Here is a 72,089-nt window from a genome sequence, read left to right as displayed (position 1 = left end):
GAGAGAGAGAGAGAGAGAGAGAGAGAGAGAGAGAGAGAGAGAGAGAGAGAGAGAGAGAGAGAGAGAGAGAGAGAGAGAGAGAGAGAGAGAGAGAGAGACCCCAACAACAGTACTGCATGATGAGTGGACCTTACTGTATGTAGAGTTCAGCAAAGGGAAGGACATGTGGCAGCAAGGTCTGTTTCTGATACAGACGTTGTGGACAGTCAGTTGCCAGTTGTTTGCCCTCCATCCTTTTACTATTATGTCCACACAGCCCAGTTCCTGGCATGTCAACTGACCCTCAGCGATGCACATGAATGCACAGGAATACACATTGCCTGAGCAAACCATTGTTTTACAGGCTGCCCTGGGGTGTGATTGGAATAAATACAAAAGTTCCCTGGATAATTATTCTGCCTTTGGCCCCACTTGACAGCTTAAAGTAACACGTCAACACACAAAATGACTTACCCTGTGAGACCTGGTTAGTAATAGGGGTCCTGGGTAGGGGCTGAGGGAACATAGATAAGCTCCCCTGCGGGGTATAATTATTATTTTCACTCCTTCCTAACTAACTAACTAACTATCAACAAATAAGTTATCAAATGTGCTGTGCTGCAAACAGCCACAATCCTTTGCCCTTCTATTTATTTAAATTAAATAATCTCAATTGTCTTCAAATTGTCTTTTTTAAATCAGACATTCATGTGTTTGTTAGTGAGTTGTTTGTTTGTTGTATTCTTTCCTCAAAAGACAGCACATTACATGAGTTCCCTACATAGAGTTTGAGTCTCAAAACAGTGCTGACACACGTACGCACGCACGCACGCACGCACGCACGCACGCACGCACGCACGCACGCACGCACGCACGCACGCGCGCGCGCGCACACACACACACACACACACACACACACACACACACACACACACACACACACACACACACACACACACACACACACACACACACACACACACACACACACACACACACTTCATTTAGCAGCAACATTGGCAGAGTAAAACAAAAAAATACTACATTTCGACAACAGCCCCAGACAATTACATATTTCGTCCTTCCCAGCAGATGAAACCAGATTTGTCCTTTTTTTCTCTAATCCATATCTCAATTTCATGCTTCTCCCCAGTTACTCTCAGCTGTGAGATAATCTGAGAGTGCAGTGAGTTCATGTCCCACCATACTGTATGCGATATATAAATTATATACTGTATAATAATACTTCCTCTCATTAAATCTGGGTTGGTCGTCTAGAAGCCTGCGGTAGCTCATTATTAATTTATAGATGGGTGGTGGGTGGCGGTCAGCTTGAGTGGAAGATTCTTTTTTTTATCTTTGTGCACTGGAGGATATTCAATATTTGTATAGTTTCCCATTATTCTGTTTTATTTTGTTATTTATTTATTATTTATTCCCCCCCCCCCCCCCCCCCCCAAATTGCAAACGTTGCTTACTTCCATTAGAGAGGTACTTTCATCGTGTGTGAGTCCACTACCCTCCATATGGTCATCAGTTAAGACTTTAAAAAATACAGTTCAAAACAGACTGAAGAATATCATGCTGAAAGGCAGATCAAACGCTGGATCCCAACAACTTATCGTTCAATCGTTCAATTCCTTCCCCAAAAATCCAATAGCTGTTATTTGAACGAGCTTCAAACTGCATTATTCATCTCCATGAGCCGTACAAGAAACAGTATTTCAATAAGTATTAAAGTACTTGGCTGTTTTCCAGAGGCATTCAAAATGATCCAGAACAGTCCTTTTATCATAATTTTTCACTGTATCACTTTTGTTCCCTCGTTTAATGGGAATCCAAGGACGTGGGACTTTTTTTAAATTTTGCGCTTGGTTTTAGAAAAACAGCCTCTGCGCATGAGAGTGCTGGTAAAAGAATCAGTTTGACCTTTTCCAAACATCAGGAATAATGATTATGTTAAAAGAGAGAACAGGTGGCAGATCCTGAATACAGACCTGCTTAAACCTAGGACCGTGTGCAGCTTGCTCTGCCCTCTTTCAGTGTTGCGTGATTTTACGATCTTGGGTTCAGTGTGACATGAGTGGTCAACTGCTATATGCACATGTTTTTCATATGTTGTTGCTATTTTTAATGTTCCAAAACCAAACTATCACACACACACCAGGCTATATTACTGTACGTATCCGGTGTAAATAAGCTGATTACACTGCCTTATCATCATGCGATCCGACCCTCTTGGCATACTATAGGCTACCGGGGAGCAGAAACATGAGCCACTTATAATTCATTAAAAAGATCTCAATCGTCCGCAAATGAGTCTGGGGTCCGCGGGCATTCACCACGGAGTAGATTGCATGCTATTGAAGCCTTCACTCCTCATCTAATCTAAAATCATACCCTTCACAGAGAGAAAATGAGCAGCCCTAAGGCAGCTGACAATTAAAAAAAGAAGCCTTACAATAACATCTCTGCAAGGTAATGGGGTGGGTGTCTACAACAAAGGGGCTAGTTTTGTGTCACAATACGTGTGATTCATGCCATCTATGCAGGTATGAGGGGAGTTCAGGCGTAATTTCACTAACCTAATGAGAATAACCTGCACACATGAAACTATATAAACCAATTTTGGTGTAATGGGATATTAGAAATAGGGATGCTAGGGTTCATGTGGCTAAATGGATTAGATAATCATCTCCTTGGGCTGAGCCACAGAATCTCATACACGTTTCAAATTGCCAAATACTTCCTGAGAATTCTCTCCTAGTCTTTTAACTCATTCACTGCCAACGACTTATGACGACTTTTTGTTTTTTTTGGATGGGAAGCCCATGCAGGCTTTAAGTGGGTTCTACCTGGGCCCTAGGTGTACCCTAACCAACCAGAGTGCAGTGGCCATCGCTCCAAATGTTGTGACGTCAGGGCTCTCAATACTGCACATTGGTGGAGGAGGAGGGGCCGCAGGGCGACCACACACATCGCTGAACCAATGGTAGCCCACGGATGTTTCCTCTGGAGATTTAAAATCCGCCCCTCTATGCCACATATCAGACGCGCTACAGGGTCTTCACTGACCGAGCCACGGCCCCACTCGCCCTCATGACGCTATGCCACTTATATGCGCTGCCAAGTGGCTATAGTGATTGTCACATTCCTGGTGTTGCTCAAATATGTGATCGATATAATCCTCAGCAATGAATAGTTGGCCCACATTTTGCCGCCCTTGCCATGGAAATTGCCTAGTTCACCTATATAGACACGCCGGTGCTGGATACAATGGGTACTCTGGCAGTGAACAGGTGGTAGTGGCTCAGGAGGTAGAGCGGCCAGCTGGGAAAAGGAAGGTTCCCAGTTTGATCCCGGGCTCCCCCAGAGATAGTGTCAAAGTGTTATTGAGCAAGACACTGAACCCCTTGCTCCTAATGAGCAGGTTGATGACTTGCATGGTTTCCATCGGTGTGTGTGAATGGGTAAATGCAATGCACATTATAGAGCACTTTAGATAAAGGTACTATATAAATGCTGAAATACTGCAAAATAAAATCAGTTAGATCAACAACAACAACAAGAGTGCATACGAATTAGCCTCAAGTGCAAAATGTGCTTCTGATGAGTCTCAGGAGTCTCATTTTGAGAGAAACATGAAAAGAAAACAAACAAACAAAAATATAAACCTCAAAAGCGCAATAAACTCTAGAGGTTTGATTCAGGTAGATCAGTGGTTTTCAACCCTTTTCATATCAAGGTCCATTATTAATTCGGCATTTGAGCCACGGACCACCGTTTGATGAGACTCTCAGACCCAAAACTTAGAATATGTTGTTATCGTTGGTTAACATTTTGTACACAAATCCATGCAGTATTGATGTCGGTACCATAGGAGAGATGACAGGCGAACGTTGATCAAAATAACAATTATCCTACTTTCTCTAATTGTGTAGACTTCTTGTAAATTACGTAATGCAGATGTTTAACAATAATTTAACTCTTGAGAGTGTACAATGAAACTAAATGGACCCGTAACTCTCAAGAGTTAAAGATATATAAGGGTCCATTGGTTACCAACTCTCCATCATTTAGCTGGGGATCACCTGGAACCCCCTCAAGGACCACTGGTGGTCCGCGGACCACTGGTTGAGAACCAGTCAACCACTGATGTAGATGAACAAATTCAAAATGAACGAATCAATTAATTGCACAGCATGCTCAGCACTAATATAGATGCGGGTGTTATAGATCTATGGCAAACTATTGCAGTTAACAAAACAGTACATCATTATGTACAGATGTGCCATTTCAAAACTTCAAATGTCCTGCCATCGGCAAGACAGTAAATTTTCAGGGGATTCCCAGGGCAATAAGAGGGACAAAGAAGGGCATTTAAAATGCTGAATTATTTTGATGATCACTGCTTTTATGATGCTAATTAATTTGAGCAACTGGTCAAGGACCTCTTCAAATCACCTTTCGCCTCATAATGAGTCTGACACCTTCTTCAACACACATTATTTTGTTCTCATGTATATGGCACTTGTGAGAATGAGTGGCTGTCACTCTGAACCTGGTCTGTGTGAATGGCAAAGAGCCTCAAGCTGCCTCACATGGTTCTACATGTTGGAACAACTGCTTTTGAGGAATGTGTCCATTCCCCATGGCAAAATCAAGTAGACACGCCCATAAAATATGCTGTTAATCCTCTCTTGCTCCAACCAATCTACACATACTGTAGGGTCAACGTTTTATCAAATACTCTCTATAGAACACTGTATTATGCTTTGCTGCATCCGTCTTGCCCCAATAAGGCTATATTGACTCTTGAAGCTCCGGGTGTTTTGAATTTTGGTTTAAGTGAAGTGCTGCTGAAGTGTTTTGAAGGCATTTGACTCATACTGTTGTCATGACATCCTATTCTCAATAAACACTCAGCATGGGTAATGAGAAAAACACGTCAGTAAATTAGATGGGATACAAAGAAAGAATTAAAGAAGAAAATCTCTTGTCATTTTCATTATTACCCCATGTCCACTCAGCAGTGAAAGCAAGGCTACTTAGAATCTAATGAAACAGCAATTCCACAGGACAAATTGAGTCTCAAATTCAATTTAAGAGTGAGGAGGGCATGATAGTAGAGTGGCTGCTGTTGATTACGCCGTTTTCCTAGTGACCCATGGGAGTTAGTGTGAGACACTGCAATGCATGCTGGTCTATAAACAATGTATTGCTCTTTTTCCAATCATAATTTAAACAGGTTCTTTATTGAACTGTATTGTGTGGTATAGTGAGTTCACACCATTTATGTATTTGTGTGTGTGCGAGCGTGTGTGCGTGCATGCGTGCTTGTGAATGCACTTTCTCACCCAACAAGTGCCCCAGGCGTCACTTTCCGATGACAAGAGTGCACTCTAATTTATCAGTTTAGATGCCAGCAGTGCCCCAGTCTACTTCTATTGAAATCATATACAAGTCATATTTATTTTAGAAATACCCCAGCGTCATATTTAGACACCTAAGGTAATACAATATATTTCTATAGAAATCCCACAGCATCATATTTAGATTCCCACATCATATTTAGATTCCCGTGTTATGTCCCGATAGGGACAGAATCGTAAATCATCACTTACCCCGACAGCATGCAACCTCGTTGGTACCCCAGTCGCGGCAAACGTTTGACATAATGGTCAAATCCGTCCCAAGCCGTCACCCGTTTCACAGCTTGGGGTGAGAAAGCATTGAGAATGCATTGGCCTATATGACCGAGTTGAAACGCCTTCACATTTGACAGCTGCCCCATATGTCATGCATACATGTACACACACTGACCTATCCTTAGAGGTAAGACGTATTACTAGGATTAAATCATGTCAATCCATCTTGCAACCTTTTCTGAGCATCATCTGCTCTGAGTTGTCCCATAAAGGTGTGTGTGTGTGTGTGTGTGTGTGTGTGTGTGTGTGTGTGTGTGTGTGTGTGTGTGTGTGTGTGTGTGTGTGTGTGTGTGTGTGTGTGTGTGTGTGTGTGCGTGCTCGCGCGCGCACGCGCGCGCAGAAAATGTGTTTCACAATTTAAAGAATGGATGCTTCATGTAACCTCCACCTCCACAATTAGTTTAGCCTGATGCAGCTCTCACTGGTATCGATCCCAGATCCTCTCCCAGCTCAGTGCAGAATGAATGAACGTACCCTCTAATGCCTTGATCTCTGTAACCACATTTAGCCTGTCTGTTGGCACATTATACGATATGGCTGGCCTATATTCATTTAATGTGTTGTGTCAGAATTCGCTATGGGCTCAATGGCACCCATAGATGAGCCTGTGATCTGCCTCTAGGTAAATTGATTTTTTAAATGTTTGGAGTATCTCTGTCTATCCATTCATCCTTGGCTTGTTTGCCGGAAGGCACTATTACATGATGTAAAACAAATTTATAGCACTTTATCTTTTACCTATACATTGGACACAATGAATATTTGGCATGTGATTCAAGCCACTGCAGAATGATACACAACAACACTCTTGCAGTGTTTTTCTCCAATTCCACGTGACCAAGAAAATTGTACAAAACACTTTGTACAAAATTGTACAAAAAACATACTTTTAAGTGCTATTACTAAGGATTGTGTCATCGCCTCCAATATCATATCTAGGGAGAATGGGGTCTCTGTTAAGCACACACATTTGGTATAAGCATGGCCTTCTGTACTTTTTTGTTATTTTCAGAATAGTTTCCACTTTTTTCTGGCCGGCCAACGTGGTCGACTTTCTATTTTGCCGGTCAAATATTAAATTCACCGGCCATAACATACCGGTGTCCCGTTACCCAACTGATAGCTATTACGTTACTGCAGGGCAGTGCTTCTTTCAACCACTTTAGCCCCTGTCGTTCCCTATATCAGGTACCTTTCTATTAACTAGGCTCATTAGCAATAGAGCCTCACAGCGTTGCACAGGCCTTGGTTAATTGTGAACTGAAACATGCTTTCCATTAACTTTTGACTGTGTCCTCTGACCACAGTCCCAGATATCTTTGGAATTTAACCTTTTGGCGGTGGTTGTAGTGCAACCCGTTTGTTCTCTGGATAAAAGTACAATCACAGACAATTAACTGAATACATTGCAAAAGAGGGGTACATGGTACTGTAGATAAATTAGGCTATACAGCACCAGTTAGAATATTTCATTTGTGATCACTGATCAGAGTACTGGGCCATAGATAACAATCCCCTCTCAGCACAGCAATCAAGCATGATGAGAGATGAACCTCTTCAAATAGTAGTGACTGAGCATTTGGGTGGATTTAATCCAATAATGGATGGGGTATTCTCATGAAACCGAGTGGGAACAATCATCAGTATAGGTTGTCCGGAAGAGTTAACTTACTATTGGGACACAATCCATGTCAAGGTCAAAATTACATAATCAGTCATCGATTTCAGGAATGGAGAGACAGCGAACATTGATTTCAATATCGGTGCAGGAAGGGTTTGCACCCCCAAGTGTGCTTTTTGTAGACCCCATGGCCAGAAACTGGTTCTGGTTTAAACAGGGTTTTAATAAAGGAACTCAGTTCACAGATGGTAATACACAAAGTCCAAGACACAGAGTTCACAACTCCCCAAAACCCTGGCAAACAAGTCCAAAATCCAGCAGGCAAAAACTGCTGTCAAATCCAAGAAAAAAGGCAGGGAGAGAATGATTTGTCTCTGGTGGGTGGAGAAATAGAGAAGAGGGTGTATTGATGTTTCCACACACAGTTTATATAATTGGGGTGGGCCATAAATATTCAGTGAAACAAAAACTTTAGAGAAAATATTTAATTGGACCCCAAATCAAGTGTGAAATTGATATGTCATCACCCTCCCCCCTTTAAAATAATAACTTTAAAAAAAATACAATGACAGCTACCAAAAGAAAAATACATTTTCTTGTTTATGTGTGGAGGTAGATCCTATATGACTAGTGAGGCACAATAAATAAGTGATAGAAAAGTCAACATTGATTTTGATGTCTTGGTACCATTTGTCTTGGTACCTTTAAATTATCATATGTTTTCATACTCAGATGCAGCCAAATTCCCTTGCCTTATTCAGTTTTTTAACATAATTATTCAAGCTCTGGCCCCATTATCAGCCCTACGGCATTTTAAATTGTAGTGTTTCCTTTTAAACCGATGCTGAACTGGCCCCTATACCAAACACCATTTCAAGTGCTCAGCAGGTTTCCTCTCTCCTTTATCGATGTAAAAGTCACATTGCAGCTTTAACATCCACATGAAGTGATTTATCTGAAGGAACATCGTTGAGGCACAGAGGGAATTCAATCAAGTTTCTCAGGATAGTTTATAAAAGGATCGTAACCAGTGGCATAACGTTAAAAGTCCATTAACTGAAAAGGGAACAATATCAAAACGGCGTGTTCTGCAGTTTAAGGGAAGTGGAAGTTGATAACAGCACCTGCCATGGGAAAGGAATTCCCTTTACTAAGAGGCCTTTTGAGAGGCAGTGCTGGTTCCTTTGTACTCTAGTTCAGTACTGCACATCCAGGAACTCAGCTATTTTGGTGTGACTTGGGGATACAGTACAGTATATAGGCCGTGTGTCTGAAATACCTTTCTCCTTCTGAGCATTACTGTAGTTCCATGGTTGCTTGCTATGACACATCAGTCTCTACTTTTAACATAATATGTTACATATTATGTCAGACTTTATAATGTTGCTATCATTAGGATGACTTACAGTACAGTAACCACATGATAACATGATAATTGTTAGAATAGATCAGAATATGATTGTAGAATCAAGTGTCAGTTTTGGAAACTGATGAAAGGTCATGCAGTCACTCATATTGTCTGCATTCATCTGCATGAAAGCACTCAAGCAAGTTTCAGGCCAATCAACCCATTCCATTTTTAGCTAGCCATCTTGTGTGCACTTGGTCTATGGGTGGCACCAGAGCCAAGGCATTGGTTCACCAAAATCAATAGGGGCCATTATCCAGGGAGAATGCATGTGTTTGGTAAGTTTCATAGCAATATGTCCATTACATTTTAAGATATCTTGTGTTTAACTGGACATTTCAGTCTAATGGTGGCGCTAGAATAAAGGCCTTTTAGTCACCAAACCAATAGGACTATGTATGTGCAATAACATAGCAATGAAACACAAGCAGTTTAATTTGAGGTAAACCACACATCTGTGTATTAGCTTCATTCACCTCATTATACTCTCACAAGTTTATTATACTCTCACAAGTTTATGTTCTCATAAAGCACTAGCTCCAGATAATGAAGCTTAGCCATGCATTCACTCACTCACGCACGCACACACATTTATGCATAATAATTCCCCAAAAGCAAATACATAACATTGTGCTTCCAATTTGATCTGAGCACACACAACACGACGTGCAGCCTCAACAACGGGCCTTTCAGGAGAGAACTCTCGACTTGTGTTACACAAAGCACTTCAATACATCACTTAACCCCACTTAAGAGTGAGGCAGTTGACCCCCAACTGCTCCAGTGTTATTGCTCTGTTGTCTTTTATGGTAAAGATTCAGTTGTTCTGAGCACCTCCCATGTGCAAACCTGCGTATCGGTGTGAATGTGAAGCAGGGCAGAGCTGGAAAATGAGGTTATAAAAGCTTTGTGGTGCACTGTGGTGCCAATAAAAGCGAATCCGAGCACACTAAGCTGTTGTAATATCCAAAAGGAACAGCGGCTTGGGTTTGCTTGATCCAGTTAAGGCTTTTGTTTTCTGTGCTGTCATTCCCATCTTCTTGGTAATGCTCTAATCCATAATTTGCAGGATGGTTGCCCTGCTGAAACACTACAGCACTGTTGAAACAATGTACAATGTATGTAGCAGTAGCAGACAAGATGTTTGGATTTCAATGACCGAGTGCTTGCAATGACGCTGAGCACCATGTCAATTTTTTTAAGTGTGAATGATGTAGTGATGAAAACCTTTTCTAATACTTCTGGTAAGATGAAACATGAAAATATTTGTCTAAGTCAAGGCTGAAGTGAAAGTACTTCAGCGTGAAGAATAAAAAAAAAATCGGAATAAAATTTGAGGCCACACCAGGGTACAACACACTGCAATACTCTTGTGGATTAAATGGGAAATGCTTGAAAGTTTTCGTGTTGTGCTTACAACTAACTATACAACTCAGTGGATCTGCTGCCTGCACTGTACAAAGTATGCATTTACAATTACAATTTAGGCATTTAGCAGAAACTCTTATCCAGAGCGACTTACAAGTGCAAAATCGGAATAAGCAGAGTAAGCATGAGCTCTAGTCAATAAACAACCAGATCAATGGTCACATAAATAGAGTGCAGAGAGACTAATGTAGTGCCTTGAAGAAATGTGGATACCAGGCAGGCTAAACAATGAACCTAGCAACATGTTATCTAAATCATATCATATTCTTAATACAGTATTTGTGAAAAATGTATTATGATTTAGAAAAAACACACACATGTAAGAAACTAAACATGAGAACAAGTGACCAAGATATTCCTGCAACGAGCATCAAGAAGGGATACAAGGAGAGTGACGTGCTATGTCGTGGAGACTGAATAGGTGTGTCTTACTACTACAGCAGATCATTATGGAGTCTTCAGTTCTGACTGCAATGGGCACAGTTTGGGAGCCAGGAGAAGAGTCTCAAGGTCTTTACAGACGGGAAACGGTGGACGCGGGCGTTACCGCTTGGATCAGCGGGAATCGCGCTGCGATCATTGTTGTTTTGTCCTCCTGCACGGTGCGGGGAAAACAAAAGCTCAGCACAATCCAGCTCTTGCAATTCTCGCACACAAACGAGCACGAGAATTTGACGCGCCCGCTCGCCTCACCGCCCCACAACTTCTCCGTGCGTCCCAAATAATCGCCCGCCTCTCAATTAAAATGAATTACATAGGCTCGTCGGCCGTGTCAGACATGTGGAGTGTTGTCCAGGGAGATTTTAGGAAGGCTTGGACAGCATTCCTGTGTTAGCTGATGATCTAAGTAAGAAGGAAGGGCTGTCGGGTTGGATCATGTCTTGAATTTATGGGGGTGCCATCCCTTTGGTTGCCTTGTCGGCCAGCATCAGTGTTTTATACTGGCTATGGGCAGCAAACGGAAGCCAATGTGGGGAGCGGGAAATTGAGATGTGGAAATATTGGGTTGTTGAAGACCAGGCGTATTGTGGCATTTTGGATCATTATTTTGGAGGGGCTTAAGTGAGTAAGCTGGGACGCCAATAAAGAGGGAGTTGCAGTAGTCAAGCTTAGTTTAGTTAAGCTGGTCAGCTTAGAGTAGATACAGCGTATAGGTTGTCATAAGCAACTGCAAGATAGAAGTGCATATTGTGAATATTGTACAATCTTCATGCTTGTTAAGCTATACAATATAGATCTAGGCAGGTACGCACAAGAAAAATACAAGATACAGTAAATATTAGTATTAATAGACAGACAGACAGACGCAGTGGACGGACGGACGGACGGACGGACGGACGCAAATAAAAACTAGAAAAAGTGCTCCTCGGAGCACAGGTCTCCGCCAGGTCAGGTAGGTTATTGTGGCCTCTTGGTGGCGCTATAATAGGCCAATGTGAAAAGGTAGCCATTTCTTCTTAGGCCTTGCACGGCAATCGGACACTGCATTCATGATTTGAGGCATTTGCTCCTCAACATATTGTGAATGTGCGTGCAAAGTTTGTCCACAATCGGATGCTGCGTTCATGATTTGCGGCATTTTGTTCAAAACAAGCCACTACTGCAAACTTTAGATGTAAATCTTAGCCAATCAGGATGGAATCAGAGGTCGCGTTAGTCCGATAATTGCTGGTTTTGACCGTTTTTTTATGAAAAAGACCGGAAAAAAATAAATCTCTCCGGACATCCTGACCGGTTGATAATGACACAGCTGTTCATTAATTATCACCGCAAAATTAGGCACATTTCAAATCCTCTGCTTTGCAAGCTCTCTCTCTCGCTCGCTCTTTCTCTCTCTCTAGCGTGCGTGTGTTTCTGGGAGAGAGAGAGAGAGAGAGAGAGAGAGAGAGAGAGAGAGAGAGAGAGAGAGAGAGAGAGAGAGAGACGTACTAGACGTAGAAAGAAAAGAGTTTGTCACACGCTGTTAGGTTACACCTATTTCCTGTTAATAATAACCAGTGTAAATGTGCTGCATTGGGCGGTAAATGGGAGACACTTTATTGTGAAGGTACAACAGGAAGAAGAAGAGAGCTAGTTGTTGCTGCTGCTGCGTAGCCAGCGGTCTCGGCAGTCCGCGGTCCGGTTACAAGTTACATTATATAAAGTTGTGTATTTAACAGCCAGTCACACACAAGTTGTATCATTACTAGTTAGAATATGTCACAGATACTAGGCTAATACAAGGGCACTTGTGAGTAAAGTTGGCAAGTTGCCCTACAGTTTAACAACAGTGCAGGTTGAAGATGAAATCTAACACAGATGCGTAAATACTCTTCACAACAGCTATAGGCTACTGCAACTATGGCATCGAGGTGAAACATGACGTTAATCATAATCGTGGACCTATTTTTAACTATGAGGTGGACACGTTAAAACGTGACCACTTTGAACTGAATAGCTCTATGAGGAGACGACAAGATTCTCACAACTCATCAACTTTCCCACGGCTGTCCCAACTAGACGCACGGACCGCATCCACTGTCTAATTATACAGTATAACCTCCTGTGAGTGAGTAGTGGTCTATATTTATTGCCCTAACAGGTCAGCTGAGCCACGTTATGAAGGATTAATCTGAAATGCCCAATTTTGTGCAGTGCCCTTTGATTAGAAAATGCATACAAACGCAATTGATTATTGAGAAACCATTACGCACGCAGCATGCGCAAATGGTAATGTAGGTAATTAATGTATTTGTGTAAGATGACCCTGCTATATAAAATGTGTATATTATGATGGTTCATGTTCAAATAGCTCAATCCAAAATATAATGCTGTAGGCCTAATTGTTATGCTGTATTTACGCACCTGCTTGTCATTAATGCATACAAATAATTATGACCGTTATTTTTGTCAGATGTCCGATAAATTTGAATCCTTCCGGACATTGGGACCGGCAGATTAAAATCCTAGCGCGACCCCTGGATGGAATATGAAAAATCTAACACATCCGTCTTGATCACATGACTATAGAGATCATGTGTACCGATTTGCGTGAAATGTGGATAAAATCGGAAGGAGTAATATAAAAAAAACATGTTTTACATAAGTCGGCCTCCTGGTGGCGCTATAAAAGACAGATGTGAAAAATGCAGGGCAAAGGTTTTTCCTTGACCTCTAGGGAGTGTGCATACAAAGTTTTACACAGATCGGTGCAGTTATAGGTGAAAACACGAATCGCCCTGTTATAGCGCCACCATGAGGCTGATTTAAAAAAAAGTGTCATTTCTTCCTCGGCTTAATGGGAATGTGCGTGCAAAATTTCACGGAAATTGCATGCTGTGTTCATGATTTGAGGCATTTTGTTCAAAACGGAGCACTCCTGCAAAATTTGGAAGCCAATCTTAGGCAATCAGGATGGAATATGGGAAATTGGATAAATCCGTGTTGATCACATGACTATAGAGATACTGTGTACTGATGTGTGTGATGTTTGGACAAAATCTGTAGGAGTAGTATCAATAAATGTGTTTTGCACATATCGGCCTCCTGGTGGCGCTATAACGGGCTAATCTAAAACATTTGGGCCAGAGGTTCTGAAATGGCATCCAGGGAGTGTGCGTGCACAGTTTCGCAGCGGCCGGGCCAACGGTGCCAGAGATTAGCTGCTAACGGACGCACAGGACGGACGGACGGACAGACGGTAAAACATACTCTCTCGCCATGCCTTTCAGCCTGGCGGAGACAATAAATAGATGAAAAAATCTAAAGCAGGTAAAATTTGAAGCAAACACTTATCGTAACACATCATGAAAGCAGTCCATGGCCATTCCGCCAGCGCTGTGGAAGATGGTAAAAACAAAAGAGGCATCTAAAAAAGAGAATCCATCAAACAAAGTGACTCTCAATCCTTGCTGCTAAATGCCCGCCTCATCCTCCAAAGGAAAATCACAAAAACGCACATTGTGGAGCAATACCTTTTGCCTTCAGTGAATATAAATGAAGCATTTCCTATCACAAAAGATTATGCTGCTTGGCACTCCTGAAAATGTCCTTTTGTGGAGAACCGTAAAAGCCTGAACTTGAGGGGATGTGTGCAGGTGAAGCTCGCAATGTATTTGCACTTTCAGTTGATGTCGCTCTCAGCTTTTAAATTAATGCAGCAGCAATTTGGGAACCCATTTGTGAAAAAAAGGGTTAAGAAAGAAAGGGATGAAAGAAAAGGAACAAAACAATGTCTTGACTGATTGATGCTGTACAGAAAAATGGTGTAGTTTTATTGTTTCCCCCCATTTAATAGTTAATGATGTCTCCTTCATGGGAGGGGGGGGGGGGGGGGGGGTGCTTGCACGTATGTGCATGTTTGTGTATGCATAATGTGTGTGCGTGCGTGGTGGCAGAAGATTATGACATTTTGAGAAAAACACTTTGAGCGGGGCGTACTGTAATAGTCGGAGAAGTGTTCAGAGAGAATAGCTTTCTCAATTGGAATACACAATAAACCGCAGCCTCCTAAATGCCATGGGCATTTCAGTGTGTGCGCTGAATATAACCAGTACGTTCTTAGAACTTCATTGCCTGGCCTTATTATACAATACATTGCTTCTCAATGATGTGTTGGAACATAGGGCAGATGCAGTATGAACAGCTTTTCACTCAAGATACCTGCAGTATGTGGGTTAGCTAGATTGGCATGTGGGTTGATTGCTTGACATTTAGCTTCAATGTCAGTTGGTCGACCTGCCACACTCGTAATATATCCACTGTTGTCACTTTGCAACTTGCTTTGTGTGGCTAAATGATGCATTTAGAGTGAATGACCTATATTTGAACTCTCCCTCTAGTGCCCTGCATGTCAGCAACCCTTTGCATAGTGCTAATGTGTGAGCATGGTCTGACACTCACTGTAAGTGGTAAACGCTGTCTGTCTGTGTGACAGATTAATCCTTTGGACCATTTCACACTTGGTGCAGATTCCTGGCTTTCAGTTTTTCAGCCCAGTTTTTCAACAAACAACAATGGACTCCATTCAATTTTGAAGTTTGAAATGTTAACCAAAATGGCAATTGGCAAATCAAAGGAAGAAATGTGTGGAAGCTGCATATTCACATAATGTTCTGATAGAATAGCCAAATATATGATGGCGGTACTATGGCTCAGGAGTTGCCATTTGAAAACCATATGTGTCCTTGAGCAAGAAACACAAACATTAACGTCACATACCATTTTCAAGCAACTTGCTAATCGGACTGCTTTGAAAGTGGAACATTGAAACGTCAATGAACATACTGTATGTGCAGACATTTAGAATGCTTTCTTAGTGCTTACAGCATGCACACACATTTGCCCCAGGAGGAAACGACCTCAGTGCTCAGATTCAATGTTCACAGTATGTCTCCCAGGGTGGCTTGGCACTGGTTCAACATCTGTCAGGGATGTGATTAAAAAGTGGCTGTCTATTGAACACAAAGTGTGTCTTACACCGTCTGTCTGTCTGTCTATATGCGCACGCACGCACGCACACACACACACACACTTGTTTTTTAGTGAAACATAATGTTATGCAGTTTGTATGGGATATATTTGCATGATAAGGTATTCCCTATGCACAGTTTACACAGCCCATGCATCCTTCAGGTAGGCTAAGGAAATTACGTCAATGCTAAGGCAGTGACATTTTATGTCATGAAGTAATGATTACTTCATCGTTGATACGTGTTCTGTGACATTATCAGAGGAGCTCAGATGACCTGGTGGGCTACTATACTGTAAGAAGGCATCACCATTAGCCTAATGAGTACAAACTGCTAACAAGTGACTGTGAACCAGGGCAGCAATGTACCTTTCATTATTTGCCCGAACGCACACATTTTAACAATTTATTCATGTCCACACAAAGGAGAGCATACAAGGACACAAATATTAAAAGGTACAGTAAGGTTACATTCGCAAAATCATGGCATACTATGTCTTTGTAAATGCATCTCAAATATGCACCTACTACATTAACAGTGGTAGTAACAACGGGTGTGGTTGTTAAGATGTTATAAAAACATCATTGGCTTTCACCAGCACTTCACCTCTGTGCTACCCGCACACGAAAACGCACACACACACACACACACACACACACACACACACACACACACACACACACACACACACACACACACACACACACACACACACACACACACACACACACACACACACACACACACACAGTGAACTTTATTGAACATTTTATCAGCAACATAGGACCCATTTATGTCATTTTCTGCAGAAATATTTTTTTTTTGTTAGTGGCGATGTGGCACGTGTGTATGGTTGTGTGTGAATAAAATCCAGATTTTGTATAGTATTAAGTGCAGGAAGCAGCAGCAACAGACTTCAGCCTATAATCCCGCCAAAGGCAACATTATGCTATTTGAGGAAGTCACACAATGTATGTAAAACAAAGACGGGATACTAATGTGAGGTTTGTGGAGTTATATCAGTTATATATTTGTGTTATATCAGGGACTATAGGTGTGGTTGTGTGGGGGGTGTCAAACCAGGTGCAGGGGCCGCCGTAGCTGAGTGGGTAGAAAAGCCGCCTAGGAAACAGAAGGTCTTCGGTTTGTATCTACGTGTACGGCCCCCAGTCTACGTGTCGCATCCCAGCCCCGGTGTGTTGAAGTGTGTCTGAGCAAGACACTTAACCCCTAGCTGCTCCCTGAGGGCTGTACAAATAGCGCTCACTGCTCCTATAGGAAGGATAAATGCAGAGGACACTTTTCACATATGTATGCAAATATACAGGGACAAAAAAAGACCCAAAGGAGTGGGGACCAAATTAGATTATTCTCTCTCTCTCCCCTCTCCATCTGATTTTTAAGGACGTCAAGCATCTTTGAGTTATGCCATAATAGGATCGGGTGGCTCAGATGTGTACTCTGTTGAGGACTACAATCACATCATCCTTAAATACAGAATCAAAAGTGGAGTGCTTTTCAAATCAGCCCTTTTTAGATCATGTACCGCATCACTGGTTACTATCTTATCACTCAAACAGAGAGCGTCTCCTTTCAAACCCCAATGGTTCTAATCAGCCCCCCGCCCACAGGAGTGGCCCAATTCTCTCACAACTTGCTACAAAAATCCCTCATGAAAAACTATATAATCTCCTACCTTTCATTTTCAACCTTCACATGTGTCTCCTTCTCTAATAATCAAAAAGTGCTATATATTTCATCTCGCAATTTACTTCCGGATGGTTCGTTTTGCACTTTTTTTGCCACATCGGTCACGGGAAAGAAATAAGCGCTGCCGTGGTCTATGGAAACGAGCCCAAAAGTGCACCCAAATAAGCCCAAAATCGCTTATACAAACAGTCATACCTGGCAACGCAGCCTACGCCAATCATGCGTCAGAGATCTACAAGCTATGGGGCAGAGACGCCACCGTATCTTAGCAACAACTACAGCGCTCACTCTCATTGGTCGTGTCACGCTAAGAGCAGTCTCCAGACAATGGCATCGCAGACAGCTTGCTGTTACTGCTGTAGCCATCACAGTTAGTCCCAGCGACGACGGACAGGGCGCTGTGATAGCTGCCATGTCGCTAACGCTAACGTGGTTGTCATGCCTGCAGCGGCTGTGCAATCACTTTGTCAACAATGCACATTCGTGTGGTGAATGTCAATATTGCTGCTCAGTTAGTCCATTGTAGATGGTGTATGTTTGTGTGTGTCTTCTGGAGAACTATGTAGCTCCACAGCAACTACAGTAACTAACGTAATGGCAGGACCGCCCCGTGCAACGCATGTTAGGCTGCATTATGGTCATGTAGTAATTTCAGATTATTTCGCTCCGATTACAGCAGTGCTTATCAACCCTTTCACGCCGACCCCCCCCCCCCCCCCCCCCCCCCCCAAATAAACATACTTGATCTGGGGACCCCCCCATTCTGTTTGACTCCGTTCCACAAGTACATATTGTGAAAATAGCCGATCTACAAGCTCAAAACGCCTCACGTTGAGAGGCTTTGTAAGCTTGTAGATCGGCTATTTTCTACATGACTGCCTCTTTCTTACATTCTTTGCCAATGTGGCCCATGTTTTCATAGTATAGTTTGTTGACTACTTTTGTTGCAGAAATGCTCATTTCCTTTACTTTCCTTTTTTTATTGTCTCCGCCAGGCCGAAAGGCATGGCGCAAGACTATGTTTCACCCCCTGTCCGTCCGTCTGTGATAGCTAATCTCTCACATCGTTGACTTGATCGCAGCAAAATAACAGCCCGATGAGTCAGTGAGAGCTGGATAAACGAGGTAAAATGTGTCAAAAGGAGTCTGTACGGCTGTCGATAAATGAACACATGACGTCGGTGGGAGAGGAGATATTGTGTCTTTTGGACAAACAGCAGCGTCGTGCTGATGTTTGTTGTGTGCAGCAGCTTAATGTCAGAGTGTTTGTGTTGGAGCGCCTCAGTGCGGCTGCAGAGTTCATGTGCAACCTCTTCCAGAGAGAGACAGAGACACTACAAACTCTGCTGGGGAAAAAAAACACTGCTGGGCATTGACTTTCATATGGACATTGATCTACACACTGCAGGTATATCTGCTACACACACAACATCAAACTACACACTGCAGGTATGATGCAGCGTTTGCATTACAGCCAGCATGCCAGCGTAGTTCCCATATGGTTTCAAGGTGGGCTAAACCATATGGACCCCATGTCAGCAATGTCAGCGGCATCCACTTCAGTCCCAACTGCGATGCCCATGCAGGCTATAAGTAGCTTCTACCTGGCCCTTAGGTGGGCCCCAACTACCCATGTTTATGTGGGACCAAGGCGGGTCCTACCTGGGTTTGCCCATGCAGGCTTTAACTGGGTTCTACCTGGGCCCTAGGTGTACCCTAACCAACCACAGTGCAGTGCCCATCGCTCCAATTGTTGTGACGTCAGGGCTCTCAATACTGCACATTGGTGGAGGAGGAGGGGCCGCAGGGCGACCGCACACATCGCTGAACCAATGGTAGCCCACGGATGTTTCCTCTGGGGATTTACAATCTGCCCCTCTATGCCACATATCATCCGCACTACAGGGTCTTCACTGACCGAGCCACGGCCCCACTGACCCTCATGACGCTACGCCACTTATATGAGTTGCCAAGTGGCCGCGGGCGCTACGTGGGCGTGGCCGCGGGCTAGACGCGAGCCCCCGCGTAGCGGGGGCGAGCTTCTAGTTGTGACAATTGCAGACTTTCTCTCAAGGTGCTTCAGAGCACTGAGACATGAGGTGACAACACACAACAAAAGGATTAGCTTCAAATACCTTATATCAAACAGGCTTCTAAAAATAACACACAGAACCTACATTCTTTTACAGTGAAATACTCTAATAATACTAAATCAATCTGTCTGTCTGTCTAACCAAATCAACAGAAGTTACCTAAAGGCACTTTTAACATTGAGCAGGTCTAGACCAATGTATGTGGTGTCTGTCAGACCACTTAATTACCAGCCAGTGTTTAGAATCTTCCCAAGACTGTCAAAAGCAAAGATGCACATGCTGTAACTATTCCTGAAATAACTATGGTATACAGAACAATTTATAACATTGCTTGTAGTGTTAATATAATGTTGTCATGAACTGTAGCATACCCTCCCAATTAACAGACTATTGCAATGCTGCATTTCAATTTTTCGAATGTATTCTATTCAATCAGAGTCCCAAACTATGACTCACTGGAATTGCAACTGCAGTTTACTTTAAGTTTGATTATTTCTGCAATGCACTTTGAACACTATAAGTGAAGTGAATTAATTTACAACCGGACAATTTCTGCTTCTCTTCTTAGCAAGGGATTTTATTATTATCGTTTATTATTTTAAATATTCTTGTTCCTCCTGGAGTTTAATTCCTGCTTGGTAGTTGACAGAAAGTGGTTGTTTCTCGCTTTTCTGTTCTTTTACACATCTCCTAATACTGGTTCTGACTTATAGTACTATGTACTATTATGAAACATGTTCTCACTGTTGTATTTATTTATTTTTATGTGTAAGGTTGAAAAGTTTCATATTGTACAAATCAAGATGCAGGTTGTGCAGTTTAGGTTGGTAAGCTTTGCATCCACATGGTCTGCATTTACACATTGGGTGCCAAAACCGTGATTTACCGTGTTATCAAAGAGTAGCGCTTAGGTGCCAAAACCGCTAAATTTGTTTGTTTGTTTGTTTTCCACAAGGGGGGGGCTAGCGCAGCTCTGGAATCACCCACAGTGACTCTGAGATAGCCTGGGACCGGACGAATCTGCCAGTGCAAAAAAAAAAATGCCCTCTGCGATTTGGGTCTGGCACCGTTCCATTGTGTATTAATTTCCTGCTCCAGAAGTCTGAGGTGAACAATCAGGGCCCAGTACTCAAATATGGGAGACTGTGATTGGTAGTTGGTTGTAGGTCTAACCAATTGCGTCCAGAGCCATTGTTTTGATCCCGCCCCCTTGGAAAAAAAACTGCCTCATAGAGGCACCAGACTCATATCCACGCAATGATATAGTCTGGCTACGCGAGGCTAACTCTGAGAAGGAAGGGACAGATGGATGGATCACCGTGCAAAAAAACCTGGCTCCCCGCTCCCTCTATCTCCTTGCAAAAAACTCCATATTTCCTTAACTTTTTACAGTGGGGAAAACGAGTCCCGGTCGATCCGAGATCACTCCGCCATGGTGACTCGCGTGAGAGATGTTATTGTTCCAGGCGTTAGCCAGGACCATCCACCATCGTGCACGCATATATTGTTTACAATCGGGTGCTCATCGTGGAGTCTGCAGCTGTAAACAGCTGTAGTGAGATCTCTGGCACTCAACGTCACTTTTTTTAATAAAACTCTGGCACCAAATTAAGAAAAGGAAAAAGGAAAAACAAACAACTTTTGTACATCTATGCATTTTCCTGTGAGATTAAGCTACAAGAAACAAGAAGAGTAAATGCACATATTTTTATACAAGCTTAAAGTAGAACATGACGTGATTGATGAGGAAGAGAAAAGAAAATTACACTGGTTTGGTTTGGTCTTCAACCACAATTGACTCAGACTCAATTTGAGAACCCTGCTAAGAACAAAAATAGAATCCTTTCATTATATCCACCTTTTGAGATGATCACCACTGCAACTGGCAGAGGTGCATGAATAATTCTAGTGGTACAGTATGATGGAACGAAAACCGCAGCCTTCCGGCACACTGAGTAGAGGTAGACACAAGAATCTGGGCCAACCACACAAGAGAAGAGTGGATACACACAATGCATCCTCCAAATTGGAATGAGTCATCACTTAATTGATGTGTAATACAGTAATTATGCACAAACCCACTTTCCTGGTTAACTCATAATTGGGAAGGGCTGAAATTGCCCCAGTTTCCATTATTTCAGTGCACGTGAAGGCACATACAGTAAAGGGCTCTGGCTTTAGCATAATGACAACCGGAGGCATCATTAATCATTAATTAATGTAATCTGTCCATCTGCTTCTGATCAGTTATATTTGTACATAGGCTAATGAGTTTCCTGTTAGGATATACAGTATATATGATGATAATATTCCTGTTGATGGCAATTAATGTAGCTTCAGTTAACCACACGAAGTGATATGACAGCTGTCATCTCTGTGTGTGTGCGTGTGTGTGTGTGTGTGTGTGTGTGTGTGTGTGTGTGTGTGTGTGTGTGTGTGTGTGTGTGTGTGTGTGTGTGTGTGTGTGTGTGTGTGTGTGTGTGTGTGTGTGTGCGTGTGCGTGTACGTGCGTGCGTGTATGTGTGTGTGTGTCTTTCTCAAAGCTAAATGAAGCTGCTTGACTCAAAGAGGGCAAATTTATGGTCACAGCCTTCAGCAGCATGGAATGTTCCCCATAGTCAACTATGCAAGGTGGTCATACGTTGTTTCATACAGCTATAGTAATCACTTTATTCTATTATTATATCTTTTTCATTTGTCTGTAGAGAATTTGTATATCAGGAACTCACAGCAACATGCCAAGGGGCTTGTTTTTTCTATCCCAAGGTCGATAACACCTTGACAATATTGGCAATACAATATTGTACAATGTGTCCCTTGCTTAATCTTTGCCATTTGGAATAAATTGCCTTGGGTAATAGTGTACCGTCTCTGTCGGTGGTGCAGCCTTCTTTCATTATATGAGCTTTGCACACACACACACACACACACACACACACACACACACACACACACACACACACACACACACACACACACACACACACACACACACACACACAATCTCATGAGGAACATTCAGCTGAGCCAGCTAGCGTTTACATGTTGAAACAAGAGGGCAGTCATGCCAAGGACGCCGTTCAACTGTGTTATTCTACTCTGCATGAAGCTAATTTAATGACGATGGCGGTTAGATTGTTCTCATGTTTTCAAAGTATTTGCAATTCAAATGTGCAGAAATGTGCTCTAAATGAGGACATTTCTCCCTCTCTAAATTGTGCACTAAATAGTTTTGCTTCAATTAAGAGTCCAGGCTGAAGATAGTATTATTGCTATTATTATTGTTGTTATTGTTTTTCGTTGTGTGTGCCTGTACCCAGGGGTGTAGTGGAGGGGGGACGCGGGGGAGCGGCGCTCCCTCACTTCTCTACTGCTTTATTTTTTATTTTTTAAATGATTAAAAAAAAATCATTTGCACATTTAAAAGCAAAAAAATTGTAACAACAGCATAATATTGGGTTGTGCAGGTGAGATTTAGAAAACACTGTGGGGTGGTCTACAGGCCAAATAAGCAGACTTGGCAAGAGTCAGACTCAAGAGCTAAGGGTGGATCAGAGGTTAACCCTAAAACCGAAATAAAGTGACAAAAAAAGACCTCAAATCCGCGCAAGACCCGAATTTTTTTTCGGTTGACGCATGCAGCGCATGCGCGCGCGTGCATGTGTCAAAGAGGTGCGCTCCCCCACTTCCAAATTTAGCACTACAACACTGCCTGTACCAAGCCCCCAGAACCCAGTGCTTGCATTGAAGCGAAATGGACATGCTGGCCATTCGTAGGTACTGCAGCTTAAAACGGATGGGGCCACTGCAAATGTACGAGCAAAAACGGTTTCGACCAATGGGCTTGACTCACGAGCTTGCGCACAAGCTTGCGCACAGGGACGCGCACCTCTGTGACGTAAAACGCGTCACTTCTGTGACGCAGAACGGATCACAGTGGCCCCAAATAGGCTACGCCCATCACACTTTACAACCCGGAAGAAGGGGTGAATTCGCTTCATGCGCTGTGTGAGCAACTCAATGCAAGTGGACGGGAGGCGATATCCGGTGCCCTCTCTATTATTTTTAACTCTATGGCCTGTACCTGTTCTTTCTCTCCCATGAAATGAAATAAGAATATATCAAAAAATATATGTTGTTGCTGTTGGTAATTATTATTAATATTTGTATTAGAACGGTGGGCTTAGGGCACCAGCCTACTTGGGATTATTGCAAGTCAGGAACGATGCAAATTGGGAATGCGTGCCCCACCCGGTTATACAATACCGGTTGTAACCGTTGTCAGAGTACCCGTTATACCTGTCTGTCTGTCTGTCTGTCTGTCTGTCTGTCTGTCTGTGTCCCTTTTGTGCCCATATATGGAGATCTCTGTATGTATTTGTCTGCCTGTGTCCCTTTTATGCCCATAGAGATCTCTGTATCTGTCTGTCTTTGTCCCATATATTGTATGGAAATCCCTGATTTCATCAGTATATGCCCATATGGGCATGCCCAATTTGTTCATATTGGTTGGATCGGCGGGTATGGACAACTGGATCTCCAAATCTGCCTATGTATGGGCATATAGGTCGGACTCAGCGTGCTAGAGTGACAGAACCATTTGGCGGATGGGGACCTTTATACTGAAACGTGGCTGTTTTTATGCAATACTCTCCTCAGTGGGTTGATTGAATCTTAATTGTAACTTTTCCCAAGTTCAAGTTGTTTATTTGTATTTTTGCCAAGGCCTATACGATCGGTAGTGCTAGTTGCAGTCCCAAGTCTCACTTCTGCACATAGCTTGGGCGCATGCATTCCCCCGGTTCAGTTACAGTAGGGTGAATTACTGTCATTAGGAATGTCTTCCATTTAATGTGACCATGTATGATTAATTGACAGAGTATTAGCTCACAATAACCCATATCTAATTACTGCAGTATGTGCCCCACTACAATTATGGACAAGTCTACAACAGAGGGTCCACCCACCACACACACACACACACACACACACACACACACACACACACACACACACACACACACACACACACACACACACTCAAGAGAATAACAGCACTATAATTATAATATAATATATAATTACACATTGTATGCTATGGCTTAATTAGAGCTCTGCAGTTTTTTTTGTCTTGCAGTCATAACTGCAATAGCTGCCAATAGCTCAATCTGACCCCCCCCCCCCCCCATACCATACATGCAGGAGGCAGCTGATGAGTTAGGAGGCATGTTGAATGAATGAAGAGGTGCTTGAGAACACCTTGCGAAGCACAGGCTTGCAGAAAAGCCCGTCAAGATGGATGAATTGGATAATGCTAGGCTTGCAACATCTTGATGTCATAAAGATAGGCTGTGTATCATGCTCTGTATGGCCCGGCACTGGTTATTCTAAAGGCAGTTTGTCCTTGTTAATCAAGTTAAGTCTTAAAACTGAAAACAGAAAACCCATCATAATAGAGTTGCAAAGTATCCATGGACAGACAGTAACAATTTATGTCTTATTGTTCATCCTATATTTGCATAGTTTGACATTCAAATCCATAGCCTTAAAAGGCTGCTATACAATCTCACGGTGTACCGTGACAAATAAAATATCACTGAGACATTTGTTGTACACGGTACATAAATTGATGTAACAAATACCAATGACTGAACAATTTAGAGAGCCATTGTTCCTCTCAGTGCGCAGAGCAAATATTTAACCATGCGTTGCAAAACACAATCTGATTCCATTTCTACTCTGCTCGTCTTTATGAAACGTACCTAAACACTCTGATGCACCCCTTGTCCATTCAAATATGTCAAGGTCAAGAGTTAATAGATATCTATAACTCACATCAATATGCCTTCATTTCAGAAACCACTTCCACTGTCTCTCATTCACCCTGGATAAGACAGGTCTTTGTTTTTAAAGGTTTCTTTTAGGGCTTTTGGGGGCTTTTTGCCTTTATTGGATAGTACAGTTGACAGGAAACAGGGAGAGAGAGACAGACAGGGAGTGACACACAGCAAGGTCATCAGGCTCGGGAATTGGACCCCACGACTCGCTGTCAGGCCAGTCGTGGTCCTCGACTCTAATGCCTAACACTATAGGCATTAGAGTCTAAAGTGGTATGCGCCTGAACCACTAGGCCATTGGGGCCCAAGACAGGTCTTTGTTAAGGAGGTCGCAATGAATAAGACTGCATGACCAAAATATTGATGTGAAAAGAAAGAAATAATATCATGTTTTGAAACCATGCGAGACGGTGTCTCGCATTTGTGAACAAGAGTAACCAGCTGCCATTTCTGAAGTTGCTTCTGTGATACTACCTTGAAGGTTCCGTAAATCAGGCTTCTTGCTGTGTTGAAACCCTGATCTACATAGAGGGGCCTGGTACAGTAAGTGGAATGAATCATGTTCTCCCCTGTGTCAAGTCAGGTGAAGCAGGACGGGCGTCCTCCTTGAAGTGGAGCAGGAGTGAGTCCAACCGGTTGTTGGTCCATGTGTCAAACACATAATGGCGTTGTTATTTTCGTCCCTCAGTTCCCCTTAGTCCTCAGACACATACATCAGTGGATCTTGACCGATGAAGGTGGCAGAGTGACCTGCTGAAAAAAGCGTTGTTTCCGGAATGTTCCCCAAGACACAGGCTGAGTTTGGGCTTGACCACAGGAACTCTCTCTCTCTCTCTCTCTCTCTCTCTCTCTCTCTCTCTCTCTCTCTCTCTCTCTCTCTCTCTCTCTCTCTCTGATCATTTTTCGAGTTGTGTGTCACTAGAGGACACTACTACTGTCACCTAACCACCTGAAATACAAAGAGAGAAAGGTAGAGAGAAAGTAGTCAATTGTAAAGACTGCAGGCTTTTTTTTTCTCGGAACAAACTAGGAACGTACTGTGACATCAGTAAAAATGTATTTTAGATAAACTGTCAGGTAAGCTCTTGTGTCAAGCGTCCATTGTGTCTTTAATGTGTATTTCCTTTTTATATCTACCATGATGCTCATGAGTTCTTATGTATCTAACACAGACGACTGGTGCTGAGAAATAACCAGAAAGCCCCTGTCCCTTCCTCATTGCGGAGAGTTTCAGCATCACACACTTCCAACTTTGTAAACAACAGCAGTCGTTGGATTGGAGTACGTCAGCATTGGTGTTCCTTATTGGCTGATACTTAAGTGCCCCCAGATATTTGCCGACACACTGCAGCATCCAATGTCATTTGGTAATGCCTTGCTGTGGACGTGTTGCTCTAGTGGAAGCAATCAGGTGACCTGGCCTGTGTATTATAATGATCACTCACAGTTAAAGGCTGCGTGTCGCACAATCAGCAACTCCAGTTCCATTCTGTGTTTTGTCATGTGCTGCATGTTGATAGAATATCCTGCCTCCACATGCCCATATGTCTTGTCTACTGAATTTCACCAGCAGAAAGGCATAGGATAATTATCTTCAGTCTCTGTCAAGGGCCTCACAATGTACCATAACCTCTAGTGACAGAACAATTTGGACTGAAACATTGAACACAGCCTGGCCAAATTATAGCAACAGCACGAGAAAACCGATAACCAATTTTAAACTTGTAGCATGGTAGCTTTGTTCTCAGACTCATCAAATGGTAATTAAGCCTCTCCAGGGATTCATTCAGTTTAAGTTAGCAGGCTCGACAACACACAGCACAAGATTACACAGAGGGACTGGACCACAGGCCACAGAAAACTGGTAGAAAAGCTGGTGTAAAGACTAGACACAAAGAAATAAAAAAGTAAAATGTATATCAAATATCAGATCAAAGATGAGTACTATTTAACAGTGTTATTTAACATTGAATCCTTAATTTTGACAGCACGTGTCACAGAAACAGTCCCTATGTTGTTTATGTTCTCTCCACACACACTACTTCTAACTTCACCTTCAGGAGACTCTCGCTCGGCTGCTTAAAAGTTCCCCCGATTTCCATTACCTTTTGGTGAGAGGTATTTCAGTGTGGGCGCTGTGAACGCCATCTGTCGATAGACTGTCAGGGACTCACAGAGACGTTCTATCTTTAAACCGTCAGTCCTTGGCAGCAAGTGAGACTAGATGAATGGAAAAGAAGCTGCGTAATAAAAGGTGAAAAAGTCAACAGTTCTGACATTTGGAAATTAAGCTTGTGATGGCGAATTGACACAGGTATTACTAACTCCTGGCCAGCGGTAAAAATATCTGATTATGAGATACAACCATTTTCTTTCACATACCATGTTGACCTCTCGACCTGTGTAGATGTGTGAAGACATCTCTGTCAAGCCCTTTTCACAAGCACTTTTTAGTTACCGCAAAACATAGTTGCATTTAAACATGTTACATAGTAATGTGCTAGTAACACACACTTACTCTATTGTATTCACACTGCCCTCCTAATACGTGAGGGGCCGTGTTTTTTCGATTACTTTTTTCATTTATTTAATTTAATTTTTGTATTGTATTGAATTTTTTTCATTTTCCCAAAAAAAATATTAAAATTAAATGAAAAAAGTAATTGAAAAAACACGGTCTCCTCGCGTATTAGAAGGACAATGTCAGTCACCAGAACCAAGGACGGTGTTTCTGATGAATCTAACATGGTTAAAATGGAGTTTGAAGTTACAATGGGTTTGCATAGGAAGGGGACGTGTCTGATAAAATGAATAGCAAATATCTACATACTGAATCAAGCAACTTAAAAACTGTCCGGGGTGCTCCCAAAAGCCAGAGTAGACGATAAAATTAGCCTTTTTGTTTAAGTGAAATATCCCTTTAAGCGTTAGTCCCAACACTGACCAATGTTTTCTGCCTGCCACTGTGAATTTTCATATCATCTTCACAGTGCACTTCAGAAGCCCTGCATTTTGAGTCACAGAATAACTTTGCTGGCTTCCATGATGGATTCCTATTGAGAGAACAAACCCATTATCTAACACTGTATTTGTGAGATTGGATTCATTCAATAGCAGCTGTTGAAGTGCAGTTCATTTCAGGGACCCTTACGGAACATCAAAGGCGCCCGATTTCACCCTCCAATGAAACAAAACAAAAAGTGAAATAGTTATGTTGTTTGTTGTTGAGACATTATATTTAGTCTTTAGTTATAGGTTTTAAATGTACATTTCAAATGGCTGCCAAGACGGCGAATGGTCGCTGCGGTTTCCAATTAATGTGCCTTAAGTTATATTAGGCTGAGTGTCCAACTTTCCTTGCAGTTTGTGTCTTCTAACCATCAGGTAAATCATCCTTAGCCTGTAGTCCAAACTTTGGAGCACAGCAGCAGTCTTTTCCCCAGTGATCATTTCTTTCATCTGCCCACATTTTGTTCAATATGCTCAGGCACAATTACGGAGACGAGGACTAATTTATACTCAAGTGGTGACAAATGGTCAGTGAATCGTAAAATGATATAATTACCTTTCAAAAAATATGGCAGACCTCATTTAACTGACGTTAATTAGTCAGACTGTTCAAAACCGGAGTTGGTGTTTGGCCAGCCTTCACCAGTCACACATGTCCTACAGTATAGATAATAAGGCTCTGGGCTTGTGCATACTGTACATCTAATCCATGGCCATCTTTTTTTTTTTCAGTCTTATGTGTAGTGAATGAATTATTGATAGTCCAATGTATGACTTTAGCTGTCTGATGATGGGAATCAGGCAGGTTGGTGTTCATTTTGTTAACAAAAACTATGAGGAAATATCTTTGTCAACGCAAACCTGATATGCGCATACTGTATAAAGGCATCCGGTTATCCAGAGCCACAGCTCTGACCGCTATGCCCAATTTCATGTGCATATATGGGACTGACCTACTTCAAACTCAGTGCATTCATCAGTAAGGACATATCAGGTTGGTTTATGGTTATGTCTGAGTCATAGGGTGCGTTCGGAAATTGCGCACCGGAGCGCACTCGCCTATTAGTTTGTATATTGGCCAGTGCGCTCAGTGCTATATTTCCGAACGCACCCATAGAGTCCCTCCCATTAGCCAAAGATCTCCATATATGGGCATATCAGTCAGATCGGCGGTGCAACGTAGATGTGAGGGGCCACTTAGCGGCCCGAACCTCTAGTTGTATCAAATTAGTTTTATGGACAATACATTTGGACAATACATTTATTTTACTTAATTTAACAGTTTCACTTAACTTACAGGGTCATTTGTTGATCATTAGAAGAAAACTGTACTAAAGTAAACAAAAGTGGAATCAATACCTGCCTCATTAACACTATAGAAGCTGCCTGGACATCCCATCCATATTGTATTTTCCTCTATTAGACGTTATTGGGGTCATTTGGACACATTACTAAAGAACTGTACTGTAAACTAAAGTAGCATCGCTTAACTACTATAATACAATAAAAGATGCCTGGACATTGCATCCATATTACCCACTATTAGGTGCAAACAGTAATAGGCGTCATTAGGGTAATTTGGACACAATGCTAAAGAACTGTATTGTAAGCTAAAGAATCAATGGGGAGCTTGCTGATGCGGTACAAATACACAGACACCAGAGACACCATGTTACTGCACGGCCAGGGACCCAAGTGGGAAAACATGTCATTCATTATCATTATTATTATAAAATTGGTACATCTACAAGCTCATTTATAGATCCAGTTTGTGTGCATGAATGTGTTAATGTGTGCAAATTACTGAGCCAGTAGGCGGTCTCTAGACCGGATCTGAGCACAACCCGTACTCCCACAAATCCACCATATGGGCGGCATTTGCGGTAGATTCATGACCCCTAATTCATGGTCGCTAATTACCGGGAGACTCCCAGAAGGTGGGATGTCTGCCTTTGTTTACCTACCTCAAGCATCCCGAGCTCGTAGCTCTATTCTCATCAGCTATGCTTTGCCATGTGTGTGTGATTAAACAACTGTGTACATTCATGTCCACTGTGACCATAAAACTTTAATGTGAATACAGTAAATCCTGTATATATATTATATTATCAGAGGGCAGTGTAATAATGAAACCATCCACGATGAACATCATTATTTACTGTGTGGATTAAGTCTGAAGGCTTCTGATGTGGAAAAAGCTTCATGAGATGTAAGGATGACTGCCTTTAATGGGGAACGTTAAGGGTCTGTGGGGAGGGTAAATAACATTAATCCTATACCCGGCTCTAAAACTATTGATAGATACATTGGTATGTGGCGTCAGAGGCCAGATAGCGTCTGAGGCTGTCTTAATAGCTTATCCACATGACTGGTACCCTGTATTTTTAGCCTTCGGATCTTTCTTTCTAAGCAATGGCCAAAATTATAATGTACTGTACCTTTTACTGTACTGTACTGTTTTGTTTTGTAACGCAACATATGGACACAAACACAACCAAGGATTTCCTCATGACGTCTACATAGGCCTACAAAGCTAGTCATTAACCAATACAGCCACCCCGTCACAACTCACAACCTTCAACATCCACAAAACAACACACATGCAGTACTGAAGATCTGGTCTTCAATTCCCTGTTATGTCAGAGCCTAAACCCTCTAGCTTGAACTTAAAAGGAAATGGCAAACTCACACATAGGATAATTGAAGTGACCAAGAGCCACTTACTGTTGTTCCCTGTTACAACTCATTATCTCCAACGGCAGACACAACATACTATACATACGTAATACGTATATTCATATCAGCATTCAATTCCACAGCCAGAAAGAGTCACTGAACATGTTTCATGTTTCATGTCATTGGGTCCCAACATGAGAGCAACAGCTTAATCATAGTACAACAGCTTGAATCACATTTAGCATACAACACAAGCAGCAGCAGGTAAATACAAACAAATATTAAACAAAAAACAAGGTTCTTACCTTGAGCTGTCTTACTTGACTTCATCAGTTGTAGTGATGGCTAGGGTCAAAATCATGTTGTGCTGTATTTCAAGTTGAGCATAAACACACCAGCTTACCTGATAATAACTTTCGCTTGTGTGCTTATACCTTTGATTGAAATTCTGAATGACTTATAGAGCCTACAGTATATGTGGTATATGCCTGGACCGCTAGGCCAGCAGGCACCCCTAGCCTTAGTTCTATTCTCCACTAGGTTTTATTTGTTGCGAAATTGTCAATATATTTAGTCATCATTTTAGTCATCATAGCTTAGTTTTTATTTAGTTTTAGTCAGAGAGAGAGAGAGAGAGAGAGAGAGAGAGAGAGAGAGAGAGAGAGAGAGAGAGAGAGAGAGAGAGAGAGAGAGAGAGAGAGAGAGAGAGAGAGAGAGAGAGAGAGAGAGAGAGAGAGAGAGAGAGAGAGAGAGAGAGAGAGAGAGAGAGAGAGAGAGAGAGAGTTCACTCACTGTGAAAATAGAAATGGACGTGTCAAATGCCTACAGTACATGACATCAATCATGTTGGGTGATGGCACAAACAGGCCTTAAATCCTCTGAGCTGTGCAGCGGTACATTGCGTTATGTTCTCCTCAGTGCCCTGTCAGAGTCAATTGGGCCATGCTTTGGGAAACATCTTCTTGCTTTAAATCCTACCTTGCACATTTCACAGTGTGTGAGTTGTACTGCTGTTCTCTCTCTCTCTCTCTCTCTCTGTGTGTGTGTGTGTGTGTGTGTGTGTGTGTGTGTGTGTGTGTGTGTGTGTGTGTGTGTGTGTGTGTGTGTGTGTGTGTGTGTGTGTGTGTGTGTGTGTGTGTGTGTGTGTGTGTGTGTGTGTGTGTGTGTCTTCCTTCTCTCCAAAGATGCTGCATCAACATGAATCCTATTCTTGATTTTGCTCCATTAGGGGAATGAGGCTGCTTTCACAAAGCAGAGAGAGGGAGATCCACTAGAATAAGACAAAATATTCAATAAGCTTTGTAATTAGGAATGTTTAATTGTCCGTGATTGCAAAACACATCTTGTAAATGCCTCATTTTTTGGGGGCTTTAATTTTCCATAATACTTTTTGGAGTTAATTATGTGTCAAAGTGTCACAACTCTATAACGGGGGGGCATCTGGGCTTCTGCAGTCTGGGGTTCAATTCCCTTGCCACCCTTGGCCGGGTGCTCAGACGAACAAAAATGGCTCTTTGTGGCCACTATGAGAGAAAATAATTGGTGAGGTTGACATAACTAAGGCTACTGATGTCTTATGAATCATAATTTCCGGAGCAGGGGTCATATTGTATTTCAAGCTGCCTCCAGGCTCTTCAGCAGAGTCTGACAAATACTGTTGAGAGCTCTGAAGGTGGAAGTGTCAGGAAATGACTGGATAAAGTCTTTGCCTTCCTCTATACTGGTACTGAGCAGGGGATCCAAGGGCACAGAACCTAGGAACGGGCATCCTGTCAACTTAGCCAGCTCCTCACCGCCGCCCTTGGAGAATATATTGCTGCATTCAGAACAGTGGGGGCAGGCGAAGCCACTCATGTTCTCTACAATTCCCAGGATGCGTACGTCGGTTTTCTTACAGAAGGTGATCTCTCTTCTCACATCCCCAGTTGAAACTGCCTGGGGTGTTGTGACCAGAATGGCTCCATCCACTCTGTGTTTCTTCAGGTGCTCCAGCACAGAAATGTGTTCATCAGATGTCCCTGGGGGCGTGTCCACCAGCAACACATCCAGCTCTCCCCACGCCACATCAGACACAAACTGTCCAATGAGAGCGCTCTTCTTGGGTCCCCTCCATACCACTGCGTCATCTGGGTCCTCCAGTAGGAAGCCAATAGACATGAGGGCCAGAGTCTGCTGGGCATCGGTGTAGATTGGTACCCATCCTGCGTCACACTGATGCACCTCAGGCCGACCAACACCCAGCATGTGAGGGATACTGGGCCCACACAGGTCAACATCCAGGATGCCAACCTTCTTCCCTGCATGTCGGAGTGCCAGCGCAAGTTCTGTGGTCAGGGTACTCTTGCCCACCCCTCCTTTCCCTGACAGCACCAGTACCACATGCTGAACCTGAGACATGTTGCTCTCGTCCTCAGCCATAATCATGCTTCTTCATGGGATGATGAGGATCAGACTGACTGACTTGGTGACATATCTCCACCAGGAAGGATGCAGCTCCATATCTGGGCAAGACTGACGTCAATATGACGTCGGTGTAGAACTCCATATTTGGGCAAGACTGATACACTGAACAGAACAGACATACTCTGATCTAATCCTATAACCTGAAGGGAAAAAACAAAAAATGAGTTATGTAGGCCTGCTAGCAACAAATGTGTCACTGATCAGTCTTTAGTTTGCAATATTAGCTGTGTAAAGAAAGACGGATGGACAGACGGATGAACAGACAGACACACACAGACACAGGCGGCTGACTAATGACTGAGAATGTCATTGGCACGTTTATGTCCCCAGTCCCAATTTGCGCTGAAAACTATTTGGGAGTAAAGCAGAGGCCCCGCCTCCCCCTACTGCCGTTTTGTTTTTGTGTTTTATAATTTGTCGAGAATGGAAATGACAAACTTCCTGTTAACAGATACAGAATCGTGTGTCAGTAGAGAGAGTGTAAGTCATGGATCCCCAATAGACGGCCACGGCCCCAATAGACGGCCACGGGCCACGTGCGGCCTGTGTGAGCCAATTGTGTGCAGGCTCACGCCAACCCCTGTCATAACTTATTATGAATTGCACAAAATAAAATGTCAGAATAAATAAAAATGTAATGTGGGCTGTTCTATTTTGATTGCATACCCCGCCGCACAGTGTACACCTCCTCCTAAACTGCAACATAGTATGTTATTTTGGCTCTCTTCCTGGGTTAGTCCAACAGGAAAACCATTAGTTCAAATCTGAGTGGGCTCTTATTTTATTTCGCTGGACAGCAACAATGCGAAACCGACATGCTTGATTTGCACAAACTCATGGGTTTCTGTGTTACAGCCTAGAGGCTTCTGAGCTGTGTACGGTACCAGACAAGATGGGATAACGGCCAATGAGTTATGGCCATTTAAAGTTAAAGCTGTACTATGTAACTTTCCTCTTCTACCCCGGATTTGAACCCTGGTCCCCTGCGCGAGTGCTGAAATGTATACCATTGAGCTAATAGAGCCTGCCTGCTTGGTGGGGGATCTATTGAATATTGACCTTCAGGTCAAACCAGAAACAGGATTGTGTCAAAGGTCATGTCTCACCTAGACACAGGATCTAAATGTCTCAATAGAAGAGCAGGGAGACTAAATACAACCACCCCAATTGAATAATTTATATTGTATTATACTCCACTATAACCATACTAACCATACAGATTTGACCTACATTTTATTAATTAAACAAAGTTACATAGCGCACACTTTAAGATGTTGCTATAGTGCCACCTACTGCCCAAAACATTTGAGAAAAAAATAGACTTCCATTTCACCCTCTGGGAAGCTCTGAAAGGTAAATATTCGTTACAGAGGTTCAAAGTTGACCTACATTTTTAAATAAGTGTTATATATATATATATATACTGTATATATCAAATATTATATTTCATATTTAATAAAATGTTATGGAACTTATAACTTACTATGAAACATTGTGACTCAAAATTTGGGGTTTCCAGGTTTCAGCCCATTGGCATTTCAAGCTGATTAAGAACGATACAAATTGGGACAGTATGCCCCACTGGGCTATACAATACCCCTTGTACTTTGTCAGAGTACCCATCTGTCCCTTTTGTGCCCATCCTCCTATAGTTTGACAAACCTCTGTGGTGGGTGGTCGGTCGACGGTGGTGAGACCAAAACTGTGTGCCCGGTTCTCCTCAGTGGCTGGAGCAATTGATCTGAATTTGCGATGGGACGGGACGCGCGGGGGCGGGGGGGGGGGGTTCGCGACAGGACGCGCCGTAACCCCACGTTTGCAGCTACTTTACTTGCAGCACTTCACCTGATATGGACTAGTATATGGAGATCTCTGTGTCTGTCCTTATCCCTTTTATGCCCATATATGGAGATCCCTGATGTCATTATTTGTCAGTATATATGCTTGTATATGGGTATGGCCATATATGGGCGATCGGTTGGATTGGTGGTTCTGGACGACTACTGGCATATTAGTTGGATGGGCGGTTCTGGACAACTGGATCTCCATATATGCCTATATATGGGCATATTGGTTGGATCGGCGGTTCAGGACTACCGCCTATCCGAACGACTTGACGCCGAGCACCACAGTCCTTCGAGTCCTGTCCGATGCGCCCGTCGAGTTTGAAATCGGTCGGCCCCATACATGCGCATTACCATATATGGGCATAGCGGTCGGATCTGTGGCTCTGGACAACTGGATCTCCATGTATGCCTATATATGGGCGTATCAGTCAGATTCAACTCCTATCTGACCAACTTGACAACCAGGCATGGCATTCCCTCTGGGAGGGAGTGTCATAGCAACCATGATTTCATCAACATTCTCTGCCAATCAGTGTGCAGTTGTGACACACCAAATTGGGAGTTTGTGTATATAAATAAAAAAAGAGTTATATTTTACTCAATACAGACTGCACTTGTAGTTGGAGGTTTTAGAATCGATTCTGCCTGTTACAGGAGTGTCTTGTACTCATTCCATTACGATTGTAAACAGCTGTATCTAAATTGTTGTTCTATGCAAACGTGTTTTCTAGGGTAGCATAGTTTTGGCACCTATCAATCTATTAACTTCCATTGATTAGACAAAAGAATTGCCATGCCTGAAATCAAAGTAACACCATTGGGTGCTGGACAGCACGTTGGTCGGAGCTGCATTCTGGTGTCGATTGGAGGCAAGAACATCATGCTGGACTGTGGAATAGACACTGAATACAACGATGATAGACGTTTTCCTGATTTCACCCACATAATCCAGAACGGACATCTGAATGTGGACTGCGTGATCATCAGCCATTCCCACGTGGACCATTGCGGTGCTCTGCCTTATATGACTGAGATAGTAGGCTACAATGGACCCATCTACATGACCCACCCTACCAAGGCCATTTGTTCCATTATGTTGGAAGAGTCACGCCTTCACGCTGTCGACAAACAGGGAGATAGATACTTTTTCACTCCACAAATGATCAAGGATTGCCTGAAGAAAGTGATTCTGTTAAACCTGCATCAAACTGTGCAGGTGGATGATGAGCTGGAGATCAAGGCCTACTATGCAGGCCATATTCTGGGAGCAGTCATGGTACTCATCAAAGTCGGATCGGAGTCTGTGGTCTACACTGGAGATTACAACATGACTCCCGACAGGCATTTAGGGGCTGCGTGGATCGATAAGTGCCGCCCAGACCTCCTCATTTCAGAGTCCACGTATGCCACCACCATCCGTGAATCCAAAACATGTCGGGAAAGAGACTTCCTGAAGAAAGTGCATGAGGCAATAGAACGAGGAGGTAAGGTTCTGATTCCAGTTTTTGCTCTGGGGAAAGCACAGGAACTGTGTATCCTATTGGAAACATTTTGGGAGAGAATGAATCTCAAGGCCCCTATCTACTTCTGCGCTGGTATGACCGAGAAGGCCAATCAATACTACAAATACTTCATAACATGGACCAACCAGAAGATTCGCAAGAACTTTGTACAGAGAAATATGTTTGACTTCAAACATATCAAGGCCTATAAGCACTCCTATGCTGATAAACATGGACCTATGGTGGTGTTATCCACACCAAATAAGCTCTCCAAAGGCCTTTCTTTAGAGCTTTTCAAGAAGTGGGCCGGCAATGACAAAAACATGGTAATCATGGGGAATCTAGAGACAATCGAGAAAAAGCTCATGAACGGGCATCGGAAACTTCAGATGGAGGACAGAACAACGTTGGACGTGAAGCTACAGGTGGAGCGCATGTCCTTCAGTGCCCACACAGATGCCAAGGGCATCATGCAACTCATCCTCATGGCGGGGCCTCGGAACGTGCTGCTGGTTCACGGGGACCCTGAGAAGATGAAGTTCCTCAAGGGCAAGATCGAACAGGAGTTCAGTATAAACTGCTACATGCCAGCGAATGGAGAGACCGTGACTGTGACCACCAGCCCTAGTGTACCAGTGGACATCTCACTCAACCTGCTCAAGAGGGGAATGGTTCTCGGGGGGCCCCTTCCGGACCCAAAGAAACCGCGGACCATCCACGGAATGCTGATCATGAAAGAAAACAGTCGGAAGCTGGTTTCGCCGGAGCAGGCTTTGACTACACTGGGCCTCAAAGAACATCAGTTGCGCTTCACCCGCCGCGTGCAGCTCCAGGACTCTCACAGTGACCCCGACGTGCTCCACAGAATTCACACACACCTGAAGAGTGTGTTAAAAGATTACACGATCCAGTACACCCTCGACAACACGGTCACGGTGAAGTCTCTAGTCATCAAAGTGTGTTCTTCAGCTGAAGACACAGACAAAAAGGTCCTCCAGCTCTCCTGGTGTTATCAGGATGAAGAAATTGGGAGCTATCTGTCCACTCTCCTGGATAAATGGCTTCCTTCTGGACAAAAGTCAAAGTAATTAAACCTTTAATGAAGAAAACAAACACAAGCACACACAAACTAATAGAAAATAAACGTAATGTCATAGCTTTTGGGTCAGAGTTGTTGGACGGAGTAGTCTTTCTGGACACATATACCCATAAATGGATATATGCCTTATGTCACAGGTTCAACAACGAATATGTCCATATGTCCATATGTACTTACCGGAGATATAAGTACATACCGTCATATAAGACCGCCTCAAGGTACATTGTGCGTCGCTGATATAGACAGACACACAGTGCTGATGTCATACAGTAGATGGACTGCTGCCTACCCTTCAGGTTTTTCCCTTCCCCATTGGCTTGTTGCTGCCCGCATCTAGTATGAAATCCTGGTGTAGGTCTGCAAGGCACCAAGGAATGGCACCCCGCATACCTTCAAGACATAATCCAACCCTTCCTGTTCACTTAGATCAGCAAACACAGTAACGGTGTTCAAGCCTTCCCTAAAACAACCTGGACAACGCATCACACGTCCTGGACTCTTCACCCTCCTGGCCCAAACCTGCGTAATAAACTCCCTATTGCAGTCATAACGGCAGACTCCCAATTCCCCCCTGTAGTCTGAATACTCACCTCTTCAGACTCCACCTCACCCCCTAGAACTCCACTCTCCTTGTATCCTGCCGTCTTGTCACCTTTTGATAGATGCTAGTTTACTATGCACCTTGGTAACTATGTTTTGGGCTTTTCTTGACGACATGCATGTTATTTAGAAAGCATGTGGTTTCGACAGATGTTGGGTTAATTGTTTACCTGGTGTCCTAGTTTCTTTGCGGCACTACATTGTTGTCTCTACTCTTAAATGACTGTTTACCTTGTTTGTTGACTAGCGTTCATGCTTACTCCGTTTATTCCGATTTCACAATTGTAGGTTTCTCTGGAGTCTGGGTAAGAGCATCTGCTAAACTGCCTAAATTGTAAATTGTGACCAAATAGACTCATGTTTGAACACTCCATTATTAGGATGCAACACTGATATTGTGTTGCATCCTACACATTGCAAGGGATGTCCAGTCAAGTACAGTGGCAACGGACCATTACATGATTTATCACATCTCTCATTTATGCTAAACAATTCATGTTCATTTTGAATAGCTCATTTATGGTAAATAATGTGTGTTTATTTTGAATGATTTACGCTAAGCAATTGTTTATTTTGATTAAATATACTGTACATGTGCCTGTGCCCCATCACACTAAGGCATGTTTACTTGCCTGGATTAAGCTGTAATCTTCACGTATCAAGCCAATTATGAACAATTACCAGCAGGACAGGACATTTACATGGTTAGGGGCCCAGAAGGTGCGTGGGCTGGGCAAGCGGATACACATTCAAGACATTCATTTTACAATGAGCTGTGGCAAGTCGACCGTGGTCAAGGACAGAACAAAACGTACCTTCACTGGACCAACTCGCTTGTTACTCCAGGCCCAAACAAACACTGGGAAATGGGCATGTGCATGCTCATGTACTCATAAATACATAGATTTACAAATAGATGCATGCACACACACACACACACACACACACACACACACACACACACACACACACACACACACACACACACACACACACACACACACACACACACACACACACACACACACACACACAGACACAGACACAGACACACACACAGGTGGCAGCGGTGGCCTAGTGGTTAGAGGGGCGGCCTTGATACCGGAAGGTCCCTAGTTCGATTCCCCAATTCATCACATCAATCATGAATCACCGCTGAATAGCCCTTGAGCAAGGCTTCCATGCAGGGTCCGGCTGGAAACAAGTTTCGTACTTAGTCCGACACCCTGGGTAAACAACAAACTTTGCTTTGCTTTGCTTTACGCACGCACGCACGCACGCACGCCCACGCACACGCACAGACACAACGCGAGGCACAATGCTGAATGTGCTCATGGATGAAGTGCTGCTGCAGGACGCACCAAGGCAAATCACTGATCATCTTGTGGTTAATGTGACAGCAACATGTGCACGCTGACAGACACACAGACACACACGCACACACAACTGTAAGACGGAGGAGGGTGACACATTAGAAAACCCCTACGGTGGTGTGTTCGTAGCCCATACAACTTATGGGGGGGTATGTAAATGTGTCCTATATGTAAATCCATTTGAATTTATCAGAGGAATATCCAGGCAGAAGTCTAGAATGAGGGCACTCATCTTCTTAAATAGTTATGAGAAGGATTAAGGATTAGGCTAGGCTACCACGGTAGCCATGTTATAATATGCATTGCGGTTTATTGTACTTGGGGTGAAAAGGAAGGAAAAGGAAGGAAAGGAAGGGTCCTGTGGCATTATTATTATTATTATTATTATTAACTCGGGTTTGTTATTTATAAAAGTGCTTACAGATCAACAGCTCAAAACTTGTTAAAAGACATTCATAATCACAGAATTGAAAATACACATTAAAAAATATCTTCCTGTTTGCACGCAACAAGCAGATCGAGTGAGCGTACACTAAACAAACAATATGTGCTTACTATATACTTAATTTTGCTTCCCGGCCACGAGTATCAAGGGTAAAATGGCTGCTGTGTGAATTATGGTCAAAAGTTAAAGTTAAATGGCAACTGTGGTACTAACTACAAAATGTAATGTGACTTATGCAGTGTTCCCACAACAGACAGTGGGTTTTACAGATTAATCTATCATAGCCACAGATTGCACAGGGCTGCCACACCGTTATTAGACGCTGTCTTATTATCCTCCTATAATTCTACAAACCTCTGTCTGTCTGTAGTGCATGGTGTCATGGAAAGCTGCCCGGTTCTCCTCAGTGACTGGAGCAATTGCTCTGAATTTGCACACAGCCATTGACCATTACCATCTGAACTTAACTGCGAAGCCCGCTTCTCAATTTCATCAAATTTCAGCGTATTATTAGCGTTTATGTGTCAGACTTTTAAGAAGAAATCTTAAATGGAGCAGTAATCGTGCCTAACACTACTGGTATATGACCAGCAACTCAGGACACTTCATTGCCTGCCTCAGTGCACACACAAAAGGGATCCTTTTCCTCAACTTCAGCGCTCCACCGAGCAATGAATTCTGCGATATATTATATAATAGATGTGGCAGCACTTCGGGAGAACATATTTGTCACATTTTGATGTGACAAATATGTTCTGACAGAGCAGCTGTCAATGTTTTATAAGTTTCATACTGATCAAGGAACGTGGCAGGAGTGTTGGGAATTTACTTAACTAAAGTAAAATAAAATAAAAGCCCCCGGAATCAGACCCTCCAATATCAGAACTCACATGTGAGGATTGCTTTAATATATTTTCATAATCTTACAATTCAAATTACAGTAAATGTTGGTGTAGCCCATTCAACATGATTCATTTGCTGGGTGAAGTATTGACTAAAAGAAGTGTGAAAATTCCTATCTATACATGATCTCGCTCATCTTTCCACTCAAACAGAGAGCGTCTCCTTTCAAACCCCAATGGTTCTAATCAGCCCCCCGCCCACAGGAGTGGCCCAATTCTCTCACAACTTGCTACAAAAATCCCTCATGAAAAACTATATAATCTCCTACATTTCATTTTCCACCTTCACATGTGTCTCCTTCTCTAATAATCAAAAAGTGCTATATATTTCATCTCGCAATCTACTTCCGGATGGTTCGTTTTGCACCTTCTCTTGCCACATCGGTCACGGGAAAGAAATAAGCACTGCCGTGGTCTATGGAAACGACGAGCCCAAAAGTGCACCCAAATAAGCCCACAATCGCTTATACAAACAGTCAGACCTGGCAACGCAGCCTACGCCAATCATGCGTGAGAGATCTACAAGCTATGGGGCAGAGACGCCACCGTATCTTAGCAACAACTACAGCGCTCACTCTCATTGGTCGTGTCACGCTAAGAGCAGTCTCCAGACAATGGCATCTCAGAGAGCTTGCTGTAGTGTTTATATATCTATGGCTGTAGCCATCACAGTCTAGCCTGGGTGGCAGCCTGCTTCGCTGCGTTCGGCGGACTTTTTTTCTCTCTCCAGAGAGAAAAAAAAACCGCCGAACGTAGCGAAGCAGGCTGCCACCCAGGCTAATCACAGTCAGTCGCAGCGACGACGGACAGGCTATTTTTAACTCTATGCGGACAGGGCGCTGTGATAGCTGCCATGTCGCTAACGCTAACGTGGTTGTCATGCCTGCAGCGGCTGTGCAATCACTTTGTCAACAATGCACGTTCGTGTGGTGAATGTCAATATTGCTGCTCAGTTAGTCCATTGTAGATGGTGTATGTTTGTGTGTGTCTTCTGGAGAACTATGTAGCTCCACAGCAACTACAGTAACTAACGTAATGGCAGGACCGCCCCGTTAGGCTGCATTATGGTCATGTAGTAAATTCAGATAATTTCGCTCAGATTAGAGCAGTGCTTATCAACCCTTTCAGGCCGCCCCCCCCCCCCCCCCGCCCCAAATAAACGTACTTGATCTGGGGACCCCCCCATTCTGTTTGACTCCGTTCCACAAGTAAATATTGTGAAAATAGCCGATCTACAAGTTCGCAACGCCTCACGTTGAGAGCCTTTGTAAGCTTGTAGATCGGCTATTTTCTACATGATTGCCTCTTTCTTAGATTATTTCACAATGTGGACCATGTCTTTAGAGTATACCCAGCTAGCAAAATATCGCAAATTTCTGGCGTGAGGCCGTCTCCACGCCACGCCGACCGGGGCGTCCGCCGGGCGGGACACGCCGCGTCCACTCGGCCTCCTTGATCAGCGTAAGCCGCGCGTCACGCCGAGCCGCTAATCAGCCTCACTCCGGCGGACAACGCCAACCGTGGCGGTCGTCGATAGCGGCCGGATAGCGTAGCGCCGTCATATAATGCTGTATATACCCCCCCCCCTCCTCCCTTTCATCCCCTATATTTAGCGGCCATTGTCACCCCCCCCCCACCCACCCGCATTTGAGGTTTCTATAAACATGTCAAGTAGCAATACAGAATAAGGTCCCCATCACACAGTTCCCCTGTATCTCTAAGTATCTGTCTAAGAACATGACATAATGCATAAAATACATGGCCCACATGAAATAATGCAGCACAGACATTAACTCCATTGTTATGGTATTTATTAGAAAAGGAAGGCACAGAAATAATAATCCTAAAATACAAATGTATCACTTTAATTAAAATGGCAGACAGTGAGAAAAGTATTCCACATAAAAGTATCAATGCTGTAATAATATGTGTGAAGTCAGACTGGTAATCAATAGCCTACTTAAAGTAACAAAACAAGTAAACATACCCATTGAGCAGAATGTCAAGTAAAAAATGCATAAGAATATTAAAAAATAGGAGATGGTCCATTTGTACACTCAGAGTTGCAGACCTGTAAGGGTCCATTTGGTTTCATCTGTACACAGACTTTCAGACATGTAAAGTCCATTTTGGTTCCATGTGTTACTGGTGTATGTGTTTCTAGTTAACATGCTACAGACTCAGAGCCATATCAAAGCTACTGGACAAAAGTAAACATACCCATTGAGCAGAATGTCAAGTAAAAAATGCATAAGAATGTTAAAAAAATAGGAGATCTATGCTGCCCTGCCAAGGTAAAGAGCAGTAACTACGAAATCAAAAATCACTGAAAAATGAGGTAATTGTTTATCCCCCAAAATCACAAAGGCTAATTTGACCTTTGGGATACTCAAATAAGTCGGCGTGTCCAAAAACTTAGTTACTGCTCTTTACCTTGGCAGGGCAGGTCCATTTGTACTCTTGCAGACCTGTAAGGGTCCATTTGGTTCTATCTGTACACAGACGCTCAGACATGTAAAGGTCCATTTTGATTCCATGTGTTACCGCTGTAGTTTGTCCTGGTGTACTGTATGTGTTTCTAGTTAACATGCCACAGACTCAGAGCCATATCAAAGCTACTGGAATGAATACAAAATGGGCCACTGTTCATTTAATTCAATTTTGGGTTCTGTGTGCTGGTGTCTGTCGCCCGCCTCTTCTTCCAAAGCCAATGCAGTTCCTTCATGTGGAACGCGTCACGTGAGCCACCCAACGAACGCCAACTGAGAGGGAGAGAAAGGAAATAAATTAGACAACGGTGGTGTTGGTTTTAATAATAAGGACCCCCAATTTAACATGCATCAGGTCTACAGACCCTGTTAATGGCATGGCTATCTCTGAGACCCCAATTTATATAGTGAAATGTATGTTAATTTAACTCAGTGTGTAGAAACCCTTGATACATTGATCAGTTCCCCTCTTCCAATGCCTCACTAAATTTCCACACCAACACCCTTTTCACATAATTTTCAACTATCATGACATAGAGAGGTTTCAGGGATTTATGGTAAAATAAATGTGGCGTGCTGTGAGCTTGTAGATTGGCTATTTTGGATAACTGTGTAGTCACACCCTTACCTTGCAAAACGTGAGGTCCAAGAGGTTCTTGAATGTGGTCACTGCCCTCACCAGGTCAAACAGCGCTGCGTCTGGAACATACAGACACAGGGATAGTGTGTAAGTAATCAAACAGTTTTTGTTTTTTTAGTCAGGCTCTACTTTATGCTGTACATTACTTCTAGACTCATGTTAAACCTACCATGGTTTTATAAGCTTGGTCATCACAGATGCTCCCGATCTCTTCATCCCCACTGCTGTGATGCAGGAAATGACGAGCAGAAACATCTGAGAAAGAAAGAAAATTAAAAAGAAAAAGAGAAGGGTTAGACACAATCAAAGCCGTATCATGCTCCATCGCAGGAAAAAACTACAAACAGTAACATACTAATATCAATGCAGGGTATTTCGGCTGTGGCATAAGATCGTAGATTGGCTATTTTCAGCAGCCAGTTCATTTAATGTAAAGCAAAATAATTAAGAAAATTAGCAGCCGTGTGTGTGTGTGTGTGTGTGTAAGCTTTTAGCTTAATTCTGCCTTATTCTAGCCTTCAGCTAACATGAGCTCGGCGATCTATATAAATAAAATAAGTACAAGTATCCATAACACAGATTCACCTACCAATCCATCGATCAACAGTTAGTATCATAACTCTGTGACGTGATTAAAAGTAATGTGGGTAGCAAGAAAAGTCTAGTCAGTTAGCTACAGTAAGCTAGCCAGCTAGCACGCTAACATGTACACAATGAAACAGTCAAACATTTGTAAAACAAGATATTTAGACTACACACAGCAGGCATACATCCACACAGATACAAACAAAATAGTAGGCTAATACACTAACCTTTAAATTATATTTCCCCGGAGGAAAAGGATAGATATATCAGCGGTATGTTTTCCCTCTGTCGAGAAGCATAGAGGAGAAAGAGAAGGGCCGACGCAGAAGCAACCGGATGTCCTACCGTTGCTCAAAGAATGGAGCTGTAGTGTTGCCATGTCTGCTTATTATAAGCGACTTTGGGTTTGTTTGAAGACGCGTTGTGAGCTTGTACATCGGCTATTTTCAATATATATATACACATACATATCTAGGCCATGTGGCCTATAGTCACCACATGACTATAGCCAGCAATACACAGTTTTGGGCTTGTTTTCATAGACCTGGCTGCTTATTTCTCTCGCAAAATATGGCAACACTGGTCATTGATTTGATGTAAGCGTCCGTTGCGTATATCCGGTGTATATCGCCACCTACTGAACTGGAGTATATTGAGTTCCTGCTGTAAGGCCTAAATAAAGTATGTTTAGTGCTAATAATGAATTATACAACTTGATAATAATAATAATAATAATAATAATAATAATAATAATAAGGGTAATAATAATAATGATATTGATAATAATAATAAGACACTTCATTATATATATTTTGTTTTAAATAAGCAAATACATCAACTCTAAATTAGAATTAACAATGCAAGGAATAAATATAATAGCAACAGAATAAGAATAATAAAAACAACAACTGAGGAGCAATTAATCCTTGGAATTATTCAGTAGTACTATTATCAGTATTATTACTGAGGTCACCTTATTTTGTTTTGAACATTAAATAACATTAATATACACGATTACAAATGGCTTCAGGTTTAGGGGGGGAAATGGCACAAAAAAAATGTTATAGTTTTACTTGTTGACTTTTTTGATAGTGTTTAATTTGGACTACTTTTTTTTATAGTTTTACTTGTTCACTTTTTTGATAATGTCATTTGTATATTTGGATTATCTCTGTGCCTTTTTCTAATAAAAAAAAGAGAAAAAAAGTCTTTACTGCATTATTTCATGTACATCAGGGGTCAGCATACTCAGATACAGCAGGGAAGCTGCCAAAATGTTCTTATTTTTTATTTGTGCAACTGTCATACGACTGTAGCAAAAATATAGCTTTACAGACCCATACAGCCAGACAGGCAGACAGACAGAGTTTATATAAATAGTTTTACGTTTCACTTTTTTAATGGTGTTGAATTTGTATATTTGGATTATTTCTGTGCTGTGATAGCAGTGAAAATGAAGTGATAGCAGTGATGATAGCAGTTCACCCAGTTTAATTTCAGGGACCCCAGTCCAATGGCATTTCTATCTTTGGGACCCAAATTAATCTTTATCTTTAATTAAAATCATGGTTAATTTAACTCTGAAACACGTATAACGTACACTTTTCACGGGTCCATTTGGTTCCATGTACACTTTTACTTACAGACCCATAAGGGTCCATTTGGTTCCTTCCTATCATTTAGCTGGGGACCCCCTGGAACTCCCTCAAGACCCATGGTGGTCCCTGGACCCCACTTTGAGAACCAATGGTCAGAATGTATAGGGAAAATTCAAAGCGTGGCATTAACAGCGTCAGGACGTCGTGACGCTGGCTGCAGACCGCCGCAGACTCTTCTAAAATGCTACTCCGCCGGACATTTCGGTGAGCGAGACATCTCCGGCGTGAGGAGGGCGTGAGGAGGGTGAGCCTCCGCTCGGCGGGGCCCGCTCTGTCCAGGCCGGCCTGACGTCGGTTGCAACGCCGATCTGCTAGCTGGGTAGTTTGTTGACTACTTTTGTTGCAGAAATGGTCATTTCCTTTACTTTCGTTTTTTAATTGTCTCCGCCAAGCCGAAAGGCATGGCGCAAGACTATGTTTCACCCCCTGTCCGTCCGTCTGTGATAGCTAATCTCTCACATCGTTGACTTGATCGCAGCGAAACTGTGCACATACACTCCCTGGATGCCAATTCAGAACCTCTGCCCTATTTCTTTCACATGGCCCTGTTACAGTGCCACCAGGAGGCCGCTTTTTGCTAAACACATTTTCTCACAGTACTCCTACATATTTTGCCCAAACATCACGCAAATCGGTACACAGTATCTCCACAGTCATTAAAAAAAAGGCTCTTTCAGATTTTTCATATTCCATCCTGATTGGCTAAAATGGCTTCCAAAGTCTGCAGGACTGCTCCGTTTGGACCAAAATGCCTCACATTATGAACACAGCATGCACTTTCCGTGCAACTTTGCACCCACATTCCCACTATGCCGAGGAAGAAATTCCACTTCAGATTTCTCTAATCAGCCTCATGGTGGCGCTATAACAGACCGATGTGGAGAGTCAGTGAGAGCTGGATAAACGAGGTAAAATGTGTCAAAAGGAGTCTATACGGCTGTCGATATGACGTCGGTCGGAGAGGAGATATTGTGTCTTTTGGACAAACAGCAGCGTGGTGCTGATGTTTGTTGTGTGAAGCAGCTTAATGTCAGAGTGTTTGTGTTGGAGCGCCTCAGTGCGGCTGCAGAGTTCATGTGCAACCTCTTCCAGAGAGAGACAGAGACACTAGAAACTCTGCTGGAGAAAAAAAAACACTGCTGGGCATTGACTTTCATATGGACATTGATCTACACACTGCAGGTATATCTGCTACACACACAACATCAAACTAAACACTACAGGTATGATGCAGCGTTTGCATTCCAGCCAGCATGCCAGCGTAGTTCCCATATGGTTTCAAGGTGGGCTAAACCATATGGACCCCATGTCAGCAATGTCAGCGGCATCCACTTCAGTCCCAACTGCGATGCCCATGCAGGCTATAAGTAGCTTCTACCTGGCCCTTAGGTGGGCCCCAACTAGCCATGTTTATGTGGGACCAAGGCGGGCCCAGCTGGGTTTGCCCATGCAGGCTTTAACTGGGTTCTACCTGGGCCCTAGGTGTACCCTAACCAACCAGAGTGCAGTGCCCATCGCTCCAATTGTTGTGACGTCAGGGCTCTCAATACTGCACATTGGTGGAGGAGGAGGGGCCGCAGGGCGACCGCACACATCGCTGAACCAATGGTAGCCCACGGATGTTTCCTCTGGGGATTTACAATCTGCCCCTCTATGCCACATATCATCCGCACTACAGGGTCTTCACTGACCGAGCCACGGCCCCACTGGCCCTCATGACCCTACGCCACTTATATGAGTTGCCAAGTGGCCGCGGGCGCTACGTGGGCGTGGCCGCGGGCTAGACGCGAGCCCCCGCGTAGCGGGGGCGAGCTTCTAGTAACTTCAATTTCCAGATCTGCTAGTTCAGCATCTGGACCTCAAAGCTGGTGGTGGCAACTGGCAAACTGTCACGACCAGGAAGTGCGACAAGTGCAGGAAGCCGTGAGAGTGAAATAGTGACAGACGGACAACTTTGGCCCATCTGTAGTACACAATAATTATATGTCAGCGGCACCAGCTAATTAGTAATGGGAGAAGGAATGTGGAAAATACCAGATGCTGTGTGAACAGATCAATATGGCATGTGGAGTTATTGCAAATTAAGGTCAATGTGTTGTTTTTGTTGATATTTGGGGGAGACGGGTGTGCGTTTGTGTGTGTTGCTCTCAGAATAACTGTGGCAGGTTGGCAAAAATGTGCTCATGTGTCTGAATGCTTGACCGAACGAATATTTGAGAGTACAAGGGAGTGTTTATGTGCAGTATTGGAGCTAAAACCAGACTAAAGAATTGATAGTTCTCTGCACATATTTTTTTGGTCAGCTTTGCAGAAATAAACAAGATAAATGAGAATGTTTGTTTCCTTATTTATTTCCTTATTTTTTTTAATCTCACATGGCGATTATCATAGTTGATACAGTATTAATCATCACGACAGCGTCCAAGTCACTTGTTCTCACACTTTCTCCTACACATGCTACTGTATAAGCGCAGAATGGAAGCATGATCATGCAAACAGTCACACACGCACACACATGCAACCGTATACGTGAAGAAAATGACCTATACACTAATGATAAATGAGAACATGTTGCACAGCACATTGTGCGATTTCACTGGTGGAGGCTCAGGAACATGGGTAGCAGGCACTTTACAGATGTCCATAAACACGCACACCTACTTGCACAATGGCCCCCACAGAGCAAATGCATTTCCCTACCTTATATCTGAGGCAGGTTAGAGTGGTGGAGAAGTTAATCCTGAGCTGTGGAGATGGGAGACGAAGTAAGTTTCCTGCAGCACAATGATAGTAGTCATTCATCACGGCTGGGAGAATGTAATGATTTGAGACTGTTGAGACGATAGGCTACAGGTCAATCAAATAAGAGTTTACTCTTGCTCCAGGTAATTGTGTGCGTGCGTGCATGCGAGCGTGCATTCATACAGTTTAAACTATCAAACTTGATGCACCTTGTACTCATTCATGTGTTTCTTTTAAGACACATTCAAAAAAGGCAACTCAATTATATCCAACTCTGGACACAGTAGCCTATCTAATTTCAGACACATTCAATGATGTAAGTTGGTAGGGTCGGAGAGCTCGCTGGTTGGTTGCTGAAAACTAACGAGGTGGCTATCTTTTTTTGTGTGTCTGTGTCAGTAATTTGCCATAGCATTGCCTCTTTGTTTATTTCCTTCATGTCATCATTGCAGGAGCTCCACATCATTAAACAGCATGAAAAACAAATAGCATCAGCGATGCTACAGTTGGAATTGCAACTCTTGAATGAACTGCCTGTCAGCTGTTGGAGTGCCAGTACTCGTGCATGAACAACAATATCACACAGACAGACAGACAGACAGACAGACAGAGACACACACACTGCAGGCTGTAATGCTCTTCGGGACCAGTCAGTGTGATCTGTTGGCATTCTGCCTAACCGACTCCAAAGTCATGACAACCAGAGGAATTCACCACAGTGCACATTTCAAGCCCTCGTTTCCCCCCCCCCCCTTTTTAAAAATATGTATTTATTTTTCAGTATTGATGTCCCAAAATGTTTCCTCCGGTAGGTTTAAGGGTTCACCATAAGGGTCCCCCCCCCCCCCCCCCGGAAGAGAAGGTTTGTGTTAAAAAAAATATGTTTTAATATTCAGACAAGCAACCAGCCTGTAAACAGTAGTGAGGTTTCACCTCACGTTGCATCGTGATTTGTGTTGCTTTGTTCACAAACAGCAAAATAGTAGCTTTTAGTATCAACAGCTGAAATTTGGACAGAGAGGCCTCAGTCACATTTCTGTCTTGTTTCTTCTTGCATAAGATGTCTTAGCTAACAGAATGAGCAATTATACATCAGACCCAGTATCATGGGAAAATATCTACTGCTCTACCCCTCCCCCCCCCAAAAAAAACGATTTCCTCTGGCTTGTATCCTTTCTGTGCTTTAAATTCCTCACGCTGCAGTCTCCTCTCTCTTATCCCTCTGTCATCTGCTACATGTAAGCCTATTCAACTCTGCAGCGCCTTGCCAAACACATGACTGTTCCACTTAACGCCTGCCATGGACAGCACACTCTGTTTGAGATTACCGTCTACCTGTCACCTTGCTCATCCGTTTTGACAATGCTAGAGAGAGAGAGAGAGAGAGAGAGAGAGCACAGCTGTTCAGAGAGACTTTTTTGTCTCTGCCTTTTTGTGCACGTTCGCAAAGGTGCATGCACGTGTGCATTATACATCAGAGAAAAAAAACAAAATAAACATTTAAATATGAGCTGAAAGGAAAATGATGTTTTTCACACTTTAGAGCATATATATATATATATATATATATATATATATATATATATATATATATAGGGGAGAGTGAGGTAATGTGAGACACAGGGTAAAGTGAGACACCCCCCTTATCACCTGACCACAACACCTGTGTGTTCATATGACCATTAGATTTTGAAGCCCCTCCCATTTCCCACTTACCATGGAGGAGAGGACCTCATTGTGCTGTAGTAAGCATGTTTTTTTCACTAAAATATGTTTTTTGCATGTAAAAGTAATTTTTTGGGCTGTCAACATAATCAGCTGTTGTGTCAAAGAAAATTGATTCAGGTAGAAAAACTTATGTCATGCATGTTGATGAACTACAAACCTATACATCCATGTGATTAATGCTAATTGAAGATTAGCCAGAATTGCAAAAAGTGGTCCTTTTCACCAAAATGTGGCTGTGGGGTAAAGTGAGAGAAATGGCTTGGGGTACAGTGGGAAACTGTCTCAAAGTTAAGTTTAGTACTTAAACATAGTTTAATCTAATATTGGTTTGATAATCCAATTGGTTTGATAATCTAATATTGGTTTGATAGGTTAAAACTGGTTTGTCTCGGTTGGGGTAAAGTGAGACACCTTCCAATTGTGTAGAGCAAAATGTGCTTAATGACCAATTCTGTTGCTAACTGTTAGAACATGTGTTTTTATGGTAGTTTTAAACTGAAAAAAGTAAGTGGATCAGTTTACCCCATTGATTTTTCTGGTTTGTCTCGGTTTACCTGGGGTAAAGTGAGACACCAGAAAACCTTTTTTAAAACAATCATATTTTCACTGCCTTTTGTCTTGAATACATTCTGATAATTTCCATTGTTAGGAAACATCCCAAATGTATGGGAAATGTGTACATTTTACTGATATATCATTTTAGCTCTCCTGGAGGGGAGAAAATGTAAAAAGTGTCTCACATTACCCCACTCTCCCTATATATATATATATATATATATATATATATATATATATATATATCCTACTATAATTCTAGTAACCTCTGTGCGTTTGTAGTGGTGGTGTTTGTAGTGGTGGTGAAGACACCCGGTTCTCCTCACTGGCTGGACCAATTGCTCTGATTTTGCACACAGCCATTGACCATTACCATCTGAACTTAACTGTGAAGCCCGTTTTTCAATTTCATCAAATCTCAGCTTCTTATTAGCGTTTTTGTGTCAAACACTGTCGCCATGGTTACGGGGCTGCCCAGCTATGGGACGAACTGCCTCCCGGGTTGCCAGATCATGTGTGCATATCCCCCCACGGATGCGCTGCGCCGACCGGGTATGGTCTAGTATATATAATACAATTAACAATTAACAATAGATGTCCAATCATAATGACTTCCTGTCAAACAAAAACATACTATTTTATTGTCTCCGCCAGGCCGAAAGGCATGGCGAGAGAGTATGTTTTTCCGCCTGTCCGTCCGTCCGTGTGTCCGTGTGTCCGTCCGTCCGTCTGTGACCAGCTAATCTCCGGCACCGTTGTCTTGATCGCAGCGAAACTGTGCACACACACTCCTTGGATGCCAATTCAGAACCTCTGCCCCTCATGGGCCTTTTATAGCGCCACCAGGAGGCCGATTTGTGCAAAACATATTTTTTGACAGTACTCCTACAGATTTTGTCTAAAAATCACGCAAATCGGTACACAGTATCTCTATAGTCATTAAACAAAACTGGTCTTTCAGATTTAAGATATTCCATCCTGATTGGCTAAAAATGTCTTCCAAAGTTTGCAGGAGTGCTTTGTTTTCGACAAAATGCCTCAAATCATAAACACAGCATGCAATTTCCGTGAAATCTTGCACGCATATTTCCACTATGCCGAGGAAGAAATGCCACTTGAAAATGTTCAAATCAGCATCATGGTGGCGCTATAACAGGCCGATTCATGTTTTTACCTATAACTGCACCAATCTGTGTAAAACTTTGTATGCGCACTCCCTAGAGCAGTGGTTCTCAACCTGGGGGTCGCCAAATAATTTGGGGGGGTCGCCAGATTTTTTGGTGAATTTGAAAAAAAAAAAAATGAAAAAAAAAAGTTTTTTTTTTTTTTTTTTAAACAAAATATTGTTTTATGTTATCATTAATTCATGTTTTATCAGTTAATTTACTCAATTTACCCACTTTTTGCAAAAATGTTTTGATAATAAACAATTATCAAATAACCTATTATGATTAAATAACCTTCGCGCGCACGAACGGGACCGCGCGCGTGCACGCGGGGGGTCGCGGGAAATAATATCATTATTTTGGGGGTCGCGGCCTGAAAAGGTTGAGAACCCCTGCCCGAGAGGTCAAGGAAAAACCTTTGCCCTGCATTTTTTACATTTGCCTTTTATAGCGCCACCAGGAGGCCAACTTATGTAAAACACATTTTTTTATATTACTCCTTCCGATTTTATCCAAATTTCACGAAATCGGTACACATGATCTCCATAGTCATGTGATCAAGACGGATGTGTTTGATTTTTCATATTCCATACTCATTGGCTAAGATTGACATTTGCAGTAGTGGCTTGTTTTGAACAAAATTCCGCAAATCATGAACGCACCGTCCGATTGCGGTCAAACTTTGCACGCACATTCACACTATGTTGAGGAACAAATAACATCGGCCTGTTATAGCGCCATCAGCAGGTCTAATTTAGCAAAACATTTGTTTTTGCACAAAATGCCTCAAACCATGAATGCAGTGTCCGATTGCCGTGTAAGGCCTAAGAACAAATGGCACCTTTTAAACATTGGCCTATTGTAGCTCCACCAGGAGGCCACAATAACCTACCAGACCTGGCGGAGACCTGTGCTACGAGGAGCACTTTTTCTAGTTGTTAATGTATTTTTTGCCCCATGTAAGTCAGTTGGTCCTTCAAACAGCATCTCAAAACCTACTAGTTGGATTCCCATGGACATTGTTATGCGCCTCTATGCTCTCCGGAGGATGAACTCATCTAATATTGGTGCCACCTTTGGCTTTTACTCTAGCACCACACTTAGGCAAAATGTTCAATTACACACAAGATGTGTCCAAATGTAATGGCCAGATTGCCAGTGGCACCCTATAACCTTTCCTCTAGCACCTCCCTCAGGCCAACATGTCAGCTTTGAACACAGGATATCCTGCAGCTTGCAGGATGAACCTGATTTTGGTGATCCCCTGGCTTTTTTGTCAACATTTTTATTTGGATGTAAGGGGCTGCTACCAGGGCTTTTATATGTCTATGTCCAATCAAAACAGGGTGCCTAGAAAAGTTCTGCACACATTCCTATCATATCATCACAGTAAAGGGGTTTGAGCTAGCTACGGAAGGGGGAAAACTATCTCAGGCATTTGGCTCACAGTGAAACCACAGCCAGGTGATTTTCAGTTGGAGGCCACGCTCAACCTGAAAATCTATTTTTAAGAAAACTATAATCCTGTTCAACCACTCAACAAAGTAGAGCATCTGGCAGCCACCTCTTACCTGCTGTGTTTAACAAAGACCTGTACAGGCTACCACACACTTACCCAATCCCTCTGCTTAGAACAAGACGTGAAATAAGTAATTAACAAAGTATGCACGCAAAGTGTCAGCAACAAAGAATAAACATTAGTAAGAGTGTGAAGTAAGACTAGCAATTGATTGATTGATTGATTGATTGATTGATTGATTGATTGATTGATTGATTGATTGATTGATTGATTGATTGATGTGTAGTGTCTTGCACCAAGGAGGCAAATTATTTTTGGGGGGTCCCCAGATGATTAGATTAATGTGCAACATAGTTTTCTCACTCAAACCAGCATACAGTATACTTACAGGGTATATGCTTCTAAAGTTGCAATTTCATGATTTCGAAGACCTTTTGGATACCAAATTGGCCAAACTGTCAAATATTACATAAGAAAGAGGCAAACATTGTGAATCTACAAGCTCACAACGCCTCGCACTGCGAGGCGTTGTGAACTTCATGTAGTTCGGCTATTTTCACAATATTTATCTGAGGAACCGAGTCAAACTCAATGTAATGCCTACAATTCCAAGTGCTTGTCAGGGTAGAGGGTAGTGTTCATTGGGATGCTATTTGGAGAAAGCATTTATCAAACAGCCCTATTATTCGGCGACCAATACAGGTTTGCCTCCTTTAATTCTTGGTGTGTAGACAGACCTCATGTCCTGTCACTAATAATGTCTCTAAGACCATGTCATCCTTTAGCCTCCACATATCCAGTCATAGTCTGTCCTTAGCTTTTGCTTTGTTCATACCATCCAATGAAAAACAATCCACACACTATTCTATGCAGGCCAAACTGCACAACAGTTTTGTTGGATAAAAGTCAAGTTTATTTGTATAGCCCATTTCAACAAGGCAATACTGGTTACAAAATAAAAAGAAACACATAGATTTATGATTAAATCAGCCGACCCGTGTATATAGAGTGTTTTGGCATTTTGTACATCAGCCTTACAAGCAAACATTAGTAAGGTTTAAAAAGGCCAGATCCATTGTAATTAGACAATTATCCTCTGACCCTTAACACACTTTCAAATAAGCATTGCTTTAATTTCAGTGTTTAAATATAAAAAGCCCCATCATTTACATACCACTCGGCGGATGAACTGATGACAGCCTTTTGCTAAGAATCAATGTGGCAACAGTGGCACCATTCAGACAGAGGTTGTGCTCTAAAATAGAATTTCCTGACTTAAATATCAGCCTTCAATTTTCAAGAGTTTATAATAAAGCTATACCAATGACTGAAACATTTCATTTTGACCTTTTGTCTCTGATATGTGATGGGCTTTGAATGAGGCTGACATTAAGATGGGGAGCACGTCTGTTTATTCCCTGTGTAGATCTGTGTACAATTAGAAATCAATCAGTTAGTTGTGCTTCACGTGGTCTAGGTCTTTATTGACCCTTAAATGTGTTTACATCTCATGAAAAGAAGCTATTAAGCATTTCAATAGACTCAATTTTCCAAGCAAGCATCAGGGCAATATTTTTCCCCCTTCTCCTATTTTCTTTTTGAAGCACATGGATCATATGAAAGGCAAAGATATCCAGGCAAAGCTGACTCCACTAATAAATCACATGAATCATACTGCAGCTAATCTGAGAGAGAGAGAGAGAGAGAGCGCTGGTGTGTGCTATGGGAATAAAATGGTGAAGATAATGCCCTCTTTAAAATGAGATTGAATTTCTGCAAATCAACATGATAAGTCTCGATCCAAATTAGAATTATTGAATTATCGCACATTCCTAGCTGTTAAATGAGAAACAAATGATTCCATCAGCTTGTGATGCCTCTGGCATGATGCGGCTACTGTGGACCTCTCAGGTGAAAAATTATTTAGGCCTCAGTTATCACATCATGTCCCACCGAGTCCAAATGTCATCCCACATCCATAATGATCTAGACAATCTCAGTTTGGAAACTCTACCTAGCGTAATCTTATTGGACCGGTCATTAGTGTGCATTTACAAGCGAGCCAATCGTTATTCACACACGCTAATGTCAAGCATTGCTATAGCATACTAAACCCAAGGGCATAGAATCCATTGTATTCTATATTAGTGACAATGGATTACGCCATAACCTCCTACCTAAACCCTATACTTTGCTGTACGTCAAAGAGCGAAAATAGCCAATCTACAAGCTGACAACGAATGTTATAGAATAGGGACGCTAGTGTTTGCTAGGGTTAAAGTTAATTGTGTTACATATGTCTGTGACTATTCTCACAGGTGAGACATAGGCTTGTAACAACATGATAATGAGAGTAGGCTAAATAGGTATTCATTATTTGTTACTGTGAGGCTCTATTGGTATACTATTAGCTACTAAATACACAACCCATACATAATAATGCGAGTAATGAATACTGTGTTCTGCTGCATACACAAAATAAGTGGTGACTTTACCCATCAGTGTGTGGATGTTTATTTTCAGTTGCAGTATTTGATACAGAGCTGGCTAATGGTGTATACTTTGATGTATTTCTAAGGATCCAGATCCAGATGTAGACATAGCTGACATAGAAGACAAGCCACACCAACCTGGCCTCAAGGATATAAAAGTTCAAAAGCTCTCAAATGGGGTCCTCTCTTTTCAGGCCAAGGATGCTTTTGCAGTATCCTTGGCTTCACTAAATCCCCACTTTGAACAGAATTCTTTGCTTTCACTGTGTCAAGTCATACACCATAAAGACAAGTACACTGTCAAAAAGGCAGACCCCATGATCTCCTCAAGGGGATTCAATAACTGCTCTAGTTAGCTTTGATCACCACCACAACACTAAATGCAGTCACAACTAGTCCTCAAGAAGCAATCCCCATAGATTCACATCTATCAATTCAGGAATAGAGCAAGAGTCGATATTGTTTTACATACAACGTGGACATTGGATTGTGTGAAGTCTCTGGGAGCGCTGCATATGTCTGTGGATGTCCTCTTGAGAATACATCTCCCCATGTCTAGTTCAAGGGTTCAAACGTATGATAATGCTGCAGCTTGCTGCCAATATGTCAGGAGACATTCAAGAGCAAATCAGTAGTGAAGAGACAGCAGACATTTTTTGGCACATTGTCTTAACTTGATCACACACAAAAATAAAACAAAGAAAATCATTATTATTAATTTAGGTCTCCCCTTTTCCGTTTCTGTTTTACTCATTTGTTAACTAATTATTTTCTATATTGTCTATACTGACCACCCTTTTGTTTCCACTGCTGCCACAAATATGTCTATTCCCAAACTCACTCCACACAGATGCTTACAACAATCATTCACCACACATCCACACGTACAGTACACTTTTCCATTGCTATATTATTCATTCTGTTAACCTGTATCTAGCAAAAAAAACAACAACAACAAAACGACAACAACAACAACCTGAGTCACATGCCGTGACTGTTCCTTGACCCATGATGCCCACAGTGGTTCCATGATCTGGGGAAATTAAGCAAATAATCTGGAAAATTCAGGACCATATTTTCAGGTGCAGAAGGACTGTCCACATCACTCAGACCACTGTGCATGACCAGCTGGATGGTGCTACGGAAAAGCTATCAGAGTAGTAGTGATGGCAATGGATCTGACACAGGTGTGGGAGCAAATGGACTGCTAGAGCATTTCAGAAAGGGTAAAATGTGCTTGGATTTCTTTTGTCATTGGCAGTGATTGGGGACCTGGAGTGTCGAAAAAACGGACTGAGACGATGTCAGGAATGAGAAGTGCAATAGAATGGGCCTCATCAACTCTATAAGGGAAATAACTCTAACTGCAAGCATTACAGAACTGAGTTTTACAAAATGCTATATGTACTGTACATAGATTAGATGTTGTTATTGTTCTGCTTTTCTCCCCAATGTAGTCGTTATGCCAATTAATTGCTCCCCACACACATTTGTTTACTGTTGTATCCTACTGTCGACTCACCTGCCAGTGAGGAGCCCCCACCAGGAGATGTTCATTTTTAGGAGACGTTCAACTTAAAGCAGACATAGATGATCAGCAGAACTCTCCTGAACTGAGAAGTGGATGGCAATTACCCAGAACTGAAATTCCAATTAGCCATACTCCAAAAAGAATGCAAATCTAGTGCTCAAGTGCTAATATCATGAGAGCATTGACAGTTGAAGTAACAGGCCTGTTTGATCAAGTTGAAACCTTTGTTAAGATGCTTTTCATCATCCTAGTCCCATTAGCTGAGGCTGAAAGAAGTTTGTACATTTGTGCCCCTACCAATGTCAAAATCAAACCTACAACTTTGAACCGCAGTTAGTTCATTGCCAGGCACTGCTGTTTTGTTTGTTGTGAGAATCTTGCTGGTTTATTCACTTTCCTCCTCCCCATCTCCAACTGCTTAGATATGCCTCTAACTTGATGGATTCTGTTACACCTGACAGAATCTATGTACACACAGGCAGCAGTGTGTCATGGATTTAGTGTGCCTTAACCAAACCTGTATGCCATGTAACAACCATCAACACATCTGTTGGGGGGGCAGTGGCTCAGGGGTAGAGTGGCCGGTAGAGCGGCCAGATGGAAGCTGTGAGGTTTCCAGTTCGATCCCGGGCTCCCCCAGAAGAGTTAGTGTTTAAGTGTGCTTGAGCAAGACGCTGAACCCAAGCCCCCAGAGTTGCTGAGAAACATTGAAGCCACCACCCCAGTGGCCAAAGCTGGAACTGCAGGCGGGGAGAAATACATGCACGAGCAAAACATACCGAGAGATATTTATATATATAAATACAAATATGTACACATATTATACATAAATACATATGCATTTACATATAAATATGCAACTCGAGTGTATTTAATAAATATCTCGCGTTCATTCCTTCACACACGGGCTGCCGTGTGTGACGCAAAAAGGACACTAGTGCGCATGCTCATAACTCTATGGTGTTCCCAAAAACGTCTCAATAATTCTACTTCCGGCAGGCTTCCGGGTGCTTCAAAACGCCACTGAGCACATTCATTGAAATGATAGCTGGGTACGGGGCAATCCGCCCTCTAGTTATATTATACCTCTATGGCTGAACCCCTAATTGCTCCCGATGAGTAGGTTGGTGCCTTGCATCTCCTCCCGCCTGGATTACTGTAATGGTGTCTTGTTCGGGCTCCCCAATAAAACCCTGGACAGATTGCAGTATGTGCAAAATTCAGCTGCCAGAGTGCTCACCCGCACCAAACGCTGGCAGCACATCACCCCCACCCTCAAACACCTCCACTGGCTTCCGGTTAAGTTCCGCATCACATACAAACTACTCCTCCTCACCTATAAAGCTCTCCATGCCCTAGCCCCAGGGTAGCTCTCGGACCTCCTCGACGATTACATCAAAGAGCGGGACATGAGGTCTTCCGACTTGGGGCTTCTCACCACCCCTCGTAGCAACAGGCGGACCCTTGGCGATAGAGCTTTCAGCGTGGCAGCCCCTGACCTCTGGAACTCTCTCCCAATGGAGATTCGCCAGATGCCAACACTGGACTCATTCAAGACACTTATTTACTCAGGCTTTTGGCAATTAATTTGTTTATTTTGTGCACTGTAAAGCGTCCTTGGGTTTCTGAATGGCGCTATATAAATCCAAGTTATTATTGTCTCCGCCAGGCCGAAAGGCATGGCGAGAGAGTATGTTTTCCACCCCGTCCGAAAGGCATGGCGAGAGAGTATGTTTTCCACCCCGTCCGTCCGTCCGTGTGTCCGTCCGTCCGTCCGTCCGTCTGTGACCAGCTAATCTCCGGCACCGTTGTCTTGATCACAGCGAAACTGTGCACATACACTCCCTGGATGCCAATTCAGAACCTTTGCCCCAAATTTTTCTCATGGGCCTTTTATAGCGCCACCAGGAGGCCGATTTGTGCTAAACATATTTTTTGACAGTACTCCTACAGATTTTGTTCAAAAATCACGCAAATCGGTACACAGTATCTCTATAGTCATTAAACAAAACGGGTATTTCAGATTTCTCATATTCCATCCTGATTGGCTAAAAATGTCTTTCAAAGTTTGCAGGAGTGCTCCGTTTTGAACAAAATGCCTCAAATCATGAACACAGCATGCAATTTCCGTGAAATTTTGCACGCTCATTCCCATTAGGCCGAGGAAGAACTACCGTTTGATAATTTTCAAATCAGCGTCATGGTGGCGCTATAAAAGGCCGATTTGTGTTTTTACCTATAATTGCACTGATCTGTGTAAAACTTTGTATGCACACTCCCTAAAGGTCAAGGAAAAACCTTTGCCCTGCATTTTTCACATCTGCCTTTTATAGCGCCACCAGGAGGCTGACTTATGTAAAACACATTATTTTATACTACTCCTTCCAATTTTATCCAAATTTCACGCAAATCGGTACACATGATCTCTATAGTCATGTGATCACGACGGATGTGTTTGATTTTTCATATTCCATACTGATTGGCTAAGATTGACATCTAAAGTTTGCATTATTGGCTTGTTTTGAACAAAATTCCGCAAATCATGAACGCACTGTCCAATTGTGCTCAAACTTTGCACGCACATTCACACTATGTTGAGGAACAAATGCCACCCTTTTTAATATTGGCCTGTTATAGCGCCACCAACAGGTCTAATTTAGCGAAACACAATGCCTCAAATCATGAATGCAGTCAGTGTCCGATTGTCGTGCAAGGCCTAAGAAAACATGGCACCCTTTTCACGTTGGCCTATTATAGCGCCACCAGGAGGCCACAATAGCCTACCTGACGTGGCGGAGACCTGTGCTCCGAGGAGCACTTTTTCTAGTTATTATTATTATGGTTTCCTCCACCATCGGTGTATGAATGTGTGTGTGTATGTAATGCACAATCTATGTAAAGTGCTTTGGATAAAAGCGCTATATAAATGCACCATTTACCATTTATATCAAAGCACAAGTTGTTTTGTTTCAAGGTCTCATTCTGCTAGGGAAACTATAGCTGTGCAATGACTCATCAACAGTGAATGAATGAATGAGGGATTGAATGAACATTGATACTGTAGTTCTTCCTATCGTCACACAAGCTAGTATGTCCCTTAAATAATTATTCCACATCGCCGAGAAGCGATGACGTGGCATTTTCACTAGCCATCAGCTACAGCAATGGCAAAACAACGCATCTGTGACGTGTAGCGTGTCTTGAATGTTGCCTGCATGCATCCATACACATCCTGTCCCCTCATTTATTATACCTCAGACCTTTATTCCAGCTATCGCATCCACTATCGCCAATAGCGCCTTTTTTTCTGTCTCCTTGTCTCTCCACTGGAGAGTCACAAACTAACGAGCCTCCACTCCTCTCCAACTTCAATCCACCCACACAAACACTCACTCGTATGCATGCGCACGCGCACACACAGTCATACACACACAATCCCCCACAGACCCCGAACCTCCTACCCCACCACCAACTCCTTCTGTTGAGCCAGAAATGCACCTGGTTTGTGTAACAACAAGTCATTTAGCTGTTGCGGTTCATGAAATGGGGTTGTTTGTTTCGTTGGTTAGCTTGCCCCGGGGTAGGGCTGTCTGCGGGAGGCCAGTGGGTTCAAAATAGAAGTGGAACAGTTACACAAACCATATTATGGGCTATTCAATATCGGATAGAAAAATAGCTGCAGCTTGAAAGCATATCGGTGTACACTGTTACAGTATGGCCCGGCTCTAAGGCCACAACAAATGAAGGGGAAACACATGGAGGGTATGCAAAAAAGTGGTGATTTTATTAACACATAGTGAACATTTTAAGTAAAGCCAGTGAGGAATGTTGTTTCCATTGAACTTAAACAGGCAGGGAAACAAGCTGCACATTTTAACTGAGGCTAACCAAGGCAATCAAACAGAATCAAACAGAAATGCTCGTCTGTGGCCGCTCCTGTGGCCCGGGGAGGAATGAAGAGACTGAAGTATGGACAGTACAGGGCTGGACTTCTAAGGGAGGATTCAGACTATAGGATCTCGGGTCCGCACCCGCACTTGCCAGCTCTAAAAGCCGCTCTAAACTCTGACAAGTGACTCTTCTTCTGTCACATGACATTCTCTAGCTCCCAAAGCCCCATAGTCCACAGCGCCCTCTTGAGCCACCAGTACCATGACAGTTGAACTGAAGAGTACTCGGGTACGGAAGAATCATGGCCAATGTGAATGCTGGTAAAGCGGGAAAAGGGCAATGGTACTTGGGAACGTTTCGAATCAATCAGACCCAGTGAGAATCCGCCTGAGCTGTGGGGAAACAGTGGCCAGGTGTCTCCCCTTCCCCTGATTACCTACCCACCAGCACTGCAACAGAGGGCAGTTACATAGCAGAGCCCTGGCAAAGGCCCCAGTGGGGCTAGCCTGGCTCCACCCCCTGAATCGTTTGCCTCGCATTCAGGGTCTGGTGACGCTGTCGAAGGCGGGTGTTTCTCGGTTGAAAATCTGTACGACGAATCGGGATCGGGATAATCCAGTATGAACCAATCGCCAAAGAGTCTTTGAAAAAAAAAAAAAAAAAAAACACCATAACCACTTAAACTCTACACCGGAGTCCCTCAGGGCTCTACTCTAGTGACTTTTCTGTTTTCCCTCTACATTTAATATTTTCGCTGAAAAAAGCCAATCTACAAGCTCACAACATGTCGACAAACAGTAGTATAGATATTTGTCTCTGTCTGTGTCTGTGCCTCTGTCTCAAACACACAAACACACGCAGTCTAGCTAAAGCCATGCTGGTTGTATCGCATACTGGATGAGACAAGCTGCACTTTTGCGTTAACTGTTCTTTATTCATGTCCAACTCCAGGCTAATAGCTGTCAGCCAGCCGAACGTCCACCCCCCCCCCCCCTCCCACACGCACGCACGCACGCACACACACACACACACACACACACACACACACACACACACACACACACACACACACACACACACACACACACACACACACACACACACACACACACACACACACACACACACACACACAGACACACACACACAGACACACACCCTCTGTATCTACTGCTGTGCTCCTAATAGTGAGACACAGTGTAGCCAAACACAGCTCTGTTTAGAATAAATACAACCACTTCCTCTCTCTCTCTCTCTCTCTCTCTCTCTCTCTGTTGATGGCATTATTTAGACATTTTACCTTTCTTTTTTCACCTCTTCTCCCTCCCTCCCTCCCAGTCCTTGTGTTCTTTCTGCATGACCAACACTATGAAGGACAATCTGTCGCTCGTTAACCTGCTTGGCTAAATGATGTTAAACGATAAAGAAGAGTCAACGGTCAATAATAAAAATGATGCATGTGGGAACGTTTCCATAAATAATATTGATGCCAACCCCCACTCATGCCAGCTAACGCGCAAACTAGGGCATTCACAAATACAGATCAGGCGGGGTCTAGCTTTCAGAACTCAGAGCAGAGTTATGAGGCAGTACGAAACATCTCTTTGCCGAACTTTCTTCGGTTCAGCAAGCCCTGAAGCCGAAATAAGTTTGGTGTCGTTTGGAGTATGCTACAGCCATGATGAGTCTATAGTGCTTACTATTCAGATATGAAAACAGTGGGGTTTTCACTGTGGGTTTATTCAAATTAAGGTGTGTGTCTGACTCCTGAATAACGTAGAAAACAAATTAGTCTCCCATTTATTTATTTCTCGAGTAGGCCGTTGTGGTCTTGTTTTTTAAGGTAAAAACAGGACTCTTTTTTGTGTTCCTCAAAGAGGTTTTTGCTTTATTTTATCTTTAAAGCAGTCTTACACACATTGATTGTTACAGTAGGCATATTCATTGGAATTCATTTATTTCTGGACTTGGTGCTACAACACTGCTGTATATTGTAGTAAAGGAAACCGACCTAGAATGGCAGTAATTTAACATGTAAAAATAATGAGAGGGAATTTGTGCCCATGTCCTCTGGTCCTGTTAATCGTCACATGACTGACTTAAGAGCATGTTTCAATTAAGCTGCTTGTCATAAAAAACATAACTAATATATCTATATACCGTATATATATATATAGATAGATAGATAGATAGATAGATAGATAGAGAGCAGGTAATTGCAACTTTGGTGTTTTCTGCAATTACCTTACTCCGGGATGAAAGTTTACACAGCACTTTGCAGAGACAAAAGAATTCCTCATTCCCTGCTAACAGATTTTTTTTTTCCAACAATGACATGCCTCCATTGATGTGTGTCTGCTTTCCACTAAAACATAAACTAGGTTCCATGGTGTGGCCGGCCGCTGTACTGATTTACCGGATCATGATTTAAATTTTCTCATCATATTATCCCTTCCATTAATCACCCAGTGTCATGTCTGCCTACGTGTGAGGCTATGGGGGGACGCAAATTCAAATATGTGCACGTGTGTGATATTGTCATGTCATCTGTGAACAAATCACCTCTCTCTAGATAATTAATCAACTAAAGGCAAGGCAGCCGGGACCTTCCAGAAAAAAAATAGATATACGAATTTAAAATAACATAAAAGAGTAGAGAGTCTGCTGTGTGCTCTCTCATACTCTCTGGGGGGAGCTGATCACAACTCTTCACACTCCTCTCTTTCTGCGTGTGTGTGTGCGTGCGTGCATGCTTTCTGCATGCGTGGGTACATGCTTTCTGCATGCGTGCTAGAGAGAGAGAGAGAGAGAGAGAGAGAGAGAGAGAGAGAGAGAGAGAGAGAGAGAGAGAGAGAGAGAGAGAGAGAGAGAGAGAGAGAGAGAGAGAGAGAGAGAGAGAGAGAGAGAGAGAGAGAGAGAGAGAGAGAGAGAGAGAGAGAGAGAGAGAGAGAGAGAGAGAGAGAGAGGATGAATTTATGCAAAGCAGAGCTGTGTTTGGCAACACTGTGTCTCACTATTAGGAGCACAGCAGTAGATACAGAGGGTGTGTGTGTGTGTGTGGGGGGGGGGGGGGAGACGCTTGGCTGACTGACAGCTAATAGCCTGGGGTTGGACATAAATAAAGAACAGCTAACGCAAAAGTGCAGCTTGTTTCATATGTGTTACAACCAGCATGGCTTTAGCAACGGTTGCGTACGTGTGGTTGTGTGCTTGAATATACATTACTGTATACAGTAACTGTGTGTGTGTGTGTGTGTGTGTGTGTGTGTGTGTGTGTGTGTGTGTGTGTGTGTGTGTGTGTGTGTGTGTGTGTGTGTGTGGGGGGGGGGGGGGGCTGGGGAGCTTGGATGTACAGGACACAAACAAAGGAAGAAAGAATAATCGTGTTTAGAGGTTGTCCTCCACCCCCCCCCCCCCCTCTCCACACACACACACACACACACACGCACACACACACACAGGGAGAGGACGTCTTTCTGCACCAACATATAAAAGCAGATATACTGTACTCTGTGTGCCCTGCTTTTCCATTAATGATCCGTGTGCTCATTGTGGGACTCTGTGGCTCGTGCACACGACACGTTTAATCTTGAATGTCCAAATGCATCACATTCACACCCACCCGCCTGCACCAACCTAATGCAATCTCTCTCTCTCTCTCTCTCTCTCTCTCTCTCTCTCTCTCTCTCTCTCTCTCTCTCTCTCTCTCTCTCCCTCTCCATATGCCTTCTGCCAGAGTTAACCATCACGTTGGTGCATCCTTGTTTGAGTGTGAAAGATTTTCATCTGCTGTGACTCATTGCGTTGCTAGTTTACCAGCTGCCCAATGCCCAAGTGTGTGATCATGGCATAACGCGCATAGAGGCAAGGAATGGCTGGCTGGGAAGCATCGACACCTCACTAATTAGGCATTGAGATGGAAGACGATGGGAGTGCATGGGCGACATGTTTGAACAGCAGATGGCAGTCATAGTCCAGGGGCCAACACTGATATTCAACACAAATTGGTACCACCTAAGGTGACCGTAAAGTGTTTGTATTTTTGTCTTCCTACATGTCTCTAGTTTATATTTTGGTATGATAACCCTTCCAATCTTGTAGCTTAATGGCAGTTATCACTACCTACCGGCTAATGTATCCGGTAGGAGACACAAAGTAGAATCTTTGTGTCTCCTACCCTGGGCATCAAATTATTGCGACAAAAAACAAATATATCCATGTATTCAAGGCTTCATGGGGTGTGCAATTGATAGAAAATAAATATTATTTTGGGTGAATTCCTCCTTTAAGTTTTTCAGGGGGACTCTCTACCCATTCAGCTATGACCACCCCAGACCGAAGGAGGGTCAACTTTTACAAGCTTATGGAAAGCAGTCTTTTTGCAAACACCAAAAATCTGAGAAGTTATCAATTGCACACCCCATGAAGCCTTGAATACATGGATATATTTTGTTTTTTTGTCGCAATAATTTAATGCCCGGGGTAGGAGACACAAAGATTCTACTTTGTGTCTCCTACCGGATACATTAGCCGGTAGGTAGTGATAACTGCCATTAAGCTACAAGATTGGAAGGGTTATCATACCAAAATATAAACTAGAGACATGTAGGAAGACAAAAATACAAAAACTTTACGGTCACCTTAGGTGGTACCAAAATATGGCCTGGCCCCTGGACTATCATGGGATTTGTATGCCAACACACTGCATATCGAAATGATCATAACACAGCCGTTGCATTTTTCTTTTTACATTTTTCTCCATTATGTGTTTTGTGCCTTTGTGTAACTCAGTGCTTCAAACAGTGTGTAAACCGGACAACATAAGATGCACCAAAACAGCCTTAGAAATTGAAAAAGTTAAGGCTATGCTGAAGGTTGTTGGATAGAATACCTGCAGCAATTGAGGAAAAAACACAGTATAAAACATGCACAAAAAACTAAAAAGTCACTCCAAAAGTCTGTGCTTGGCTTCTCCTCTTCATTGATTCCAGTAGAGCCATTGTTGTCATGCTGCTGCTGGATTAGAGCAACATAATAACGCCAAATAGTTCACTGAACAGATTATATATATATATATATATATATATATATATATATATATATATATATATATATATATATATATATACACACACACACACATTCTTGATGGAACACATGCAAAAGAAAGACAACTAGAAAAAGTGCAGGTCTCCGCCAGGTCAGGTAGGTTATTGTGGCCTCCTGGTGGCGCTATAATAGGCCAATGTGAAAAGGGTGGCATTTCTTCTTAGGCCTTTCAATGGGATGACACTGCATTCATGATTTGGGGCATTTTGTTCCAAAAATGTGTTTTGCTAAATTAGACCTGCTGGTGGCGCTATAAAGGCCAATGTGAATGTGAAAAGGGGGGCATTTCTTCCTCGGCCTAGTGGGAATCTGCATGCAAACTTTCACGGAAATTGCACACTGCATTAAAGGGATATTTCACTTTCAAAAAAACTTTTGGTCATTTTATCATCTACTCAGGCCTTTGTGAACCCCCCAGACAGTTTTTAAGTTGCTTGATTAATTATTTAGATATTTGGTATTCATTTTATCAGACACGCCCCCTTCCTATACAAACCCATTGTAACTTCAAACTCCATTTTAACCATGTTAGATTCATCAAAAACACCCGTCCTTGGTTCTGGTGACTCACCCTGCCCTCCTAATGCGTGAGGGGGCCGTGTTTTTCCGATTACTTTTTTTATTTATTTAATTGAATTTTGTTATTGTATTTCATGTTTTTCATTTTCAAAAAAAAATATTAAAAATAAATGAAAAAAGTAATTGAAAAAACACGGCCCCCTCACGCATTAGGAGGGCAGGATGAGTCACCAGAACCAAGGACGAGTGTTTTTGATGAATCTAACATGGTTAAAATGAAGTTTGAAGTTACAATGGGTTTGTATAGGAAGGGGGCGTGTCTGATAAAATGAATATCAAATATCTAAATAATTAATCAAGCAACTTAAAAACTGTCTGGGGGGTTCACAAAGGCCTGTGTAGATGATAAAATGACCAAAAGTTTTTTTGAAAGTGAAATATCCCTTTAATGTTTTGAGGCATTTTGTTTAAAACTGACCAATCCTGCAAACTTTGGAAGCCACTGTAAGCCAAATAGGATGGAATATGAAATATCGGACAGATCCATCAGAATCACATGACTATGGAGATGCAGTGTACCAATTTGCGTGTTTTTTGGACATAATCCGAAGGAATAATCTCCAAAAATGTATTTTACATAAATCGGCCTCCTGGTGGCGCTGTAAAAAGCAGATGTGAAAAATGCAGTCCAATGTTTTTCCTTGGCCTCTAGGGAGTGTGTGTGCAAAGTTTCACCCAGATCGGTGCAGTTATAGTTAAAAATGCAAATCGGCCAGTTATAGCGCCACCATGAGGCTGATTTGAAAATGTTCAAGTGGTATTTCTTCCTCGGCCTAGTGGGAATGTGCGTGTGCAATTTTATGGAAATGGCAAGCTGCGTTCATGATTGGAGGCAGTTTGTTCAAAACGGACCAATCCTGCAAACTTTGGAAGCCAACCTTAGCCAATGAGGATGCAATATGGGAAATCAGACAGATCCGGGTTGATCACATGACTATAGAGATACTGTGTACCGATTTGCATGACGTTTGGTTAAAAGCTGTAGGTGTAATGAGAAAAAATGGGTTTTGCACAAATCGGCCTCCTGGTGGCGCTATAACAGGCCCATGTGAAAAATGTGGGGCAGAGGTTCTGAATTGGCATCCAGGGAGTGGGTGTGCACAGTTTCGCAGCGACCGGGCCAACGGTGCCGGAGATTAGCTGTTAACACACAGACAGGACACACACACACACACACACACACACACACACACACACACACACACACACACACACACACACACACACACACACACACACACACACACACACACACACACACACACACACACACACACACACACACACACACACACACGGACGGACGGACGGACGGACGGACGGAGGGTAAAACATACTCTCTCGCCATGCCTTTCGGCCTGGCGGAGACAACAAATGCAGTATTCATCATTCGCGATATTTAAGAGGTATGGGTCACAGAGATATGGGTCACAGTGTTTACATACGGCAATTAAAAAAGTTGGCGTATGTAAACACCAGACCGGATTAGAACACATGTAAACATTTGAACTAAAACTTTTAATCGTAATAATTTCAACCAGAATGGAATAAAAGTGTGGAATACAAGTGTCCATCCCCAGCTAATGAAACCCTGAGCTATACTTTACGTTTCAGTTTTGACACCCATTGTCATGCTGTCACAGTTTAATCTTGTTTCCAGTCTTCTTTCACTATTGTCAGTTTAAGAATAATAAGAACTAGCTTAGTTTTAGCTACTGTGGTTTCTTGCATGCTTCAATCTTGCAGCATTGCCTTTCATCCAAGTCTTTGAGTTAGTATAATTTAGCCATTGCAACTGTAATCAGTTCTCTCAAAATGTCATTTTAACAAAGTATAAAAAACTAAGTAACTAAACTAAACTAAAAAAAGTAAAATGTGTGTGGTTGAGAATTATAATAGCGGCCTCAAAAGCTATATGTCATTGCACTGGGAGTGACGGGCTGCCATGGTGATTTAAATTCCCAATACTATGCCGTCAGTCACAAAAGTTACATAAAGTTTGACTGGTACGTTTTAGTGACTCAGGACTGTGTGTGAAAGTGTGTGGCTAACTTTCCCAGTCAGCCACAACTTATATGGGGCATACATAGAGTTACACGCATCTTAACAATTAAGTTGTGAAATAAAATACATTATGAATGGAGTAAACGCCTGCATAGCGTTCTTTCAGAAGACTTCCAATCAAACATGCTGTTATTTTTTGCATGTTGGATTACCCATCTCAAGCAAGCATGTCGACCGTTCTGAAATGAATGGAATCCAATGGTTTCCTCGAAAATCTAATAAACAAAAGTGTCCTTTGAAAAATGGTTGGCAGTATCATTTCAAGTATTGTGATTGAGGTAATTAAATGCCAAGCACATTTTTTTACACCGAAATCCCTTTTGCAGAAGGACATTGATACCTCAAGCGTGGCCCTGTTCTCATGTCATCTTCTGTGCACCAACACACATAGAAACACAAATGGATACGCACACTTCTGCCATTAACAAGCCCAGACAAAGATGCAAGTATGTGCATGCATGTACACACACACACACACACACACACACACACACACACACACACACACACACACACACACACACACACACACACACACACACACACACACACACACACACACACACACACACACACACACACACACACACACACACACACACACACACACACACACACACACACAGTCCTCTCCTCCATCTCTGGAGAGAAGTTGCCAGGCAACAGCAAGCATCCTTTCTTCTGCCCTTCTTTTTTTCCAGTCTCGTGCTGCAGCCTACGGCAGTGATAGAAGAAACACTGAGGTTAATGAAGATTAAAAGGAAGTGAAAGTCATCTTTTACCTCGGTATCATGTTTGTCATCCACCACGCACACATCTTCCATGTTCGAGTTCACGAAAGAACAATTGGGCGATATTATCTTGAGGATTAACAAGCCACGTACCCCATTTGCGACATTTCACGTCTCATTTCGCTACCGGTGTTATTTTTATCCCATTTAGTGTGTACATTACAGATGATTTGCCTCATAAGGGTATAAAGTGTGTTATATTATACTGTATGTATTTGGTATACATAGATTTATAAAAGGACAATACATACTGACCTTTAAGGGCCCTATTATGGGGAAACAGGAGAATCGGCATGGTGGATGGGGCGTGGCGAAAGATGGTAGGCTGGCAGGCTGAATATATTATATGTGGTCCAATCAATAGATCACTTTATTTATTTATATTATATTGTATAACACCAATACAAACCATATATGTACTTTCCATATACTGTCTTCCCAACATGTACAGTACGCTTATACAAGACAAACCACCAAACACAGAAAGGAGGGGGACACACAACAACAACAACAACAAACAACAAACAACAAACAACAAACAAACATAAGGGAAGTAGTTAAGATAACAAAAAGCTTAAGGGGTATGAGATCCCAGTCCGACCCTGCACCACCAAAATTATGGCTTTTAATTAGCAGTTTACTGTGCTCAGCTCAACAGGGTATTGATAAGTTCCACAGTATCATGGAAGAAAAGCCTAGGAAATGTAATTTCTCCCAAGACTAAACTGACACACGCACGAACGCACGCGTGCGCGCGCACACACACACACACACACACACACACACACACACACACACACACACACACACACACACACACACACACACACACACACACACACACACACACACACACACACACACACACACACACACACCACAAGGTACCACAAGATAGCCTACTCATGTTGTCTTTTAACCCGTTAAAACCGGGAATGCATCAAATCAAAGATGATTTTAATTTATTTGTATTTATCACCCGTATCCGCTTGTTCCTATGAGGAAGTATTTCTTTTGATGCCTTGTGTGTTGACTGCCCTCATAATGCTAACACCATAATTCAAGACGAGATGTGATTTTCCTGTTTCTCTGTCTGGTCCTCACTGAGGAGTATGCATACATGTGCTGTTCATTTTACCAACTGCGCTCCACACGTTGGCCCAGAGGCCGCTGAGCCTCTGCTCCTTCGGCTGGAGAATGTCAGTTGGTATTTAAAATCCAAAGGGGCTGTGCTAATGTCTCGTTTAGAGCGGTGGCTTTCGCTGGCCCCGGTTTATAATAATAATGATAATCAGATCACCTTAGAGAATTTCCGTTCAAATGTGCATAATGGGCGCATACTTCATTTAGAGATTTCTTCTTGCAATGTTGTCTGCTGATGTCTGTTGGGCTCATGGGCT

The 72,089-nt window shown here is 42.7% G+C and overlaps 2 protein-coding genes and 1 long non-coding RNA gene across 3 annotated transcripts; 1 reads left to right on the top strand and 2 right to left on the bottom strand.

The window, feature by feature from the left end:
• Positions 1-32,533: 32,533 nt before the first annotated feature.
• On the bottom strand, positions 32,534-33,316 carry LOC311040483 (cytosolic Fe-S cluster assembly factor nubp2-like; the record flags this gene model as incomplete). The annotated part of the gene is made up of 1 exon (XM_084050796.1): positions 32,534-33,316. The coding sequence occupies one exon, from the start codon at positions 33,314-33,316 to the stop codon at positions 32,534-32,536; it is 783 nt and encodes a 260-aa protein (XP_083906922.1).
• A 2,706-nt stretch (positions 33,317-36,022) lies between these two features.
• On the top strand, positions 36,023-37,819 carry LOC311040616 (integrator complex subunit 11-like; the record flags this gene model as incomplete). The annotated part of the gene is made up of 1 exon (XM_084050946.1): positions 36,023-37,819. One exon carries the CDS (start codon positions 36,023-36,025, stop codon positions 37,817-37,819), a length of 1,797 nt encoding a protein of 598 aa, XP_083907072.1.
• A 5,151-nt stretch (positions 37,820-42,970) lies between these two features.
• Positions 42,971-45,261, bottom strand: LOC311040813. Its single transcript, XR_014600325.1, has 4 exons — positions 45,092-45,261; positions 44,449-44,534; positions 44,268-44,338; positions 42,971-43,912 (listed from the first exon to the last, which is right to left on the bottom strand). It is a non-coding gene; the product is annotated as an uncharacterized lncRNA (long non-coding RNA).
• Between the last annotated feature and the right edge of the window lie 26,828 nt (positions 45,262-72,089).

The sequence above is a fragment of the Gymnoscopelus microlampas genome (assembly GCF_963454915.1).
Source record: "Gymnoscopelus microlampas genome assembly, chromosome: 24".
Classification (NCBI taxonomy): domain Eukaryota; kingdom Metazoa; phylum Chordata; class Actinopteri; order Myctophiformes; family Myctophidae; genus Gymnoscopelus; species Gymnoscopelus microlampas.
The sequence above is the reverse complement of the archived record's forward strand: the minus strand, read 5'-3'. Positions and strand labels throughout refer to the sequence as shown.